The 72089-nt window shown below is 46.7% G+C and overlaps 3 protein-coding genes across 3 annotated transcripts; 1 reads left to right on the top strand and 2 right to left on the bottom strand.

Annotated features, from left to right (window-relative positions):
- Positions 1-25902: 25902 nt before the first annotated feature.
- Positions 25903-32187, bottom strand: LOC141043051 (uncharacterized). The gene is made up of 4 exons (XM_073511968.1): positions 32145-32187; positions 28691-29289; positions 28291-28610; positions 25903-27490 (listed from the first exon to the last, which is right to left on the bottom strand). The coding sequence occupies exons 1-4, from the start codon at positions 32185-32187 to the stop codon at positions 27466-27468; spliced, it is 987 nt and encodes a 328-aa protein (XP_073368069.1). The 3' UTR covers positions 25903-27465.
- Positions 32188-33675: 1488 nt separating this feature from the next.
- Positions 33676-38265, bottom strand: LOC141043050 (uncharacterized). The gene is made up of 5 exons (XM_073511967.1): positions 38209-38265; positions 36490-37092; positions 36090-36409; positions 35199-35289; positions 33676-33955 (listed from the first exon to the last, which is right to left on the bottom strand). Exons 1-4 carry the CDS (start codon positions 38263-38265, stop codon positions 35265-35267), a joined length of 1005 nt encoding a protein of 334 aa, XP_073368068.1. The 3' UTR covers positions 33676-33955; positions 35199-35264.
- Positions 38266-60372: 22107 nt separating this feature from the next.
- LOC109758875 (amidophosphoribosyltransferase, chloroplastic) lies at positions 60373-62425 on the top strand. Its single transcript, XM_020317737.4, has one exon. It carries the CDS (start codon positions 60520-60522, stop codon positions 62164-62166), a length of 1647 nt encoding a protein of 548 aa, XP_020173326.1. The 5' UTR covers positions 60373-60519; the 3' UTR covers positions 62167-62425.
- Positions 62426-72089: the final 9664 nt, after the last annotated feature.

The raw sequence follows: 72089 nt of genomic DNA, 5'->3' as shown, positions 1-72089 counted from the left end.
GGTCAACAAGGGCATTATGCTAAACAGTGTCCGAAGCCGAGAGACTCGGCACCCAAGCCGAACAATGGTGGGAACAATCCAGCCCCCAAGCGCAACAACTTCAACCCCAGCAACAACCACAGGAAGGGTCACCTGAACCATGTGACCAGGGAAGAAGCGCAGAGTGCCCCAGACATCGTGCTCGGTACGTTCCCTGTCAACACAGTACCTGCCACGGTTTTGTTTGATTCTGAAGCTTCCCATTCGTTCGTTTCGAAGAGTTTTGTTTCGCAACACGGTTTTCCGATACTCCCCTTGGAAAAATCTATGATCATCAAGTCCCCGGAAATAAGCAAATCGCTCAAGGTTACTGCCAAGGAGTGGTCATTGAGTTCGAAGGACTACAATTCCACGCGAACCTCATCGTGTTGGAAAGTAAAGGACTGGATGTCATTTTAGGGATGGACTGGTTGACCACCAACAAAGGATTCATCGACTGTTTCAATCGGACAGTGATTCTCACTCACCATCACGGCAAGACTATAAGAGTTTCCGCTCAAGAAAGGCCACGATCACAGAAACCAAAACTGAACAAAATGGACATTGCAGAACTGAGAAAAGTTCTAGTGGTATGCGAATTCCCTGATGTGTTCCCGGAAGAACTGCCAGGCATGCCACCAGACCGAGAGATAGAATTCAGCATTGAACTAGCACCTGGCACTGCCCCCATCTATAAGAAGCCATATAGAATGGCACCCTCGGAATTGGTGGAGTTGAAGAAGCAGATAAAGGAATTGTTGGACAAAGGATTTATTCGAGCCAGCTCCTCACCTTGGGGTTCGCCTGTGTTGTTCGCCAAAAAGAAGGATGGGACACTGAGGCTGTGCATAGACTACCGAGCCCTCAATATGGTCACCATCAAAAACAAATATCCGATGCCACGAATAAATGATTTGTTTGACCAGCTCGCACAGGCCAAGGTATTCTCAAAAATTGATTTGAGATCGGGATATCACCAATTGAAGGTACGGACGGAAGATATTCCCAAGACAGCTTTCACTTCCAGATATGGGTTATACGAGTTTACAGTGATGCCTTTTGGACTAACCAACGCCCCCTCATATTTCGTCCACCTCATGAACAAAGTGTTCATGAAATTCATGGACAAATTTGTGGTGGTATTCATTGACGATATTCTGGTTTACTCGAGGACACCAGAAGAGCATGCTGAGCACCTCGGAATTGTTCTGGGAGAATTGAGGAAACATCAGTTGTACGCCAAATTTAGCAAGTGCGAATTTTGGCTAAGACAAGTTGGTTTCTTAGGCCATATACTGAACCAAGAAGGCATGGCCGTAGACCCAGAAAAAGTCAAGGCCATACTGGACTGGAAGCCACCCGCGAATGTTACAGATGTGCGGAGTTTCCTAGGAATGGCCGGATATTACAGAAGATTTATTGAAGGGTTCGCCACTGTGGCAAAACCTATAACACAGTTACTCAAGAAGGACAAGAAATTTGTATGGACGGAAGCATGCGAGCAGAGCTTCCAAGAACTCAAGAAGAAACTGACAACCGCACCGGTCTTAACCGTACCGGACATACACAAGATCTTTGAAGTGTATTGTGACGCGTCCCGAAAAGGTCTCGGATGTGTGCTAATGCAGGATGGCAAGGTTGTCGCATATGCCTCCAGGCAGCTGCGAAAACATGAGGAAAATTACCCAACACATGACCTGGAGCCAGCAGCAGTTATACATGCACTCAAGGAGTGGAGGCACATTCTGTTGGGAAATCGCTGTGAAATATATACGGACCATAAGAGCCTCAAATATATTTTCATACAGCCAGGGCTGAATTTACGCCAACGACGCTGGTTGGAACTGGTCAAGGACTATGACGTCGGTATTCACTACCACCCAGGGAAAGCAAATGTAGTGGCCGATGCCCTTAGTCGAAACCCCAGCCCGGACAGTGACGGTCAGCAAAATTTGAGGCCTGAGTTTCAGCGAGAGTTCACTCGGCTCAACCTGATGTTAGTCTCTGAGGGCACCGTATCGAACCTGGAGATACAACCCACCCTAGTGGAACAAATCAAGAAGGCTCAACAAGGACATCCCAGTATCGAAGGCATAAAGAAGAAAATGAACCTTAGTAAGACTTCAGAATTCGTCACGGACAGTGAAGGAACATTATGGTACCGGGACAGGCTTTGCGTACCCAACATTGAGGAACTCAAGCAACAGATCTTGACGGAAAGCCACACCGCCCCATACTCGATCCATCCTGGAGGAACCAAAATGTACAAGGACATCCAGGAAAGGTTTTGGTGGCACGGTATGAAAAGAGATATAGCCACATTCATCGCTTGTTGCGATTCATGTCAGCGCATCAAGGCCGAGCACCGAAAGCCAGCAGGGCTACTCCAGCCTAACAGGATACCGGAGTGGAAATGGGACGAAATCGGAATGGACTTCATTGTCGGATTACCCCGATCACAACGCGGAAATGACGCCATATGGGTCATCACAGACCGACTAACCAAGGTTGCTCATTTCATTCCCGTGAAGACTACCTACTCCACACAAAGACTGGCAAAACTTTATCTCTCCCGTATAGTTTGCTTGCACGGAGTCCCAAAGACTATAATATTAGACCGAGGCACCCAATTCGTCTCCAAATTTTGGGATCACCTACAACAAGCTCTGGGCACGCAACTGGCTTTCAGTACAGCATACCACCCTCAGACCGATGGACAAACAGAACGTGTAAACCAAATCCTAGAGGATATGCTAAGAGCCTGTGTGCTCACCTATGGATCCAATTGGGAAGAGAGTTTGCCGTATGCCGAATTTGCTTACAACAACAGTTACCAAGCCAGCTTGCAAATGGCACCCTTTGAAGCGTTGTACGGACGAAGATGTCGTACCCCTCTGAATTGGTCAGAAACAGGTGACAGCCGTATCTTCGGCCCAGACATGCTTAAAGAGGCCGAGGAGAAAGTTAAACAAATCAGGGACAGACTCAAGACAGCACAGAGCCGACAAAAGAGCTACTATGATCAGAAGCACCGTGAGGTCAGCTTTGAACCTGGTGATTCCGTATACCTCTGCGTATCTCCTATGAGGGGTCTGCAACGGTTCAAAATTAAGGGGAAGCTAGCCCCAAGGTTTATTGGACCATTTTGTGTAAAGGCACGAAGAGGCACGGTGGCCTACCAACTAGACCTCCCCAGGAGCTGTCAGACGTCCATGACGTGTTCCACGTCTCACAGTTAAGAAAATGTGTGAACAACCCAGAAAAACATGTACCTCATGAGGACATTGATATGCAACCAGATCTCACCTACAGAGAAAGGCCAGTAAAGATTTTAGAAGAGTCTGAACGGAGGACCCGTCAGAAAACGACGAGATTTTTCAAGGTTCAGTGGAGCAACCACACCGAGGATGAAGCTACATGGGAAAGGGAAGATTTCCTTCGTGCAGAGTATCCACATCTATTTGAGGATCAGCAAAAATCTCGAGGACGAGATTTTTCCTAAGGGGGTAGGTGTTGTGACACCCAAGTTTTTATTTCGATTTTTTCAAAAGATTTTATTTGACTTGAGGAGGTGATTTAAATTTTTCTTCAAGAGAACTCTCCCTCTCAAATATTTTTTCTTTATGGAAATTTTTTTTATGTGGATTCACCCAAGATCTGTCTTTGATCTTGGAGGTTCTTGCTTTTCATTTGGACTCAAGACAAATACTTTTCACTTGGGAAATTAACTTTTGAAAACCTCCTTGAAATTTTGCACTATGGCTTTTGGAAAGTCCTTTGCCACTTTCAACAATTCCTTCTTTCCATGACCTTAGTGCAAATCCTCTCTCCTAACACTTCCCTCACCTTTGGATCATGATCTGCATCAAATCCAGCAAGTTGAACCTCCCCATGTGGTTATTTCCATTTAAATTCTATTCAAACAAATTTCTGTCTTCTCTTCTAGCTCTTGGAGATTTTCAAAGGAACTCCATTTTCTGTTTTGATTTTTGCCCCCAAACCAACTCTCCTCCCTGGTCCTTTGTACCCTCAACCTAGAACCATGAAGATCCACTAGTCTTCAGTTCAAAATTTTCAAACTACACTTGCTGCAAGTTTGGACCAGATTTGCCAAATTTGGTGAAATTCATTCCAAACCTTCTCCAAAAATTCCAAGTAAAATCAGGCAGCCTCTGGGTGCATTGAGTGGTCATCTCACCAAGTTACAGCTCCAGAAAAATTTATCTCATAGCCAAAACCTCCTGTCGAACACCTGCAGTGCATGGTCATTGTCAAGTTCAGAGTTTCAGAGATTCAGTCAAGTGGCTGCTGTCGTTTTCTTCAGAAGCGGACGTCGATCTCGCCAGTGCCACCGTGTCGCCTTGCTCCTCGTCCCCGCCCTCTTGTTCCTGCACCGCACGAACGCCTGGCGCCTTGCGATCGTCGGCGACGAGCAGCAGAAGGTGCGCCGCCCCGTGACCGACGCCGGCGGCGGCTTTGCGGACGCCAGCAGGAGACACGGCGCCGACGACGCCACCCAGCGCCGCCCAAACCACCGGAGCTCGCCGCGTGGCCTTCCACTCCCCCGAACGCGCTGCCGCTCTCGTCGTGAACCGCAGGGCGTGGAGCGCGCTCTCTGCCGCCGTTGAGCCCGTGCGGTCACCTCACCGTGGACCGACGCCATTACGCCAAGACCGACCCCGTTTAACTGCAAAACGAGTCCAGTAACCTCCACCGATGCTGCCCGGCCGCTCAAACCCCCTGCCAATCCACTGCTCCGCCGTAATCGCTCGCCGGAGTTTCTCCGTTCATGGCCACCCCGTCGATCTGCCTATAAATAGAGGCCCCGAGCTTCAACTCGAGCACCCACCAGCACTACACTCCCTCTAGAGCACGCCGAGCCACTGGAAGAGCCCCGAGGAGGTCTCCTTCCTCGACTCCGGCCGCCGCGACCCGCCACGGGATCCAGCCCGATTCGCCCCCGTGTGTGCTCCTCCGCCTCCATTCTCTTACCAGTAGCTTCACCATGCACCCCTCTTTCTGACCCGCACTTCAATTTGAAGCTTGCAGCCCTCCACCGGAGTTCCCCATCCTCACCCGAGCCGCCGTCCGCCGGAGAAAGTGTCGCCGTCGACGTAGTGCTCCCCGTTGGACGAGTCCACCACCCACCGACGCGGAAGAGGACGCTGAAGCTCTTGGTACCCTCCGTTCCTCCTAACTCGCCGTGATTCGACGCCGGCGTCCACCGCAGTCTTCGGGCGCCGGCGAGCTTTTCAAACCTGACATGTGGACCCCGCATGTCAGCCTCTGTTCTTTTATTCGCGAACCGTTTTCTGTTGGCGCCTTCGGGCAGAATACGTTTTCTCCTTTGCGCTTGCGCATTCCCAGCCGAAGCGTTTTCTGTTTTCTTAGTTAAAACCCTGGAACTTTTCTGTTTCATTACAGATAAGTCCCTGGACAGAAACCTTTATAACTTTTTAATAAAAAGGTATTTTTGAGTGATTCTTTTTCTGACAATCTTCAAATTTTGTCTAGTTTTTTATGGGATTTATTTGAAAAATATTTGGAAAGGTTTCTGTGCATGTGTTGGTTTTCACGTTAGTTCCCGTTTCGTGATTGCCGTAGGTTCCGGGGGAGGTGACGGAGCCGCGAACTTCGCCGAGCTAGCATCCGACTTCTCCGAACCAGGCAAGCATGTTTTGAACATTGATATGACAGATGTTTTACATGTTCACGTGAGAGTTTGTGCGTGGCATATGGGTGTCGGTAAATACCTCGTTGCTTGTAAGGCAACGACCCGGTTGTTCCAAAGTTGCGATGACCTCTGATGAGAGGTGGCCTAATCATGTGGTGACATGAATGGCAGCAAGGTGGTACTGTTGTAGCATGCCAGCCTTGCGTCATCCGACTCTCTTCGACGTTAACGTGGTTGGAGCCACGTTATCGATCTTTTTCCGCATGTTCCGAGGTTGCGATGATCTCTGATGAGAGATGGCCAAATCATGTGGTGACATGAATGGCAGCAAGGTGGTACTGTTGTAGCATGCCAGCCTTGCGACATCCGACTTTCTCCGACGTTAACGTGGTTGGAGCCGCGTTACCGTTCTTTCCCCTTTCCGTGCTACCACATGTCTCATTGCCAGGATGCGGTTTAGTAAGTTGGTAACCTCTTTCCGTGTACACACCAAACAGAGAGGCCGGGATGATGGTACCTTGGCCCAGGATTAAATCCAGTCATTCGGTCAGGGGGCATGGGTGTTTCCGGTTGGGACCGAGAGGGGGGGCACCCCCTTAAAGCGCGCGTATAGAAATTTGATCACATGCTACGCGAGGTTGTAGCCTCCCCGTCTCAAGGTTTTTCTTGAAAGTTGCCGAGGGTGATCCCTGGCTTCGGATGGTTGAATTGGGTGTGTACTGGTTAGACGTGTTTCTTCCAAAACACCGTAGACGGAACTAGTCCCCGTGACTACTGAAATCCGTTGGCTATGGTTAAGTACAAACTCTGCAGAGTCAATTCTTTCCAAATCATCGTACCCACGACCAAGCAGTGTAAGAATTATTTCCATATCTATCTGTGTGACAAAACTTGCCCCGGCGAACAAGCTCAAGTGGTAAATCCAGATTTATTGTTATTCCTGTGGATGGACTAACTTTATATTTGTCTCATGCCTGTGATAATTTATGTTCCCGAACTATTGTATTAATGAGTTGTGATATAAGCCCTTTATGTGACGTCGCGCAGACGTCCGACTGTGGCGTGTACTTGTTTCTTACTTTAAATATAAGCCCTTTATGTGACGTCGCGCAGACGTCCGACTGTGGCGTGTACTTGTTTCTTACTTTAAATATAAGCCCTTTATGTGACGTCGCGCAGACGTCCGACTGTGGCATGTACTTGTTTCTTACTTTAAATATAAGCCCTTTATGTGATGTCGCTCAGACGTCCGACTGCGGCATGCACTGTCTATTATTTTCTGTTATAAGCCCTTTATGTGGTGTCGCCCCGACGCCCGACTGTGGCATTATTGTTCCGCATTTTCCGCTCGAGGAGTCTTTCAGACACTCGTTTGGCACCCGCATTAATATTCCGCATTTTCCGCTCGACGAGTCTTTCAGACACTCGTTTGGCACCAGTATTACTATTCTTTAGTTTCCGCTCGAGGAGTCATTCAGACCCTCGCTTGGCACCCAGTATTTATTACCGTTATGTCTAATCGCACCAGTTAACTTGTTCATATGCTTCATGTTTACATTTGTTATATCTTATGTCCGAACTGTCTTGCGAGTACTTTCATAGTACTCACCTGGCTTGTTGATTTGGCCAGATGTTGACGAAGGCGATCTCTTGGATGAAGAGTTTGATAGCGCGTCCGATGCCTAGAGGAGTCCCAGTCAGTCCTGCGCGATCCCGGATATTGGTCACTTGTATTGTATACGCTTCCGCCACCCGCAATAAGTCTTCTCGAGCCTCGCTCCAACGCTCGAAGAGCTGTAGTCTTCTGGAATCATATCACTCGCTTCGCGGTGATATTTCCACCACCGTTATTATCGTGAGTTAGTAGTTGCCACCCTATCGGCCGTTTTGTTTTAACGGCGCGCATGTAATAAATTGTTGGGCAGTCTCTGCTCAACCTTGTATTATATTTAGTACTCCTGGTATTTTTCTTCTGTGACCAAGATATTGTCTACCAGTGAGAAGGGATTCTTCCTCGCTGGTCCGTAAAAGGGATTGGTCTCTCAATAATTATTTTATTGAAAAACCGGTCGTGACAGTTAGTAGTTTCCACCCTATCCGCCGTTTTGTTTTAACGGCGCGCATGTAATAAATTGTTGGGCAGTCTCTGCTCAACCTTGTATTATATTTAGTACTCCTGGTATTTTTCTTCTGTGACCAAGATATTGTCTACCAGTGAGAAGGAATTCTTCCTCGCTGGTCCGTAAAAGGGATTGGTCTCTCAATAATTATTTTATTGAAAAACCGGTCGTGACAAGCTTGGTATCAGAGCCAGGCTGACTGTAGGAAGCCAGTAGGTGCGATCGCTAATCGGTTATTAGCGTTTTTGTGCTTTTTCAGCATTTTGCAATTGTAGCTATTTTCTGTTGGTCATCATAAATTTATGACATGACTACTCAGAATTTTTGCCTACTTTTGTAGATGGCTGGCAGCAGCTGTGAGAATTGAGTGTTCACCAACGTGCCCGAGGGGTTTGTCAAGCTCCTCGTCTCCATCACCAAGCTCGCGATCGGGCCAGCAGCTCGCCCGGAGTTCACGCTCTATCAGCACAAGCTCAGTGACGACGTGTCTATAAACCAAGCCGTGGTGCAGTTCAGGGGAGGACGTTCTGCTGCTCGTCACTTCCGTTTTACGGGAAGGGTCATGCCTACGGAGAGGCATGCCATGCAGATGGCTGCCCGCGAGGCGATTGCTCGCCTTCAGGACATCCTTCCTACGATGAAGACTCGTCGCTACCGCTACCTCCCATGCCATGTGCCTTACACCAGCCACTATGCGTTCGCCTGCCATCGGGGAGAACGAGATGAAGCCATCGAGATGGTTGTGGAGTATCTCAAGGCTCTGGAGGAGTCTTTCGACAACCTCGTAGATGATCTTGTGGCTGCCCGCATGGACTTAGTCCGGGGCGGTCCTGCCAGCAGGAAGGAGCGTCTCCACACGGCGCCGCCTCTGACATTCGTCTCGTCTTCAGCCTCGTATGCACCGGCTGTTTTGGCCACTGCTCGCCGTCTGCCTACCACTGAGAAGTTCGACCGAGTCATCGCTCCTACTCCAGTCAGAGCCGCACTGCCTGCCGCACGCGCTCTACCACCTGTCGCCCCCGCACCATCACCGCAGCGCAGCGTCACGCGCCAGGAGCCAGCTAGAGAGGAGGTGGAGGTTGATTCTCCTGGACCGCTGAGCCTTGCCATCGGCAAGGGGAAGGAGATCTTCACCATCTCCGACTGAGAGCACCGAGTAGCCGCGTGTTATGCCTGCTTGTATGATGTGTTGTTTTATCTGTGCGCTAGTTGGTATTGGTGTGTTTGCTGCCTTCCGGAGTAGTACGCTAGTTTTTAAATAACATGTCAGGATATGTACGCGCATCTTGAGTGCTGTATCATGTGTTTGCTTTTCGCATGTAAGTTTTATGTTAAGCACTTCTTCTCCGTGAAAAATCTTTTGTGTTTCTTCGAAAACCTTGAGCCCCGTTAATTATCACCTTGGCAAGATTTTTCTTGTGCTGCACAGTTTTTTCTTATGGGTTTTGCAAATAATACCCCAGACTGGAAAAATGTCTCGCCCGTGGACTCGCTCCATGCCCAATCAACCAGAAGAGGTTTACGGGACACAGACCAGCAACAATTTCACTTAGGGTCAGTCCAGCCAACAAGACAGCGAAGCAGCACTGTCTCAAGTATGCCGTCTCTTTGAGCAAAGCCAGCAACAGCACCAAGAGATGATGAATCATGTCATCAACATGGTAAACCACCGTGAACCCTATCAACCCCATTCCAAGTTATCTGAGTTATAGAAGACTCGCCCCTCAACCTTTGCTCACACCGACAGACCACTGGAAGCCGATGATTGGCTTCGTGAGATTGAAAGGAAACTGATTATTGCTCAGTGCTCAGATCATGAGAAGGTGCTTTATGCACCGCACTACCTTACTGGAGCAGCCGCGGCATGGTGGGAAAACTTCCTACACCTGCATCCCAGGGAACACAACATCACCTGGGAAGAGTTCAAGGAGGGCTTCCGTGGGGCACACATCCCCAGGAGCATCCTAAAGATCAAGAAGAGAGAGTTTGATGACCTGAAGCAGAGAGGCATGTCAGTAACAGAGTACAATGGTCAATTCACCCAGCTGTCTCGTTATGCCTACGACGAGCACATGACAGAAAACAAGAAGATGGAAAAATTCCTGGACGGCCTGGCACCAGCGTTAAGATGCCAACTGATCGTGCACACCTTTCTGGATTTTAAGACGCTGGTAGACAAGGCCATCACCTTGGAGAATGAGCGCCGTAGTCTAGAAGATATCCGTAAGCGGAAGAGGGACAAAACGACTCTTGCCCGCAGCAACCGAGGCAAGACTGAGGTCCCGAGGACAGACGCAAGGAGATCCACGACTACTGAGCCAAGGCCCGTCGGACAGTTTCATGCCAGGGACAAAGAGTTCACATACCGTCCAGGGGTCACCTGCTATGCTTGTGGTCAACAAGGGCATTATGCTAAACAGTGTCCGAAGCCGAGAGACTCGGCACCCAAGCCGAACAATGGTGGGAACAATCCAGCCCCCAAGCGCAACAACTTCAACCCCAGCAACAACCACAGGAAGGGTCACCTGAACCATGTGACCAGGGAAGAAGCGCAGAGTGCCCCAGACATCGTGCTCGGTACGTTCCCTGTCAACACAGTACCTGCCACGGTTTTGTTTGATTCTGAAGCTTCCCATTCGTTCGTTTCGAAGAGTTTTGTTTCGCAACACGGTTTTCCGATACTCCCCTTGGAAAAATCTATGATCATCAAGTCCCCCGGAAATAAGCAAATCGCTCAAGGTTACTGCCAAGGAGTGGTCATTGAGTTCGAAGGACTACAATTCCACGCGAACCTCATCGTGTTGGAAAGTAAAGGATTGGATGTCATTTTAGGGATGGACTGGTTGACCACCAACAAAGGATTCATCGACTGTTTCAATCGGACAGTGATTCTCACTCACCATCACGGCAAGACTATAAGAGTTTCCGCTCAAGAAAGGCCACGATCACAGAAACCAAAACTGAACAAAATGGACATTGCAGAACTGAGAAAAGTTCCAGTGGTATGCGAATTCCCTGATGTGTTCCCGGAAGAACTGCCAGGCATGCCACCAGACCGAGAGATAGAATTCAGCATTGAACTAGCACCTGGCACTGCCCCCATCTATAAGAAGCCATATAGAATGGCACCCTCAGAATTGGTGGAGTTGAAGAAGCAGATAAAGGAATTGTTGGACAAAGGATTTATTCGAGCCAGCTCCTCACCTTGGGGTTCGCCTGTGTTGTTCGCCAAAAAGAAGGATGGGACACTGAGGCTGTGCAAAGACTACCGAGCCCTCAATATGGTCACCATCAAAAACAAATATCCGATGCCACGAATAAATGATTTGTTTGACCAGCTCGCACAGGCCAAGGTATTCTCAAAAATTGATTTGAGATCGGGATATCACCAATTGAAGGTACGGACGGAAGATATTCCCAAGACAGCTTTCACTTCCAGATATGGGTTATACGAGTTTACAGTGATGCCTTTTGGACTAACCAACGCCCCCTCATATTTCGTCCACCTCATGAACAAAGTGTTCATGAAATTCATGGACAAATTTGTGGTGGTATTCATTGATGATATTCTGGTTTACTCGAGGACACCAGAAGAGCATGCTGAGCACCTCGGAATTGTTTTGGGAGAATTGAGGAAACATCAGTTGTACGCCAAATTTAGCAAGTGCGAATTTTGGCTAAGACAAGTTGGTTTCTTAGGCCATATACTGAACCAAGAAGGCGTGGCCGTAGACCCAGAAAAAGTCAAGGCCATACTGGACTGGAAGCCAGCCGCGAATGTTACAGATGTGCGGAGTTTCCTAGGAATGGCCGGATATTACAGAAGATTTATTGAAGGGTTCTCCACTGTGGCAAAACCTATAACACAGTTACTCAAGAAGGACAAGAAATTTGTATGGACGGAAGCATGCGAGCAGAGCTTCCAAGAACTCAAGAAGAAACTGACAACCGCACCGGTCTTAACCGTACCGGACATACACAAGAGCTTTGAAGTGTATTGTGACGCGTCCCGAAAAGGTCTCGGATGTGTGCTAATGCAGGATGGCAAGGTTGTCGCATATGCCTCCAGGCAGCTGCGAAAACATGAGGAAAATTACCCAACACATGACCTGGAGCTAGCAGCAGTTATACATGCACTCAAGGAGTGGAGGCACTTTCTGTTGGGAAATCGCTGTGAAATATATACGGACCATAAGAGCCTCAAATATATTTTCATACAGCCAGGGCTGAATTTACGCCAACGACGCTGGTTGGAACTGGTCAAGGACTATGACGTCGGTATTCACTACCACCCAGAAAAGCAAATGTAGTGGCCGATGCCCTTAGTCGAAACCCCGGCCCGGACAGTGACGGTCAGCAAAATTTGAGGCCTGAGTTTCAGCGAGAGTTCACTCGGCTCAACCTGATGTTAGTCTCTGAGGGCACCGTATCGAACCTGGAGATACAACCCACCCTAGTGGAACAAATCAAGAAGGCTCAACAAGGACATCCCAGTATCGAAGGCATAAAGAAGAAAATGAACCTTAGTAAGACTTCAGAATTCGTCACGGACAGTGAAGGAACATTATGGTACCGGGACAGGCTTTGCGTACCCAACATTGAGGAACTCAAGCAACAGATCTTGACGGAAAGCCACACCGCCCCATACTCGATCCATCCTGGAGGAACCAAAATGTACAAGGACATCCAGGAAAGGTTTTGGTGGCACGGTATGAAAAGAGATATAGCCACATTCATCGCTTGTTGCGATTCATGTCAGCGCATCAAGGCCGAGCACCGAAAGCCAGCAGGGCTACTCCAGCCTAACAGGATACCGGAGTGGAAATATGACGAAATCGGAATGGACTTCATTGTCGGATTACCCCGATCACAACGCGGAAATGACGCCATATGGGTCATCACAGACCGACTAACCAAGGTTGCTCATTTCATTCCCGTGAAGACTACCTACTCCACACAAAGACTGGCAAAACTTTATCTCTCCCGTATAGTTTGCTTGCACGGAGTCCCAAAGACTATAATATTAGACCGAGGCACCCAATTCGTCTCCAAATTTTGGGATCACCTACAACAAGCTCCGGGCACACAACTGGCTTTCAGTACAGCATACCACCCTCAGACCGATGGACAAACAGAACGTGTAAACCAAATCCTAGAGGATATGCTAAGAGCCTGTGTGCTCACCTATGGATCCAATTGGGAAGAGAGTTTGCCGTATGCCGAATTTGCTTACAACAACAGTTACCAAGCCAGCTTGCAAATGGCACCCTTTGAAAAGTTGTACGGACGAAGATGTCGTACCCCTCTGAATTGGTCAGAAACAGGTGACAGCCGTATCTTCGGCCCAGACATGCTTAAAGAGGCCGAGGAGAAAGTTAAACAAATCAGGGACAGACTCAAGACAGCACAGAGCCGACAAAAGAGCTACTATGATCAGAAGCACCGTGAGGTCAGCTTTGAACCTGGTGATTCCGTATACCTCCGCGTATCTCCTATGAGGGGTCTGCAACGGTTCAAAATTAAGGGGAAGCTCGCCCCAAGGTTTATTGGACCATTTTGTGTAAAGGCACGAAGAGGCACAGTGGCCTACCAACTAGACCTCCCCAGGAGCTGTCAGACGTCCATGACGTGTTCCACGTCTCACAGTTAAGAAAATGTGTGAACAACCCAGAAAAACATGTACCTCATGAGGACATTGATATGCAACCAGATCTCACCTACAGAGAAAGGCCAGTAAAGATTTTAGAAGAGTCTGAACGGAGGACCCGTCAGAAAACGACGAGATTTTTCAAGGTTCAGTGGAGCAACCACACCGAGGATGAAGCTACATGGGAAAGGGAAGATTTCCTTCGAGCAGAGTATCCACATCTATTTGAGGATCAGCAGAAATCTCGAGGACGAGATTTTTCCTAAGGGGGTAGGTGTTGTGACACCCAAGTTTTTATTTCGATTTTTTCAAAAGATTTTATTTGACTTGAGGGAGGTGATTTAAATTTTTCTTCAAGAGAACTCTCCCTCTCAAATATTTTTTTCTTTATGGAAAAATTTTTTATGTGGATTCACCCAAGATCTGTCTTTGATCTTGGAGGTTCTTGCTTTTCATTTGGACTCAAGACAAATACTTTTCACTTGGGAAATTAACTTTTGAAAACCTCCTTGAAATTTTGCACTATGGCTTTTGGAAAGTCCTTTGCCACTTTCAACAATTCCTTCTTGCCATGACCTTAGTGCAAATCCTCTCTCCTAACACTTCCCTCACCTTTGGATCATGATCTGCATCAAATCCAGCAAGTTGAACCTCCCCATGTGGTTATTTCCATTTAAATTCTATTCAAACAAATTTCTGTCTTCTCTTCTAGCTCTTGGAGATTTTCAAAGGAACTCCATTTTCTGTTTTGATTTTTGCCCCCAAACTGACTCTCCTCCCTGGTCCTTTGTACCCTCAACCTAGAACCATGAAGATCCACTGGTCTTCAGTTCAAAATTTTCAAACTACACTTGCTGCAAGTTTGGACCAGATTTGCCAAATTTGGTGAAATTCATTCCAAACCTTCTCCAAAAATTCCAAGTAAAATCAGGCAGCCTCTGGGTGCATTGAGTGGTCATCTCACCAAGTTACAGCTCCAGAAAAATTTATCTCATAGCCAAAACCTCCTGTCGAACACCTGCAGTGCATGGTCATTGTCAAGTTCAGAGTTTCAGAGATTTAGTCAAGTGGCTGCTGTCGTTTTCTTCAGAAGCGGACGTCGATCTCGCCAGTGCCACCGCGTCGCCTTGCTCCTCGTCCCCGCCCTCTTGTTCCTGCACCGCACGAACGCCTAGCGCCTTGCGGGCGTCGGCGACGAGCAGCAGAAGGTGCGCCGCCCCGTGACCGACGCCGGCGGCGGCTTTGCGGACGCCAGCAGGAGACACGGCGCCGACGACGCCACCCAGCGCCGCCCAAACCACCGGAGCTCGCCGCGTGGCCTTCCACTCCCCCGAACGCGCTGCCGCTCTCGTCGTGAACCGCAGGGCGCGGAGCGCGCTCTCTGCCGCCGTTGAGCCCGTGCGGTCACCTCACCGTGGACCGACACCATTACGCCAAGACCGACCCCGTTTAACTGCAAAACGAGTCCAGTAACCTCCACTGATGCTGCCCGGCCGCTCAAACCCCCTGCCAATCCACTGCTCCGCCGTAATCGCTCGCCGGAGTTTCTCCGTTCACGGCCACCCGTCGATCTGCCTATAAATAGAGGCCCCGAGCTTCAACTCGAGCACCCACCAGCACTACACTCCCACTAGAGCACGCCGAGCCACTGGAAGAGCCCCGAGGAGGTCTCCTTCCTCGACTCCGGCCGCCGCGACCCGCCACGGGATCCAGCCCGATTCGCCCCCGTGTGTGCTCCTCCGCCTCCATTCTCTTACCAGTAGCTTCACCATGCACCCCTCTTTCTGACCCGCACTTCAATTTGAAGCTTGCAGCCCTCCACCGGAGTTCCCCATCCTCACCCGAGCCGCCGTCCGCCGGAGAAAGTGTCGCCGTCGACGTAGTGCTCCCCGTTGGACGAGTCCACCACCCACCGACGCGGAAGAGGACACTGAAGCTCTTGGTACCCTCCGTTCCTCCTAACTCGCCGTGGTTCGACGCCGGCGTCCACCGCAGCCTTCGGGCGCCGGCGAGCTTTTCAAACCTGACATGTGGACCCCGCATGTTAGCCTCTGTTCTTTTATTCGCGAACCGTTTTCTGTTGGCGCCTTCGGGCAGAATACGTTTTCTCCTTTGCGCTTGCGCATTCCCGGCCGAAGCGTTTTCTGTTTTCTCAGTTAAAACCCTGGAACTTTTCTGTTTCATTACAGATAAGTCCCTGGACAGAAACCTTTATAACTTTTTAATAAAAAGGTATTTTTGAGTGATTCTTTTTCTGACAATCTTCAAATTTTGTCTAGTTTTTTATGGGATTTATTTGAAAAATATTTGGAAAGGTTTCTGTGCATGTGTTGGTTTTCACGTTAGTACCCGTTTCGTGATTGCCGTAGGTTCCAGGGGAGGTGACGGAGCCGCGAACTTCGCCGAGCTAGACTCCGACTTCTCCGAACCAGGCAAGCATGTTTTGAACATTTGATATGACAGATGTTTTACATGTTCACGTGAGAGTTTGTGCGTGGCATATGGGTGTCGGTAAATACCTCGTTGCTTGTAAGGCAACGACCCGGTTGTTCCAAAGTTGCGAAGACCTCTGATGAGAGGTGGCCTAATCATGTGGTGACATGAGGGGCAGCAAGGTGGTACTGTTGTAGCATGCCAGCCTTGCGTCATCCGACTCTCTTCGACGTTAACGTGGTTGGAGCCACGTTATCGATCTTTTTCCGCATGTTCCGAAGTTGCGATGATCTCTGATGAGAGATGGCCAAATCATGTGGTGACATGAATGGCAGCAAGGTGGTACTGTTGTAGCATGCCAGCCTTGCGACATCCGACTTTCTCCGACGTTAACGTGGTTGGAGCCGCGTTACCGTTCTTTCCCCTTTCCGTGCTACCACATGTCTCATTGCCAGGATGCGCTTTAGTAAGTTGGTAACCTCTTTCCGTGTACACACCAAACAGAGAGGCCGGGATGATGGTACCTTGGCCCAGGATTAAAGCCAGTCATTCGGTCAGGGGGCATGGGTGTTTCCGGTTGGGACCGAGAGGGGGGGCACCCCCTTAAAGCGCGCGTATAGAAATTTGATCCCATGCTACGCGAGGTTGTAGCCTCCCCGTCTCAAGGTTTTTCTTGAAAGTTGCCGAGGGTGATCCCTGGCTCCGGATGGTTGAATTGGGTGTGTACTGGTTAGACGTGTTTCTTCCAAAACACCGTAGACGGAACTAGTCCCCGTGACTACTGAAATCCGTTGGCTGTGGTTAAGTACAAACTCTGCAGAGTCAATTCTTTCCAAATCATCGTACCCACGACCAAGCAGTGTAAGAATTATATCCATATCTATCTGTGTGACAAAACTTGCCCCGGCGAACAAGCTCAAGTGGTAAATCCAGATTTATTGTTATTCCTGTGGATGGACTAACTTTATATTTGTCTCATGCCTGTGATAATTTATGTTCCCAAACTATTGTATTAATGAGTTGTGATATAAGCCCTTTATGTGACGTCGCGCAGACGTCCGACTGTGGCGTGTACTTGTTTCTTACTTTAAATATAAGCCCTTTATGTGATGTCGCTCAGACGTCCGACTGCGGCATGCACTGTCTATTATTTTCTGTTATAAGCCCTTTATGTGGTGTCGCCCCGACGCCCGACTGTAGCATTATTGTTCCGCATTTTCCGCTCGAGGAGTCTTTCAGACACTCGTTTGGCACCCGCATTAATATTCCGCATTTTCCGCTCGAGGAGTCCTTCAGACACTCGTTTGGCACCCGCATTAATATTCCGCATTTTCCGCTCGACGAGTCTTTCAGACACTCGTTTGGCACCAGTATTACTATTCTGCAGTTTCCGCTCGAGGCGTCATTCAGACCCTCGCTTGGCACCCAGTATTTATTACCGTTATGTCTAATCGCACCAGTTAACTTGTTAATATGCTTCATGTTTACATTTGTTATATCTTATGTCCGAACTGTCTTGCGAGTACTTTCATAGTACTCACCTGGCTTGTTGATTTGGCCAGATGTTGACGAAGGCGATCTCTTGGATGAAGAGTTTGATAGCGCGTCCGATGCCTAGAGGAGTCCCAGTCAGTCCTGCGCGATCCCGGATATTGGTCACTTGTATCGTATACGCTTCCGCCACCCGCAATAAGTCTTCTCGAGCCTCACTCCGACGCTCGAAGAGCTGTAGTCTTCTGGAATCATATCACTCGCTTCGCGGTGATATTTCCACCACCGTTATTATCGTGAGTTAGTAGTTGCCACCCTATCCGCCGTTTTGTTTTAACGGCGCGCATGTAATAAATTGTTGGGCAGTCTCTGCTCAACCTTGTATTATATTTAGTACTCCTGGTATTTTTCTTCTGTGACCAAGATATTGTCTACCAGTGAGAAGGAATTCTTCCTCGCTGGTCCGTAAAAGGGATTGGTCTCTCAATAATTATTTTATTGAAAAACCGGTCGTGACAGAGGGTACTACTGTTCTCTAGAACCATCGATGTACTATCAATGCAGGGGAAGTACACCTGCGTAGTGGCCTAGTGGGTACTCTCGGTGCTCTATTCAGCCGCTCCTCTCACGTAGCTGGCCTACTCAGCCACTCCTCTCACGCACACACTAGCAGCCTGTTTATCAGCGACGGTTACTACGGGGCAGAACATTTGAGTTATTTGATACAGCGAGACTAGGCTTTTCACTTCCATTTGTGGAGGTGTAATGGATCTCATCGAACTTTGTTAGTAGTTCCTTCTTTATGAATGAGATGAAGCAAAGCTTTTGCCTCCGTTTCAAAAAAAACACGTCAAGAGGAATTTCTTTTATAGTAGAGCCGATAATGGAGTGAAGTCCATGCGTGCAACGCCACAAGCTACAGAGTACTCCACAAGCTACAGAGTAGTAGTAGAGCACTTTACGTACAGAGCCATATTGCACAGTTCCCAATGCCCCGCCAGGCTTTTCCGGCTCCTCGGACTTAATTGGGAGGCGCTAGTTTAAATATGCTACTAGCTGGAAGCTGCAAGCGAGGTGCGGCTAGGGCGAGCACGCGAGCCACGGGATGCTGGGATGGAAAACCTGTTCACGTGGCTAGGCTGTCCAGTGCACCCAGATTGTGGGGCCGCATGTCCGTTTGACTTCAAAAATCAAACTACCCGTGTAAAATATTGGCTCGCAGCGAAGTGTGGTAGTACTATTTTTTTTAAAGGCCGCCGTGCGTTCGGCCGGGATCGAACCCACAAAACGAGGTATACACTCCCGCGACCACTAGTAGTACTCGTTGGAGTACAACGCAACCTAGAATCGCCTTTTGTCGCTAGTAGTACGTACATTGTTCCTTACAAGAAACCCCTAATGGTTAATAGTATAGCCAGCTGCTGGCTATAAGCCAGTGCCATGTCATCTACAGCCCATCTTATAGCCAACATGTACAATAATAGATCAAAAGAGTGTACTACTTTTTTATTATGTGGCCCACTTCTCATTCTCACAAAGTGCCTAGGAGCACGTGCTAGAGCTGGCTCTTCACGAAGAGCCCGCTTACCTTCTCTCTCCTCTTCTCTTTCCTCCAACTAAGCAAAAATATACTAGTTTATTTCTTATAGCCCGCTGACTCAGCTCTATTGTACTTGCTCTAATAATGCAAGAAACCACTAAAATGCCAAGAAACTACTACCACTTGCATACGTGGCAGACTTAAGATAAGACTACCTTATCAACCATTGTACATGCTCTTACCAACAAAAATCCTTGAGTGACCTCCTACCTCCGGCCCGTCCACCTAGTCATCCTCGGCCATGGGACGCAGCTACCGCCGCCGGCAGAAGGCGAGGTCAAAACCGCCGGCGGTGCGGAGCCCATGTTGCGGCAGCCCAGATGCCATCTCCGTCCGGCGCTCGCGGCCGCTAGCTAGCCAAGATAGCTCCATCCAGCTGCTTGTCTGCAAGGTTTGCTAGCTAGATTGGCACGGCAGAGCGGCGGCTTGCTCGCGCGCGCCGCGCTAAGGCCGGCCATCTGGCTCGAGCGAAGGCCAGCGCGGCGGCTTGCTCGCTCGTGAGTCACACTCGGGCCAGCCTGCCAACCCGTGTGGAGGCCAGCGCGGCGTCCGGCCCGTCCGGCGGAGCGGTGGCCAACTCGCTCATCACCGGCGCCACCGACGAACACGCATTAGTACTGTTTGAAGTAATGTTCAGGAAAAATAATGATTTGAGGGGGAATAACAGGATAGAAGGTCAAATGTGGGTCCCTCGTGTCAACGGTCAAACAAAATGTGTTGGTTTAAGCTGCCTCTCAGCACGGACGTGTGGGCCAACCCTGTCATAAATGGGTTTAAACGAACCTAATCGGTAGGAGTACTAGGTAGTTTTTGGCGTGGATTAAGAAATTTCGGGTATTTTTTGCTATGTTTTGTACAATAGATTCTTCCTAGGGCTGGTTGAAAGTGGTAGTTTTTTGTCAAATACTCTACATATTGTAAGTAGGAGTGAAAGTTAAGCTTTGGAAGCCAATAAGCAAGGCTAGTTACATAGTGCATATGTGTACATGATTGAAAGTAAATATCAACCATGAGTGACTAATATCTTGATGGAAAACTCGAAACTATGGAATACTAGGAAAAAAATGCATGGTTGGAAATACTAGCAATGTTCATGTCCGTTGCAACGAATCATAATTAGAATAATACTTATTCAAAAACTTGGTACAAAACACTCTAATTTTGATATACATATGTCACTAGACATATATATGCTTCAATTAGAATATATTCCTTGGGCTGTTTTGGTGAGGTGAGGGAGGGATGTGGTTGGTTTTAAGATACTAATTATGGGTTTTTCTGCAAATTGGTAGACAAGTGGGATGTTGGTGAGAAAAGGCAACAACTTACCTCACAATCGTTAGATGTAGATCTAATGGTTAGAAACGACGGATGGCAGACACACCAGCATCACCAACTTAGTCTTGTGTAGGAGTACTAGCAAGATCCGTGCATTGCACAGAACATCAAGATGCATTTTTTTATAAAACACTTGTTGTGATTGACCCTTGCGGGAGTAATCCCATGTGTAAAAACTAATGATATCTCGAGAAATATGAGATAAGGTGAAGAGGAGTGGGGTGTGGTGGTGGTTGGTGGTCAGACTGAGCGGAGGCATGGGGATTGACGACGCCGGCAGCGGCCACCAGGCCAGTTTGTTCTAGAGGCTTCCTTTCTTAATTGCTCAACAATGAGGTTTGTTGGAGATAAGGATGAACGAGGGAAGGCCTTGTCTGCAAATGTGGAGAGGGGTGCGGGTATCTTTTATTTTAATTTCCATCCATCAGATATAGATCAGACGGTCTATATTGCAAGATGGCACACATACCATCATCACCAACTCGGTTTTTTATAAGAGAAGAAATATAAGTATGGAGATACAAACGTATTATCAATACTTGCTTCCGTAAACTAGCATCTACATTCTATTCGACGCCTCGGCATGTGGGGCCTTAGCACAATGACTTCTCGACTGTGTAAAACAAAGATTTTCCCGTCACCGACAAGGAGGGGGTGACGGCGGCGCGCTTTTTGGCTTGCTCTAGTCCTAGTAGTCATACTAGGTGGTCTAAGCACGTGTAGATTTATTCTTTTCACGTCTCGTGTTCGCCGTACTGCCACAACTGTTGATGAATAGACGGTAAGTTATTCACGGGGAAACCCTTGTTGAGCGTGTTTGCGAGAGAGAGAGAGATAGTGTGCGTGTGTGATATGTTAGAGACTGAGGCAATGATAACAGATTCTTTGTGTCTATGTGTGTGGAGGATAGAGAGAGACATGTACATGGGGCGTTGTGTTGTGTAACGTGGAGACACATATACATAATTAGAGAGTGAGTGTGTGAGATACACATGCAGACATGAGGAGAGATGAGGATCCAGATAAATGGGTGTTTGTGCGTGTCTCTGTGTGTTTGTGCACGCGTTTGTGTGTGAGAGGGAGAGAGTGTATGTGGAGTAGAGAGACCACTGATGATGTAAACCTAGTATAAGGGAAGGGGGAATGGTGTGACATGTGTAGTAGCGAGATAGCACGGGTGCGGGCGGGGGGAGCAGACTATTTGGAAGAGACATCGAGTGTGTGTGTGGGAGAGGGGTGTGAGAGCGAGAGAAAGAGAGAGCTAGCGACGGAGAGAGAGAGAGGAAGAGAGGGGGCGAGAGGGATCGTTTGTGTCCATAAATGGCGTATAGATAGGGAGACAATGTTGATGTTGTCCGAAATTGGCCTATGAACGGAGACGCAAGGGAAGCGAGTCATCGTGTGTGTGATAGGGACTTCATGAGAGATCTAGAATAGTGGTGTAGATAACAATGTGCGAAATCGAGAACGATTATACATTAGGGAGCTATGCAAAGAGTCACGACATATATGTATACAGGGAAGGATCTGGGGCGGTCCGCATGTGGGAGAGATAGAAAGAGGAGAGTAGTGCACAAGGAGACAAAGTGTGCTTGTTTGCAGTGGGGGTGGTGTGTGAGGTGAGTGCGCGAGAACCACATGACTAGGGAGATAGATGTTTGGCGGCGACGTTTTGTGTGTATGGGAAATATGCACTCTACATAGTGTGTGTGCTTAGGTAAGAGAGATAGCGGGAGACCTAGAGAGTGAGGGAAGAGATGTGGCATGCCCGAGAGACAAAGTGATAGAGACCTATGTTGGGGTCCGGACTTTACAAGAGAGAGGGGTGTTAATGTGCTCGTGTGTTGGTGTTTGGGGGAGAGAACGACTTCTCTATGTGTGTGTGTGTGTGGTGGTGGGGGGGTTGACTTCAGATAAAGAGTGAGGTGTCTATATTTGAGGGACTTTAGTGTAATTGAGATATTGTGCACTCATGGTTGATCAATTTGTTTCACAGTTTGTACTATGAGATAACGATACTTTTGAACATGCCTGATATACCTTGATGTACCAGAATTACAAACCTAAGATTGGAATTTTGGAATTCGACTCCATCATTAGCTTTTGTAATTCATTTAAACGGAGGTACATTTTTTAAGCCGGGATTTTGTGATTTCAAATTCATATATCAAACCTAGAGATATACACATACGGGCATGTTCAAACTTTATAATCATCCACTTTATTCATACACATACACATTTTTGCTTTTGTCATCATATTTAGGATAAACACATTTGGAATTTCATTTGAATTGGACCGTATGATGGTATTTGCTTGTAGTAGCTCAATGATCCATATTTGAATTGAATGGACAATCTAAGTTTCGAGTTGGAGACATTGATTTTCAAAACTTGCACATTTTTTTGCGTGCAAAACAAATAAATTGTCGGCCATGATATCATAGTCGGCCGTACGAGAGCAGAATACTTATAATTTTAGGCGCCAAAAGCTTTCAAACTTCCCGCTCACATCGAAATATCACGCGCCCGAAAGTTTAGCCCTGCGATATTCCTGTTTTACCCCTGCCACATGAACGGAAAAGGGCTGCTTTGGTAACTCCATTGTTTTCCCCTCTTTGCCCCCAACATTCTTCCCCAGAGCCCCTCCCCTTCCCCTCCCCGACCCCCCTAACCACGGCAAGCCGCCGAATCTAGTCCTCCGCCGCAGCGGTGGACCTCACACCCCACCGGATCTACCTTCCGCACCTTGGAACCCCCAACTGCCAACTCACCACTTCACCGGAGCCACTTCAGCGACTGGCTTGTCCACCGCTCCAGATCTCCTTGACCGCCATCATGGTCCACCGCACCGGATCTGCTTAACCGGCGCCCTCGTCCACCATAGTGTAGGCCCTTCACTGACTCCCTCGTCGCCCCTTCGCTGGCCCTTCATACAAGCCCTCGTCTGCCGCAACAGATCCGCCTCACCGAAAGCACTGTACAACGCGCCCGCCGAAGCCTTCGTCCACTGCACCGGACCCGCTCCATGGATGCCATATTCAACTCCACCGGCCCTGCTTTACCGACGCCGCAGCCTCATCAGGTTATTTCGATTTGTACTCCTTCGGTTTTTCTCTTTATCGTGCAACTGTTCACTTACCACAGATGAGCTTTCTTGTATGTCGACAAGCACCGCAACCGTAGCACCGGAGCCGCTTCAGCGACGGCGACAGCCGGCCCAAACTCAACCGCAACACGAGCACCATCGATGATCCTTAGCTATCAAGTATGACAACGATACCCATATGCCGCCAAGAATCAGGTACTATTATCCAACGGCTGGCGCCTACGTTCACTTTCCTAGCATAAGCACCGCACCTTTGAATTTCTTCAGGGCATCATTCAGTTTTTCATGAGACGCGTTATTCTGCTTGCACCTGTAGGGCCATACTTCTGGCAGTGAACATGTTACATGTGCTAAATTACATACCAGTGCACATATAGTTAATATGCTTTAGTTTTGTTCTGATGCCACCTGTTGGTTCCATCAGACTGCTTAATGTTCTCTACGCTTAATTACACATCAGCAAACTAGCATGTGGTTCCGCTGCTTTTTGTTCGTTTTACCCTACATTTTCTGATGCTAGCTATTACATCACTGCTCCGAGCCTCTGTTCATTACTTGTTTATGTGTTCTTGATCTTCCCAAGTTGCATGACTAATTTGATGCTTCTATTAATTATGGAGCTGCTAACCCCATCAAGCAAAATATTTGTTCTTTTGGGGCTGGCACCTCGAACAAGCATAAAAATAGAGGGAAGCAAATATATTGTCGTGTATGCACACACCCTTCTTTCATTAGTTTAGATGAACCATTGATGATCAATTCGGACCAGTGCATGTGATTAAAATTAATTTTACCTAAACAGATGGTGCAGAATAAACTACAACAACTAGATTTGCAACCACGGGATGCTGACGATATCTTCAAAGAACATTGCAACAGCAGCTAGGCTTCACAGCAACATATGGTAAGCCAGTGTGTTTTAGTACATGAGAAATGTAATGCGAGTGGGCTGCTTTCTTGGCTTGTGCCCTCAACGTGTAATCCTACCGAATTACAAATAGTTCAATTGTCTGCTTTGCTGTATTGCTTGATTCGAATGCTTATTTGTTGTTACGCTATACCTGAGTTGGCCAATATGTCAGCAGTGCCTGTTGTACTATCATAAAGAAATGCATGCCTATTTCATTTGAGTCCTTAACTTTTCCTCTCAACTTCATCACAAGACTGTCTTCGTAGTTTATATGAGGCCACACTGTTAAGTGCTTTCTCAGATTATTTCAACTGCTTAGATGCCTTGGCAACTTAAATATAGCGGTTGTACACTCCCTTTCAACTAGGGATGTCAACTGGGTCCCATTTAATCCCGATTAAAGTCCACTAGTGGTATGATAGTTCAAAAGAGTTTTTTGTTTTTTGAGGAAAATGAACTAGGGAGGTAGCAAAAACTAACTAGATGGGACTGGCGGATGTCGTTTATTTGCCACTTACATCCCTAGTTTCATCTTACCATTTTAATTTCTTTTCGGCTGATGCTGCTTCGAACCATTTAAATATAGTTTGCCATGCTCGGCAATAATTCGTCCGTCGTTTACCATGTAAGCTTACTGCCTGGATCATACGATAACTATCTCTTACTGATGTCCAGCAGAAACCTTTCAGGATGCCGTTCACACTAGGACACAATGTACAACCCCAGAATCTATTTGTGGAAGCAGTGCGCCATCCATGTTACCAGATGGTAGCAGTTCAGAGGCAACACCGCCGGAGAGCAGTCTGAGCACAGATATTATAGTGCTTGAGGCTCTACTAGAGGCAGAAAGAGATGGTGTGGCTGCCATGAATGAGGTAATCTTTATCTTGAGGCTGGAAATTACGGAATTAGCGGCACGCATTATGCAAGCAACCCAAGAATTGGAGGAAGTAAGAATGTTGCATTTGAAGACGGAGGAGGTCCTGCTGTTTCTGCTATCTGAAGCCCAAGGTAATCCCGGTTCTTCTTTAGATACCAGTTGAAATTGTCATTAGATTATTGTACTTGCATGTTGTGTCATGTCTCTGAATGGATTATGTTGCAAGACCCCCTATGTTGTCCATGTGTTGTAATGATCCGAATTTTTTAGGCGAGGTAATCCTCAGTACTTGTATGATTGACATAAGGTGAACTGTTTTTCGTGTGAGCATATTGTATTGGATGAAATAACTATTTGACTCAGAGTGTATCCAACCTACTGAATTCGAAGATCACGGCATTTCTAAATCATAATCATATATAAAGGTGGAATAAATCTTTGTTGTGGTTTTGAAGAAATAAATAACAAAACGTATAATTATCTATGGATATTCGTAATCGAATACAAATTGGATTTGAATTTAGTTTCCCAGGTCCCAGGGCAAACATGAATGCTAATTCTCTGTAACACCCACGATGCGGCTATATCTCCCACGTGTCGAGGCATGACTTAGAGGCATAACCGCATTGTGGTTTTGTCGCAAGAAGGGTCATCTTCACACAATCCCATGTAATGAACAAGAATGGGATAAAGAGTTGGCTTACAATCGCCACTTCACACAATACATAAATAATCATACATCATTCAAGATACACACATAGGTCCGACTACGGAACCAAAATAAAAGAAGACAACCCAACTGCTAGATCCCTGATCGTCCCAACTGGGCTCCACTACTGATCAACATGAAAAGAAACAACACAACGAACAAGATCTTCATCGAGCTCCCACTTGAGCCCAGTTGCGTCACCTGCACTGGTCTCATCGGCACCTGCAACTGTTTTGGAAGTATCTGTGAGTCACGAGGACTCAGCAATCTCACACCCGTGAGATCAAGACTATTTAAGCTTAAAGCAAAGGATGGGGTAAAGTGGTGAGGTTGCAGCAGCGACTAAGCAAGTGTGGTGGCTAACTTACGCAAACAAGAGCGAGAAGAGAAGCAAAGGAACGGACGTGAACTAGCAATGATCAAGAAGTGATCCTGAACTCCTACTTACGTCAAACATAACCCAGAAACCGTGTTCACTTCCCGGACTCCGTCGAGAAGAGACCATCACGGCTACACACGCGGTTGATGCGTTTTAATTAAGGTTAAGTGTCAAGTTCTCTACAACCGGATATTAACAAATTCCCATCTGCCACATAACCGCGGGCACGGCTTTCGAAAGATAATACCCTGCAGGGGTGTCCCAACTTAGCCCATCATAAGCTCTCACGGTCAACGAAGGATAAACCTTCTCCCAGGAAGACCCGATCAGTCTCGGAATCCCGGTTTACAAGACATTTCGACAATGGTAAAACAAGACCAGCAAAGCCGCCCGGATGTGCCGACAAATCCCGATAGGAGTTGCACATATCTCGTTCTCAGGGCACACCGGATGAACAGTACGTACAACTAAAACCAGACCTCGAGTTTCCCCAAGGTGGCGCTGCAAGTGGCTCTAGTTTGGACCAGCACTCAGGGGAACACTGGCCCGGGGGTTTAAAATAAAGATGACCCTTGAGTCTGCAGAACCCAAGGGAAAAAGGCTTAGGTAGGCAAATGGTAAAACCAAGGTTGGGCCTTGCTGGAGGAGTTTTATTCAAAGCGAACTGTCAAGGGGGTCCCATAAATCACCCAACCGCGTAAGGAACGCAAAATCAAGGAACATAACACCGGTATGACGGAAACTAGGGCGGCAAGAGTGGAACAAAACACCAGGCATAAGGCCGAGCCTTCCACCCTTTACCAAGTATATAGATGCATTAATTAAGATAAGAGATATTGTGATATCCCAACATAAACATAATCCAACATGGAGCAAACTTCGTCTTCACCTGCAACTAGCAACGCTATAAGAGGGCTGAGCAAAAGCGGTAACATAGCCAAACAACGGTTTGCTAGGAAGGGTGAAAAGGTTAGGGGCTGACGTGGCAGTATGGGAGGCATGATATAGCAAGTAGTAGGTAGCGCAGCATAGCAATAGAGCGAACAACTAGCAAGCAAAGATAGAAGTGATTTCGAGGGGTGGTCATCTTGCCTGAGATCCCGCTAGGAAGAAGAACGAGTCCATGAAGAAGACAAACGAATGTAGTCGAACGAATCCTCACAACTCCGGAACGAAACCGAAGCTAACGAGAGAAGCAACCCAGAAAGAAACAAACAACCTAGTAAACAACCACCACATACACATGGCATGATGCAAAACCAAATATGATGCATGTCCGGTTTAATGAGGCATGGCATAGCAAAGTGCAACAAACAACACTACAAATTAAGTGGAGCTCAATATGCAACGAGTTGCATATTGACGAAACACCACATATAATTATTTAGTTCTCTCTCATTATGTACCCAACAATATTAAAAGTTGATTACCATGGCAAGAGGTGAAGCATAATGAAACTACCTATTTAAGCAAGTTAAATGAGGCCGGAAACAAACAACAACAATTCCGGAAAATCCTCATGTCCATAATTTAGTTTTGGTACTGTTCTGCCATAAACGCAATTTTAATGTTGTTAAACAGCAAAATGAAGTGCACCATGTTAAACTAGGCATTTTTCTACCCCATTTACATATATAATTTAATTAAAACCGAGTTACGGTTAATTAGTTATGAATTAAATCATTTTAGCATGTTATTTAAGTAAAATAAATGTAAACAGCAACTTAAACATCTTAAACATGGATGAGAGCAGCATATTGTGAAACTACACAGAAATCTGAACATTTTACATATATAAATTATTTACAAAAGATGCACGGTTAATTAATTATTAATGCATGAACATGAGGGGTTTTTCTGTAAAACTGCAATACTCTGGATAATAGCTAAATCGCAGACATGGAAAAAAACTACACTGGGCCGAATCTAAAACCGGAGCAGGCCCAATAGAAGAATAACAAAGGGGCGCTGGGGGGGCCTCACCATGGGTCAAGGCCCACTCGGTGGAGAGGGAGGCTGGAAGGGGCGCTGGGCCTTGGTGCTTGCTTGCGGCCCAGGAGGCTGGATCGAACGAGGAGGCGCGGGGCCGCGGTCAACGCGAACGTTGCTCGTGCGCTCGTTCCCCTGTTCGAAGCAGGGAACTGCGGGCGGCGCCTGGAGCAGAGCTCCGACGAGCGGGCGAAGGGGCGGCGAGGCGAGGGACTTGGCGGGGCGAGGGACCGCGGGAACCGGCTAGATCCGAGGCCATGGCATTGGTGGAAGGCGACGGCTTGGCGGTTAGCGTCCACGGCGTCGGCTGTTGCCTGAAGAACGACGACAGAGGGAATTCAGAGAAGAAAAAACGGAGACGGCGAGGGAGATGGCAGGGCACGACGGGGCCTGCCTGGGGTTGCCGGCGACGACGAGGCCAGTCGTCGGAGGTGCGAAGGCAAGGCCATGCTTGCCAGGGCGGCAAGGTGTTCGGTTTGGAGCAGGAAAGCAGAGGCCGCGGTAGGGGATGGCGAGCGCGACGAAGCAGGAGACGACAGCTTGGCACGGCACGGGATGAGCAGGATCGCTCGATCCGTTCAGGCGGGATGCAGACGGCGGCGCTGAACGCAGAGGCACAGGACTTGCGGCTCCGGCAGGAGGAGCTTGAGGCGCAGGGGACGACGAGCTCGAGCAGGGTGCCATGGCGGTCGGCTGTACGGCGGCGGACGGCGGCCGTTGCCAGAGGCGGGGAACGGGCGGGCGACGCGGAGACGGCCAGATCCGGGCGGCGTCGCTCCCGGCAAGTACTTGGCGGCGGCGGTTCCTTGCTGCGGCAAGTATAGAGAGAGAGATGTGTGAGAGAGAGAAAGCGAGGAGGAGGCCAGGGACGAGCAGGGCTCGTGCAGGAGGAGGAGGAGCGCTGCGGGATTGGTCCAGTGAAGAAAACGAGGGAGGATTGGATCGGGGAAGAACCCGAGGTGGGAGGAGACAAAAGAGGAGTGGCGGCGGCGGCTAGGAGGATGGGACAAGATCCCTAGATCTTAGGGTTGGACCTATATATATCTCATGGGATTAGATTAGAGGCTATTAGGCCCTCCGATTTAAATCGGACGATCGAGAAAAATAGGCTAGGGGAGTCCAACAAAGAAAACGGTGATGTTTTGTAGATGTTTGGGGATGATCTGAATCCAACGGTGACAACAACCCGGGTCGGGTTCGGGGAGGTTCCGAACGCGCGAGAGGGGTCTATGCACTGCGCAAGGAGGGGTTCGATGGTTGTGCAGAGAGGGTCAAACGGTCAGACAAGAGAGAATCAAAAAATCCGGTTAGACTCAGAATGGTCAACGAACGTAAGGGGGGGCGCTGCAACTACAAGCGGATGCAAGTTTTATGAAAACAAATGCGGATGATGCAATGAAGAAATGCAACAACAAAATAAATAACAGAGCTGACACGCAAAACATGGAACACATCTGGAGCGTCGGTCTCGGGGCATTACAACACTCCACCACTACAAGAGGATCTCGTCCCGAGATCTAGGATGGCACCGGAGAAAAGCGGAAGAGGAAGAGGTAAAACAAATTGCTTCTTTGACAAACGAGTGAAACCAAAGAACCTTGAGAGGTAGCAAAGCTTGAAGAAATGACACGACAGAGGTGAACAAAATTGAGAAGACTCCGGTAGAAAAGAGAGACAAGGAACACCATGTGAACCTTGAGGTTAATTGACACGATAGATATTTAAACCACTCCGGTTAAAACAAGATAGGGAAGGAATAAGAATGATATAATTTGGGCAGCACTCCGACTGTAAATGGAAGGAATTGAACATGATCTTGACAAGATGAGAGGATACTCGATGAAATCAACAACACATTACCTCCGGAACTAATGAAAGAATGGCACAGGGGGTAAGAAAGATTTCAGACAGCACTCCGGTTGAGGAAGGAGGCAAAACTTGATAAGATGAGAGAACTCGAATGAAAACACGACACTCCGGCTAGACGGATAAGAAAGGAAAAATTACATGATCTTGACAAAACAAGATGATTGGTCGAAGAGAGCAACATCACAAAGCCTCCGGTAGAAATGAAAGAATGCAATGAAAAGAACGGAGAAGAACGGAGTTGTTGAAAAATCAACAAAGAAAGGATATGAACTTCGTGGGCTTATGGAGACATCTCGAAACTTGAGGAGAAATTCTGCCACTAACAGAAACAATTGCTTGCTTGAGATCAACGAAGAGATGAAAACTTCTCTCGCCGAGAGGATAGGAGAAATTTTGGATCATTGATAGACACCATAATAGTAATATTCCTTAGGGAAGGCTTTAGGTGAATTATAACCCAATATAACTCCAACAAAAGATTGATTGGTTGAAAAGATCTCTTGAACGAAGAGAAAATGATGGATTTAATTATCTCATTCCTGACAACTTGTGAATCATGAAACCTGAAGGAAATTATCAAGAAGGACATAACACCACCTCAAAGATCAGGAAGAAAGAATTGCACTTCGGAATGCGATATGAAGAATGCTTGAACTTCTCAAAAGAAACATGTGTTGAACACCATGTTTATTTTAGAGTATAGCTTGACGGATCTTAATTCCGAGAGAAATCTTGAAGAACAATTGAAGAATGAAACGAATCCTTGATGAGCCACCATGTTGATCCTCCATGATGAACTCCGATAATAAAAGAATGATCAAACGAAAGGGAAAGTTGAAAAGAACTCCGGGAGAAGCCTTGCAATGATTAGATGAAGCTTTGAAATGGTATAATTGAAATAACTTGGAGCTCCGGAAAGAAAAGATGAACAACTTGGAACCGAGAATTTGATATCATGAACGAACTCCAAAAGAAAGGATTAAACACTTGGAGGAAACAAGAATAAGAATTACATTACGCGTATCCTTCACCAATTTAAATTGATGACAAGCAACGGATTTGGCACACTACTTATTCTCGTAGAAAGGATTAAGATAGATATTGCGCAAACTTGGGAAGGTCTTCATCGAGCCACCGGTAGGATTGAAACAACGAATAAATTGATATGATAACGAGGGAAGAGAAATCTTGAACGAACCACCGCGAGAATTGAAAACAATTGAAGAAAAGAGGACGAAACACCGTAAAAATTAAAGAACGCGCGAAAATACTCGAGGGAATTTAGATACAAGTGAACGAAGAGATCACGAGCTGATTAGAGAATACTTGGACGATGCACCGGAATAATATGGAGATGACCGAAGAGACATCAATTTAGAATAATTGAAGAAGGAAGCTGAAAACTTAGAACGAAGAAATCTTCTGAAATGATGGCCTTTGGATGATCAAGAAATGAAAACAACTCATGAAATGCTCCGGATAGGTATGAAAAGAATTCTCACAATCGAAAACAATTATGAGAGGATGGCATCAATCTAGAACTATGAATCTCTGAAAGAACGGACCAAGATTCACGAGAAATTCTTCTTCGGTCTTCAAATGTGGAGAATGATGATGAGAAACACCACCATGAATTATTGAGATACTCCGGGATGAAAAATTAGAAAGGTTGAACCAACGATGAAAGAATTTGAAAGATCTTGGAGAAAGGCATATGACTGATGAAAATTCATTCTTACGTCAAACTTTGCAATGAATTTGAGAATAACTCCAGAAAAAATAGAAGAGTCAGGTAAGATCCTGGGAAAAGACCTGTGGGTTAGGGCCCACTGAAAAGAACCACCGTTGAAATGATTACTTGAAAAGGAGATTGCACCGGTTGAATTAAATGGCTTGAATGAGGTAACAACCTCGAACTAGTTAGAATTGATGCGGAGTGGAAACACGAATCTTCAGAGATATCTTCAGCACTCCGGAACAATTGAATGGCGAGAAGTGAGTGATTAAGAGGTACACCGGCATGAGAAAACATTTGAAACAAGGAAAGGATATGATCGACAAAGCTTGAATTTAATCCACCGGAGGAGAAAAAGAACGAAGAATGATAAACTTGAGGAACATCTTCATGAGAACCACCGGGTAAGAACTTTTATTGAAAAGAATGAAGGGACTTCACATGAATAAAATGGATACTTGGTTAAGAATCTGAGTCCTTGAAAAAAAAAGGGTGGGAGGGTGGGAAAACAAAGGCAACTTGGCGCAGATGAAACAAACACCGTTGAGAAAAGCTTAGAATTGATCTTGCGAACGTTGGAATGACTGGATGCACTTGAAGAGAAACACGCCGGTTGGAAAAGAATTAACATGACGATCTCGATGATCAAGAAGGATTATCATCCGCATAGAAATATGAGAACACCACTTAGAATAAGGTATGGAATCAACACTTGTCATTGAAGCAACTCGAATACCACAAAAAACAAAACAAAGGATTTGGCTTGCAAAATAAGCCGGAACAAACATATGATAGAGATTTCGTCCGAAGTTTTCGTGGTGGGGCCCACACGGGCTCAATCGTACAGCACCATCATGTACAAGGCTGTGCACATGACATACGAAGCGTCCCCGAGTCGGCATAGCCAAGGACTCTTTAAGACACTACGAGACCACTGTAAAACCAACCGTGGAAAGGCGGACCACTAGACGTCGAACCCCAATCTCATATCATGCGTCTGTCGGAAGGATATCCTAAGGCTACTTGAATTCCCACTTATAAACTCCCGAAACTTTCTGGTTATGCAATCTGGTGTTGGGGATACAGGGGACACAAAATATATCACCCAAACTAACAATACCTAGATCCAGCTGTATCCATCCGTCAACACATAACCAAGAAAACTCCGGAAATCGTTTACCTCAACCTTCGAAAAACATCCGTTATACGAGTTATGGCAATACTCCCGAACTCCCGCCCCAGTACTGGGTGGCGTCGAGGTGATCTCACCAACAACTGCATAAAAGAGATTTTGATGTCGGCGAAACTCAGGTATTCCAGAACTGCAACGATAAAATTGTGACGACAACACCTCGGAGCTCAACTCCCCGGGACACTGCCACAACCCCTAAATGTCAGGAGGCACCAAGAACAATGTTCTCGTCACAAAACCATCGGAACGATTCCAAGATACCCGCGTGATCCTAAAAAAAATTTAGTGAAATTTGAGGAGCGAATAGTCAAAACTTCTACGTCACGAGACCTCACCAGAGCGACGAAGGGACTGAGGAGTAAAAAGAATCCTACTCTCCGATATATATATAATCCTAAGACTCAAAACATTTTTATTCTAGACTCAACAACGCCAGCGATTCGATCAAGCAGGGGCTCCTAAGTCGGGGATGGCTCTGATTACCAACTTGTAACACCCACGATGCGGCTATATCTCCCACGTGTCGAGGCATGACTTAGAGGCATAACCGCATTGTGGTTTTGTCGCAAGAAGGGTCATCTTCACACAATCCCATGTAATGAACAAGAATGGGATAAAGAGTTGGCTTACAATCGCCACTTCACACAATACATAAATAATCATACATCATTCAAGATACACACATAGGTCCGACTACGGAACCAAAATAAAAGAAGACAACCCAACTGCTAGATCCCTGATCGTCCCAACTGGGCTCCACTACTGATCAACATGAAAAGAAACAACACAACGAACAAGATCTTCATCGAGCTCCCACTTGAGCCCAGTTGCGTCACCTACACTGGTCTCATCGGCACCTGCAACTGTTTTGGAAGTATCTGTGAGTCACGAGGACTCAGCAATCTCACACCCGCGAGATCAAGACTATTTAAGCTTAAAGGAAAGGATGGGGTAAAGTGGTGAGGTTGCAGCAGCGACTAATCAAGTATGGTGGCTAACTTACGCAAACAAGAGCGAGAAGAGAAGCAAAGGAACGGACGTGAACTAGCAATGATCAAGAAGTGATCCTGAACTCCTACTTACGTCAAACATAACCCAGAAACCGTGTTCACTTCCCGGACTCCGTCGAGAAGAGACCATCACGGCTACACACGCGGTTGATGCGTTTTAATTAAGGTTAAGTGTCAAGTTCTCTACAACCGGATATTAACAAATTCCCATCTGCCACATAACCGCGGGCACGGCTTTCGAAAGATAATACCCTGCAGGGGTGTCCCAACTTAGCCCATCATAAGCTCTCACGGTCAACGAAGGATAAACCTTCTCCCAGGAAGACCCGATCAGTCTCGGAATCCCGGTTTACAAGACATTTCGACAATGGTAAAACAAGACCAGCAAAGCCGCCCGGATGTGCCGATAAATCCCGATAGGAGCTGCACATATCTCGTTCTCAGGGCACACCGGATGAACAGTACGTACAACTAAAACCAGACCTCGAGTTTCCCCAAGGTGGCGCTGCAAGTGGCTCTAGTTTGGACCAGCACTCAGGGGAACACTGGCCCGGGGGTTTAAAATAAAGATGACCCTTGAGTCTGCAGAACCCAAGGGAAAAAGGCTTAGGTAGGCAAATGGTAAAACCAAGGTTGGGCCTTGCTGGAGGAGTTTTATTCAAAGCGAACTGTCAAGGGGGTCCCATAAATCACCCAACCGCGTAAGGAACGCAAAATCAAGGAACATAACACCGGTATGACGGAAACTAGGGCGGCAAGAGTGGAACAAAACACCAGGCATAAGGCCGAGCCTTCCACCCTTTACCAAGTATATAGATGCATTAATTAAGATAAGAGATATTGTGATATCCCAACATAAACATAATCCAACATGGAGCAAACTTCGTCTTCACCTGCAACTAGCAACGCTATAAGAGGGCTGAGCAAAAGCGGTAACATAGCCAAACAACGGTTTGCTAGGAAGGGTGAAAAGGTTAGGGGCTGACGTGGCAGTATGGGAGGCATGATATAGCAAGTAGTAGGTAGCGCAGCATAGCAATAGAGCGAACAACTAGCAAGCAAAGATAGAAGTGATTTCGAGGGGTGGTCATCTTGCCTGAGATCCCGCTAGGAAGAAGAACGAGTCCATGAAGAAGACAAACGAATGTAGTCGAACGAATCCTCACAACTCCGGAACGAAACCGAAGCTAACGAGAGAAGCAACCCGGAAAGAAACAAACAACCTAGTAAACAACCACCACATACACATGGCATGATGCAAAACCAAATATGATGCATGTCCGGTTTAATGAGGCATGGCATAGCAAAGTGCAACAAACAACACTACAAATTAAGTGGAGCTCAATATGCAACGAGTTGCATATTGACGAAACACCACATATAATTATTTAGTTCTCTCTCATTATGTACCCAACAATATTAAAAGTTGATTACCATGGCAAGAGGTGAAGCATAATGAAACTACCTATTTAAGCAAGTTAAATGAGGCCGGAAACAAACAACAACAATTCCGGAAAATCCTCATGTCCATAATTTAGTTTTGGTACTGTTCTGCCATAAACGCAATTTTAATGTTGTTAAACAGCAAAATGAAGTGCACCATGTTAAACTAGGCATTTTTCTACCCCATTTACATATATAATTTAATTAAAACCGAGTTACGGTTAATTAGTTATGAATTAAATCATTTTAGCATGTTATTTAAGTAAAATAAATGTAAACAGCAACTTAAACATCTTAAACATGGATGAGAGCAGCATATTGTGAAACTACACAGAAATCTGAACATTTTACATATATAAATTATTTACAAAAGATGCACGGTTAATTAATTATTAATGCATGAACATGAGGGGTTTTTCTGTAAAACTGCAATACTCTGGATAATAGCTAAATCGCAGACATGGAAAAAAACTACACTGGGCCGAATCTAAAACCGGAGCAGGCCCAATAGAAGAATAACAAAGGGGCGCTGGGGGGGCCTCACCATGGGTCAAGGCCCACTCGGTGGAGAGGGAGGCTGGAAGGGGCGCTGGGCCTTGGTGCTTGCTTGCGGCCCAGGAGGCTGGATCGAACGAGGAGGCGCGGGGCCGCAGTCAACGCGAACGCTGCTCGTGCGCTCGTTCCCCTGTTCGAAGCAGGGAACTGCGGGCGGCGCCTGGAGCAGAGCTCCGACGAGCGGGCGAAGGGGCGGCGAGGCGAGGGACTTGGCGGGGCGAGGGACCGCGGGAACCGGCTAGATCCGAGGCCATGGCATTGGTGGAAGGAGACGGCTTGGCGGTTAGCGTCCACGGCGTCGGCTGTTGCCTGAAGAACGACAACAGAGGGAATTCAGAGAAGAAAAAACGGAGACGACGAGGGAGATGGCAGGGCACGACGGGGCCTGCCTGGGGTTGCCGGCGATGACGAGGCCAGTCGTCGGAGGCGCGAAGGCGAGGCCATGCTTGCCAGGGCGGCAAGGTGTTCGGTTTGGAGCAGGGAAGCAGAGGCCGCGGTAGGGGATAGCGAGCGCGTCGAGGCAGGAGATGACAGCTTGGCACGGCGCGGGATGAGCAGGATCGCTCGATCCGTTCAGGCGGGATGCAGACGGCGGCGCTGAACGCAGAGGCACAGGACTTGCGGCTCCGGCAGGAGGAGCTTGAGGCGCAGGGGACGACGAGCTCGAGCAGGGTGCCATGGCGGTCGGCTGTACGGCGGCGGACGGCGGCCGTTGCCAGAGGCGGGGAACGGGCGGGCGACGCGGAGACGGCCAGATCCGGGCGGCGTCGCTCCCGGCAAGTACTTGGCGGCGGCGGTTCCTTGCTGCGGCAAGTATAGAGAGAGAGAGAGATGTGAGAGAGAGAGAGAGCGAGCAGGAGGCCAGGGATGAGCAGGGCTCGTGCAGGAGGAGGAGGAGCGCTGCGGGATTGGTCCAGTGAAGAAAACGAGGGAGGATTGGATCGGGGAAGAACCCGAGGTGGGAGGAGACAAAAGAGGAGTGGCGGCGGCGGCTAGGAGGATGGGACAAGATCCCTAGATCTTAGGGTTGGACCTATATATATCTCATGGGATTAGATTAGAGGCTATTAGGCCCTCCGATTTAAATCGGACGATCGAGAAAAATAGGCTAGGGGAGTCCAACAAAGAAAACGGTGATGTTTTGTAGATGTTTGGGGATGATCCGAATCCAACGGTGACAACAACCCGGGTCGGGTTCGGGGAGGTTCCGGACGCGCGAGAGGGGTCTATGCACTGCGCAAGGAGGGGTTCGGTGGTTGTGCAGAGAGGGTCAAACGGTCAGACAAGAGAGAATCGAAAAATCCGGTTAGACTCAGAATGGTCAACGAACGTAAGGGGGGGCGCGGCAACTACGAGCGGATGCAAGTTTTATGAAAACAAATGCGGATGATGCAATGAAGAAATGCAACAACAAAATAAATAACAGAGCTGACACGCAAAACATGGAACACATCTGGAGCGTCGGTCTCGGGGCGTTACATTCTCCCAAGTTTTGAACGAAGAGGCTAAACACCCACTATAATTTGTGGGCTGCCCGAAGCAAGTGTTTGTGAGATGGAAATTACTGTCTACCCCTGACACTTGACATCCTTATCGACCGGATTTACACTTCTGTCGATAGGGGTAGACTAGTAACTTCAATCAGACGTGACACGACGGCCTTTGAGCCCATTCAGACACGGTGGGCGCCAAACGTGGGCGGCAAAACACATTTGATTCAAGCTTGTCCGAAAGAGATGTGTCTCTTCCTCCATTTCCCCATTCATACACGGTGGGCGGCAAAACAAACTCTCCTCGTCCGAAGTCGATGTAGGCTAATATTTTAAATAGGGGCAGATGTGTAACTTCCATCAGACGTGACACAACCGCCCTACCTGTCAGGCCCGTTCATACACCGTGGGCGCCAACCGTGGGCGGCAAAACACCCTCTCCTCGCCCGAAATAGTTACCGGCAAATATTTGGGAGATGCGAGATTACCGTCCTATCCCCAACCGACGCGATGTCCGAAATATTAAACGGGGGATAAGTTCGTAACTTTCCCCCATTTCAGATAAGCGCATCCCAAAGTTTGAGATCCCCCCTCCCCTCCGTTTCCCCATTCATACACCGTCGGCGGCACGACAACCTCCACACTGCGTCCAGCCTCCTCCATCCGCCACCCCATCCTCCACCTTGCCGGAGCCGCTACCCCTACCCCGTCGTCCACTGCAAGAGATGGACGTCTCTCATCCACGGCGCTGGACCAGGATCCTTTCATCGCCTCCTCTCGCTTCATCGGCGCCGTCGTCCACCTTGCCGTTGCCGCTCCTACGACCGCCTCGTCCACGGCAACAGGATATATCCCCCGACCCGGCCGTCTGCCGTCTAAAGTCTTCTTCCCCGCCGCCGACAGCCATCGCACCCGCGGCACCCTCAACGTACAGCATAGGCCTATACGGCGTCGCAAGAGAGGTGGTACTCTTCCATATGTGCTTAAGTTATTGATCTCACCCGGAAAATAGATCGTAATTTGTTTACTGTACTTTTCTTGTCCGTACCAAATCGCAGTGGCTAGTTGAAAGCAAACATTGGTTGCGAAGTAGATTTGTCCGGGTTGCACCTTCTGATCCGCCATGGCACGGGCACTATACTCGTAAAGCTTATGGTTTCCCCCCTTTATATTCACTACCATCATCGTAGGTCCTTCGTGTCGTGCTAGCACTGCTCCTCAAGACCTCAACCCAAAGCTTACGTGTTGAAATACGAATCTGATATGATGCTCATATCACTAAAACAGAGAACGTTTAATTGGTCACCTAATGTTCCTATATTCGTTTCGAAAAGCATGTGCGCCACCCACTGGTCCAGCTAGTTCCACTTTCCTGATTTTTCTCTTGATGCTTAGGGTTTTCCCCTTTTATCTACTCTACTATGATCTGCGTAGGTGCTTTCTGTCGTACTAGCATTACTCCACCCTTCAAGCTAAACAACACAACACTCAGAATTCGAAAGCTTAGTTGTTCAAATATGATTGTGATATGATACTGATATTAGTTAACCGACACATTTAATTGGTTAGCTAAAGGTCCCACTTGAGTTTCCAAATGCATGTCGCGACATATAGAGAGACAGCATATTTGCATTTCTTTGTCACTTGTTGACCGTACTTTCTTGTCCATACCAAATCTTAGTTGTTATTTCAAAGCAAACATCGGTTGCTAACTACCCTTTGCGCGGTTTGCAGCTTCAGATCTGCCATCCCACTGCCACGGTCAACACTGTACTCATCATGCTTATGTTTTCCCCATTTTATGATGACCACAATCAGCCTACGTGGTTCGTGTCGTAATAGCACTGCTCCACCCATCGAGCTAAACAAGCTTAGTTGTACAAATTCATATCTGATATTATTGCTGATATTAGTAAAACTGAGAGATGTTTAATTCGTTAGCTAAATGTTCCTACTTTATTTTCGAAATGCATGTGAGCCACATATGGAGAGACCGGAAAGAATAGTATTTCTCTGTGCGCTCTGGTTCATCATGGGTGGCCAACCGACATTGTATTGAAAGACTTGTAATATCTTCAATCTGCTTGCTCTTCTGCTCTTCTTTAAGATGATACTCTTCTCTTGCGGTCGACTGGTCAGGTCGAGTTGTTCTCCCTTAGTATATTTTGAATCTGTCAGGTCAGGTCGACTTGTTCTTCTTTACTATATGTTGAAGCTATCATCTGCGAAGTGGCATCACTTCTGGAGCTCTCATATTTTGAGTAGTAGGCCACATTATATTAATGCACACAACAAATTACAGCATGCATGGCATCTTTTAAAAGAATTGCAAAGATAGAACAAAGGGGTTTACAGGGAGGCAGTATTGGATTAGAATCACTTCTGCATTACAAAGAAAATCTCACTTGTTTTTATGTTTTCATGCATGTCAGATATTGAACATTATCAAAATGAATATGAGAATGGGCGCACGAGAGGAATATTGCGGAACGATCCACTGGCTAACAAACTTGGCATGGTGGAGTAAGGCCTATCTTATTCACCCATCAAGGTGCTTGCTCTAACTTTGCAAAGTTGTATTGGTCGCACATATTTTGCATCTGACCTCTTGCATTACTTCTACTTTGTTACACCATCTGCTTAGTTTAAGCATCATATATGAGTATATGCCATACCTATCCATTTTCTGTACCTATTCCATGTGTCGTCACACTATGTTTTTCTAGTCAAATGTTGTTCTTTCGTAATAGATGTCCAAAAGGAAGAGGGTGAGTGCAGATCCTCAAGGAGTACAAACTAGGTATTTGGAAAAGGTAGTGATACCTGTTAAATCAGATAGATCAGCAGTCACAGAAAACACAAGCCCAACTGTACCACACTTTACCCCTACTCCAGTGGCCAAACCCCTATTAGAACTGCTGGGAGCCTAGCGTCAGGTACTGTCTATGATATCAATTCAAAATTTGAACTCCTAAATTTCTACTTGTGCCATACCTTCTCTCTTGTATGAAAACTAATTTCAGATGAATCTCCTTGCTCAAAGGATCATACGATCTCAAAACAATAATGGGCTCTGCATTGCTCTTGTCAGTACCTCTCTCCCTTTTGCCTTGTAACGATGTACTTAATTAATTGCTATTTGATTACGTATCATCAGTCTGCACCTGAGCTTCATTATCCTCTATTTCTTCCAATATTATTTGATCTATATTTACTCTTTGCAAAATGTAGAATAATGGCAACGCTTATAAAGAATTTTCTTTGGGGAATTTATTGAATTATCCTTCCATCAACATGGAGAAGGGCTTTGTCCAGCCCGTGCTAACATGTAATGTAAGTTCATCCTTCTCAAGCCTTCAAACTTTGTTCTAGTATAGATTTGGATAGGCATCATTTCCTCCACTGCTGTTTGCTTTGCTGTTTACATCTGATTGGATGTTTGCAACAACTACCAGTTTCAAATTGTAGTTGTAAAAACATGTTCCTTATGCAGAACAGATCCATTTATTTGCTTATATAATTGTGAAACCTGTTACGTGTCTCCTTGTTTCTCTTTCAGACTCGCATCTCTTACGCCAGGCAAAACTTTAGGGAAGATAGTGAGCCAAACCATCTTGAGGACAGCGAGATGACCCCAAGGTCATGTCTTGATGAAGATAGTGAGTTGAAGCTACTCACCAGCAGGTGTGAGACAACCTCTGTGCAGTCGCTGCCTCAATCAGTTCGACTTCTTCATTCTCAACTTAAAGCGGAAAGGCTTGCTTCAGCTCAGCTCCGACTTGAAGTCAAAGATGCAATGAAGATGTCAGAGGACTGCCGTGCGCACCATCATGCCTTAAATCTAGTGTTAATGCATCTATCGTTGACACAACTGAGGTCTACTCAGCTTCTTCAGCTGTTTGGGGGGCCCGACGTGGCCAGGCCTAGTGCCTTCTGAAGTGCTCTCAGTTTTGTATATTCTTTTGTCGACGCGTTTATTTGCACTGGTGGCGAACTTTGATGCCCAGTGGATGTAATATGTGTGATAGCCGTGATAGCCTAGCGTAAGTTGCTTGCTTATTTATTTCCTTGTTGTCTTGTTTATTTGTTTGCTTGTAGTCATTGCAGTTCTTTTTCCACGGTTTGCTAGTGGTTGCAATAACCTATTTTTTAAAACTAGGCCACAATAACCATGGGCTAATATTTACTGTAGTGACACTGGGCCTCCTACGGGCCATAGAAACAGTGGGCCTTCTACGGGCCATAGAAACAGTGGGCCTTCTACGGGCCGTAGAAACAATGGGCCTTCTACGGGCCGTAGAAACAATGGGCCTTCTATGGGCCGTATCATCAATGGGCCTTATACGGGCAGTATGATCGATTGGCTAAACATGGGCCAATAACAGGCCGCATTATGGCCGTAAACGGGCTAGAGTTGGAATCGTCCGTTCATGGGCCGACCATAACGGGCCATCATTAATAGGCCGTATTTGATGATGCTATGAAAACGGCCCAACGTATTAACGGACCACAAACGGGCCGTCTGTAACCCACGGGCTGAATTTGGCCCACAAGCAGAAAATGACAGTAACGGGCCGTAATTAAACGAATGCTGGAAATGAGCCCAAGAATAAATGGGCTCTGAGAAGGCCGAAAGATAACATGGGCTGGAAACGGCCCAATGGAATAACGGGCCGTTAATGGGTATAAAGTGATACACTGTTCATTACGGGTCAGTTTCACCACGGGCCATAAATGGGTGTAAAGTGATACACTGTTCATTACGGGCCAGTTTCACCACGGGCCGTTAATAGGCCAAGAGTTACATAGGGCCTCATATGGGCCGAAAGACGTCATGGGCCATACATGGGCCAGAAGTGAAAACGGGCTGGAATCATATTGGGTGGCCCAGATGACGCTACTGGGCCTAATTCGGATAGGGCGTAACGGGCCTTGGGTTAGCGGGCTGTAAATGGGCTATATGCGAACAGGCCGTTAACAGGCTTTACATGGGCCGGCCCGCCACCTTTTGACCAAGTCAAACGGGCCGGCCTTTTCACAGGAATGGGCCTCTGTTGGGCCGTGCCACGTGTCGACGTATCATAGGCTCCTTCTGTCCAATGAGTGGATGACATCCGTCCCAACGATGAGCTGACACGTGTTTCCTCCAGCCAATGATGATTTTACACGTGGAAAATCCCCATTGGTCGGGGCTGTTAACGGGTTATCGGATCCAAAACCCAACCCGATAGCTTAACGGTGTTCCGTTACGGTGGATGCCACGTGTCGGTCACCCTTGACAAAAGCACTTCTGTGACGCGGGATTTATCGTCATGGAAGTGGACACTTCCGTGATGATAATTTTGGTAATGTCATGGAACACTTCTACGATAGCACAGGTATGACTATCTTGATACTGTCATAAAATCGTCATGGATGTACATGCATGACAGAAAATGCGACCTACTATGACAAACACGTATCATCACGGAAGTGTATTTTTTTTGTAGTGCAAGAATAAGAAAATCAGTAGGTATTTTATTTTCCCACACAAGACTTCAACATCTCTAACAATCCCAAAAGGTGATATGGTGTCTCTATTGGCAAGTTTAATTGTAACATCTATGTCTTCTATCTCTGCAGGTGCTCTGTCTTTCTTAATTTCTTGATATAAAGTGTAAGGAATAGCACTCACACTAGCACACATGTCACATAAACCATGATAACAATGATCTCCTATTTTAACTGACATGACAGGCATGCCAACAACTGGACTATGTTTATCCCTTTTATCGGGTTTAGCAATTCTAGCAGCTTCTTCCCAGAGGTAAATAACATGCCCATCTATATCTTCTTCTAAGAGATCTTTCACCGTAGCAATACTAGGTTCTACTTTAATTTGTTCATCAGGTTTAGGTGTTCTAATATAGCTTTTGTTAACCACAGTTGAAACTTTAGCATGTTCCTTTATCCTAACAGGAAAAGGTGGTTTCTCAATGTAAGTAGAAGGGACAACTGGATCAACATTATAGAGTATAGTTTCTTCTTTAGCTGGTACCGGTTTTTTAGTTTCTTATTTAATAGTGGGTGATATTTAAACCACTTCTCTTTAGGGAGTTCAACATGAGTAGCAAATGATTCACAAAAGGAGGCTACTATCTTAGAGTCAAGTCCATATTCAGTGCTAAACTTTTGAAAAGCATCGGTATCCATAAAAGATTTAACACAATCATATTTAAGCTTAATACCTGACTCTTTACCTTCGTCGAGTTCCCAATCTTCAGAGTTGCGTTTAATTCTTTCCAAAAGATCCCACCGGAATTCAATAGTTTTCTTCATAAAAGAACCAACACAAGAAGTATCAAGCATGGTTTGATCATTACGAGAAAGCCGAGCATAAAAATTTTGGATAATAATTTCTCTTGAGAGCTCATGATTGGGCATGAATATAACATTGACTTAAGCCTCTCCCAAGCTAGAGTGGTACTTTCTCCTTCACGAGGCCAAAAATTGTAAATATAATTCCGATCACGATGAACTAGATGCATAGGATAATTTTTTTGGTGGAACTCCAATTTCAATCGATTCCAATTCCATAATCCAATATCATCGCATAGCCTGTACCATGCCAATGCTTTCCCTTCAAAGATAAAGGGAAAACCTTTTTCATCACCTCATCTCTGGGTAAACCTGCAAGCTTAAACAATCCACAAATTTGTTCTACATATATCAAGTGCATATCAGGATGTTCGGTTCCATCTCCTGCATAAGGATTAGCTAGCAGTTGTTCTATCATACTAGAAGGAATTTCATATTCAATATTTTCAGTAGGTGCAGTAGGTTGAGGGGTAATTAATTGTGGTTCCGGACAAGGTGAAGATACCCCGAACAAACCCCTCAAAGGATTGTTTTCCATAGTAGCAAGTAACAATAAATTTCAGCACACTATATAAATGTTTCCTTACCAAGTTCCACTTACCAAAGGCGCTTCACTCCCCGGCAACGGCGCCAGAAAATAGCCTTGATGACCCACAAGTATAGGGGATCAATTGTAGCTCTTTTCAATAAGTAAGAGCGTCGAACCCAACGAGGAGCAGAAGGAAATGACAAGTAGTTTTCAGTAAGGTAATGTCTGCAAGTGTTGAAATTGTAAGTAGCGAAGTAGTTTGATAGCAAGATAATTTGTAACGAGCAAGTAACAATAATAGTAACAAGTATGCAGCAAGGTAGCCCAATCCTTTTGAGGCAAAGGATAGGCCAAAACGGTCTCTTATGATAATCAAAGTGTTCTTGAGGGTACACGGGAATTTCATCTAGTCACTTTCATCATGTTGGTTTAATTCGTGTTCGCTACTTTGATAATTTGATATGTGGGTGGACCGGTGCTTAGGTGTTGTTCTTACTTGAACAAACCTCCTACTTATGATTAACCCTCCTGCAAGCATCTGCAACTACGAGAAAAGTATTAAGAATAAATTCTAACCACAGCATTAAACTTTTGGGTCCAATCGGTCCCTTACGGAATAGCGCATAAACTAGGGTTTAAGCTTCTATCACTCTCGCAACCCACCATCTATTTACTACTCCACAATGCATTCCCTTAGGCCCAAATATGGTGAAGTGTCATGTAGTCGACGTTCACATGACACCACTAAGGGAATCATAACATACGTACCATCAAAATATCGAACACATATCAAATTCACATGATTACTTGCAACATGATTTATTCGTGACCTCAAGAACAAAAGTAACTACTCACAAATAATAAACATGCTCATGATTAGAGGAGTATTAAATAGCATCATGGATCTGAACATATAATCTTCCACCAAATAAACCATATAGTAATCAACTACAAGATGTAATCAACACTACTAGTCACCCCCTAGCACCAATCTATAGTTTCGGTAACAAGATTGAATACAAGAGATGAACTAGGGTTTGAGATGATATGGTGATGTTGAAGATGTTGATGGAGATTTCCCTCCCCAAGATGGGAGAGTTGTTGGTGATGATGATGACGATGATTTCCCCCTCCGGGAGGAAAGTTCCCCCGGCGGAATCACTCCGCCGGAGGGCAAAAGTGCTCCTGCCCAAGTTCTGCTCGAGACGGCGGCGCTCCATCCCGGAAGTCTTCTCTTTATTTTTTCTAGGTAAAAATGACTTATATACCAGAAGAAGGGCACCGGAGGTGGGCCGAGGAGGGTACAACCCACCAGGGCGCGCCTGGGCTCCCTGGCGTGCCCAGGTGGGTTGTGCCGACCTAGTGGGCCCCCTATGGTAGTTATTTGCTCCAATATTTCTTATATATTCCATAAAATATCTCCCTAAAGTTTCAGCTTGTTTGGAGTTGTACACAATAGGTGGCCTCACATAGCTTTTTCAGGTCCAGATTTCCAGCTGTCGGAATTCTCCCTCTTGGTGTGTACCTTGCAAATTATGAGAGAAAAGGCATTAGAATTACTCCAAAAAGCATTATTATGGATAAAAACATTATAAATATCAGTAAGAAAACATGATGCAAAACGGACGTATCAGATCATATCTCAGATTTCATGGCCTCAAGCCATCTGTCGGAATCTGGGCTCATCATAGCTTCTTCATAGTTCGTAGGTTCGCCTTGTTCTAGTAACATGACTTCCAGGACATGATTACCGTACCACTCTGGTGTGGATCGTGTTCTGGTTGACCTACGAAGTTCAGTAGTAACTTGATCTGAAGTTTCATGATCATCATCATTAGCTTCCTCTCTAGTTGGTGTAGTCATCACGGGAACAGTTTTCTCTGATGTACTACTTTCCAATTCGAGAGAAGGTACAATTAACTCATCAAGTTCTACTTTCCTCCCTCTCACTTATTTCGAGAGAAACTCCTTCTCTAGAAAGAATCCATTCTAAGCAACAAAGATCTTGCCTTCGGATCTATGGTAGAAGGTGTACCCAATTGTTTCCTTAGGGTATCCTATGAAGACGCATTTCTCCTATTTGGGTTCGAGCTTATCAGGCTGAAGCCTTTTGACATAAGTGTCACAACCCCAAACTTTAAGAAACGATAGCTTAGGTTTCTTACCAAACCACAGTTCATATGGTGTCGTCTCAACGGATTTAGACGGTGCCCTATTTAACATGAATGCAGCTTTATCTAATGCATAACCCCAAAACGATAGTGGTAAATCGGTAAGAGACATCATAGATCGCACCATATCTAATAAAGTACGGTTACGACATTCGGACACACCATTACGCTGTGGTGTTCCAGGTGGCGTGAGTTGTGAAACTATTCCACATTGTTTTAAATGAAGGCCAAACTCGTAAGTCAAATATTCGTCTCCGTGATCAGATCATAGAAACTTTATTTTCTTCTTACGATGATTCTCCACTTCACTCTGAAATTCTTTGAACTTTTCTAACATTTCAGACTTGTGTTTCATCAAGTAGATATACCCATACCTACTCAAATCATCTGTGAAGGTCAGAAAGTAACGATACCCGCCGCGTGCTTCAACACTCATCGGACTGCATCCATCGATATGTATTATATCCAATAAGTCATCAGCTCGCTCCATTGTTCCGGAGAACGGAGTTTTAGTCATCTTGCCCATGAGGCATGGTTCGCAAGTATCAAGTGATTCCAAAATCCCATCTGCATGGAGTTTCTTCATGCACTTTAGACCAATATGACCTAAACGGCGGCCCCACAAGTATGTTACACTATCATTACCAACTTTGCATCTTTTGGCATCAATATTATGAATATGTGTATCACTATGATCGAGATTCAATAAACCATTCACATTGGGTGTATGACCATAGAAGGTTTTATTCATGTAAACAGAACAACAATTATTCTCTGACTTAAATGAATAACCGTATTGCAATAAATATGATCCAATCATATTCATGCCCAACGCAAACACCAAATAACATTTAGGTTCAACTTTAATCCCGAAGGTAGAGGGAGTGTGCGATGGTCATCGTATCAACCTTGGAATCACTTCCAACACACATCGACGCCTCGCCCTTGACTAGTCTTTGTTTATTCTTCCTATTTCGAGTTACTAATCTTAGCAACTGAACGAGTATCAAATACCCAGGGGTTACTACGAATATTAGTAAGGTACACATCAATAACATGTATATCAAATATACCTTTGTTCACTTTGCAATCCTTCCTATCCGCCAAATATTTGGCGTAGTTACACTTCCAGCAACCATTTCCTTTGCAGTAGAAGTACTCAGTTTCAGGTTTGGGTCCAGCTTTGGGCTTCTTCACGGGAGTGGCAACTTGCTTGCCATTCTTCCTGAAGTTCCCTTTCTTTCCCTTGCCCTTTTTCTTGAAACTAGTGGTCTTGTTTAACCATCAGCACTTGATACTCTTTCTTGATTTCTACCTTCGCCGATTTCAGCATCGTGAAGAGCTCGAGAATCATTTTTGTCATCCCTTGCATATTATAGTTCATCGCGAAGTTCTCGTAGCTTGGTGATAGAGACTAGAGAACTCTGTCAATCACTATCTTATCTGAAAGATTAACTCCCACTTGATTCAAGCGATTGTAGTACCCAGACATTCTGAGCACATGCTCACTGGCTGAGCTATTCTCCTCCATCTTGTGGGCAAAGTACTTGTCAGAGGTCTCATACCTCTCGACACGGGCATGAGTCTAAAATACCAACTTCAGCTCTTGTAACATCTCATATGCTCCGCGGCGTTCAAAACATTTTTGAAGTCCCGGTTCTAAGCCGTAAAGCATGGTGCACAAAACTATCAAGTAGTCATCATATCGAGCTTGCAACGTTCATAACGTACGTATCTGCTCCTGCAATAGGTCTGTCACCTAGCGGTGCATCAAGGACATAATTCTCCTGTGCATCAATGAGGATAATCCTCAGATCACGGACTCAATCCGCATCATTGCTACTATCATCTTTCAACTTAGTTTCCTCTAGGAACATATCAAAAATAAAACAAGGGAGCTATACGTGAGCTATTGATCTACAACATAGATATGCAAATACTATCAGGACTAAGTTCATGATAAATTAAGTTCAATTAATCAAATTACTTAAGAACTCCCACTTAAATAGACATCCCTTAAATCATCTAAGTGATACGTGATCCAAATCACTAACCCATGTCCGATCATCACATGAGATGGGGTAGTCATCAATGGTGAACATCTCTATGTTGATCATATCTACTATATGATTCACGTTCGACCTTTCAGTCTCCAGTGTTCCGAGGCCATGTCTGTACATGCTAGGCTCGTCAAGTTTAACCCGAGTATTCCGCATGTGCAAAACTGTCTTGCACCCGTTGTATGTGAACATAGAGTCTATCACACCCGATCATCACGTGGTGTCTCAACACGACAAACTGTCGCAACGATGCATACTCAGGGAGAACACTTATACCTTGAAATTTTTAGTTAAGGGATCATCTTATAATGCTACCACCGAACTAAGAAAAATAAGATGCATAAAATATAAACATCACATGCAATCAAAATATGTGACATGATATGGCCATCATCAGCTTGTGCTTTTGATCTCCATCTCCAAAGCATCGTCATGATCTCCATCGTCACCGGCTCGACACTTTGATCTCCATCATTGCGTCGTGGTCGTCTCGCCAACTACTGCTTCTACAACTATCGCTAACGCGTAGTGATAAAGTAAATCAGTTACATGGCGTTTGCATTCCATACAATAAAGAGACAACCATAAGGCTCCTGCCAGTTGCCGATAACTTACAAAACATGATCATCTCATACAACAACGTATATCACATCATGTCTTGACCATATCACATCACAACATGCCCTGCAAAAACAAGTTAGACATCCTCTACTTTGTTGTTGCAAGTTTTACGTGGCTGCTACGGGCTTCTAGCAAGAACCGTTCTTACCTACGCACAAAACCGCAACGGTGTTTCATCAAATTTGTTGTTTTAACCTTCTTCAAGGACCGGCCGTAGTCAAATTCAATACAACTAAAGTAGGATAAACAGACACCCGCTAGCCACCTTTATGCAAAACTAGTTGCATGTCTATCAGTGAAACCGGTCTCATGTACGTGCACATGTAGGGTTGGTCTGGGCCGCTTCATCCCACAATACCGCTGAATCAAAATAAGACGTTGGTGGTAAGCAGTATGACTATCACCGCCCACAACTCTTTGTGTTCTACTCGTGCATATCATCTACGCATAGACCTGGCTCATGATGCCACTATTGGGAAACGTAGCATGCAATTTCAAAAAAAATCCTAGGCTCACGCAAGATCTATCTAGGATATGCATAGCAACGACGGGGAGAGTGTGTCTACGTACCCTTATAGACCATAAGCGGAAGCGTTTGACAATGCGGTTGATGTCGTCGAACTTCTTCTAGCTCCGACCGATCAAGTACCGAACGCACGCCACCTCTGAGTTCTGCACACGTTCAGCTCGGTGACGTCCCTCGCCTTCTTGATCCAGCAAGACGTCGATATAGTAGATGAGTTCCGTCAGCACGATGGCATGGTGACGGTGATGGTGAAGTGATCCTCGCAGGGCTTCGCCTAAGCACTACGAAGATATGACCGGTGGTGTAAACTGTGGAGGAGGGCGCCACACACGGCTAGGCAATTGTCTGTTGTGTGCTAGGCGCCCCCCTCCTCGTATATATAGGTGGGAGGGAGGGAGGAGCAGCCATAGGAGGCGCCCAAGTAGGAGGAATCCTACTTGGAGTCCCTCCCAAGCCGCCCCCCCCCCCCCTGCCATATATAACCGAGGTGGAAGGAAAGACGCGAGAGAGGGAAGGAAGTAGGAATCCTAATCCACACTTTCCTTGCCCTCCCCTCTTTCCTTCTCCTCCTCATAGGGATGGCATCTATAGGGGTGCACCAGAGCTGGTGTGTTCCCTCACTTGGCCCAAAAGGCCCATATCTTTGTCGAGGGTGCCCGAAACTCCTTTCCGGTGACCCGATAAGTACCCGATACCCTCCAGAACACTTCCGGCGTCCGAATACCATCGTCCTATATATATCAATCTTTACCTCTCAGCCATTTTGAGACTCCTCGTAATGTCCGTGATCTCATCCGGGACTCCGAACAACATTCAGTCACCAAATCACATAACTCATATAATACTAAATCGTCATCGAACGTTAAGCGTGCGGACCCTACGAGTTCGAGAACTATGTAGACATGACCGAGACACCTCTCCGGTCAATAACTAGTAGTGGAACCTGGATGCTCATATTGGCTCCTACATATTCTACGAAGATCTTTATCGGTCGAACCGTTATGACAACATACGTTATTCCCTTTGTCCATCGGTATGTTACTTGCCCAAGATTCGATCGTCAGTATCCAGATACCTAGTTTAGTCTCGTTACTGGAAAGTCTCTTTTACTCATTCTGTAATACATCATCTTGTAACTAACTCATTAGTCACTTTGCTTGCAAGGCTTCTTATGATGTGCATTACCGAGAGGGCCCAGAGATACCTCTCCGATACTCGGAGTGAAAAATCCTAATCTCGAACTATGCCAACCCAAAAAACACCTTCGGAGATACCTGTAGAGCATCTTTATAATCACCCAGTTATGTTATGACGTTTGATAGCACACAAGGCATTCCTCCGGTATCCGGGAGTTGCATAATCTCATAGTCGAAGGAATATGTATTTGACATGAAGAAAGCAATAGCAATAAAACTGAACGATCAATATGCTAAGCTAATGGATGAGTCTTGTCCATCACATCATTCTCCTAATGATATGATCCCGTTCATCAAATGACAACACATGTCTATGGTTAGGAAACTTAACCATCTTTGATTAACGAGCTAGTCTAGTAGAGGCTTACTAGGGACACGGTGTTTTGTCTATGTATCCACACATGTATCAAGTTTCCGATTAATACAATTCTAGCATGAATAACAAACATTTATCATGATATAAGGAAATATAAAATAACAACTTTATTGTTGCCTCTAGGGCATATTTCCTTCAAGGACGAGTTGACGATGTGTGTTGGAAGTAATTCCAAGGTTGATACGATCACCATCGCACACTCCCTCTACCTTCAGGATTAGAATTGAACCTAAATAAATGTTATTTGGTGTTTGCGTTGAGCATTAATATGATTAGATCATGTTTATTGCAATACGGTTATTCATTCAAGTCAGAGAATAATTGTTGTTCTGTTTATATGAATAAAAACTTCTATGGTCATACACCCAATGTGAATGGTTTGTTGAATCTCGATCGTGGTGATACACATATTCATAATATTGATGCGAAAAGATGCAAAGTTGATAATGATAGTGCAACATATTTGTGGCACTGCCGTTTAGCTCATATTGGTATAAAGCGCATGAAGAAACTCCATGCGCATGGAGTTTCGGAATCACTTGATTATGAATCATTTGATGCTTGCAAACCATGCCTTATGGGCAAGATGACCAAGACTCTGTTCTCTGGAACAATGGAGCGAGCTACTGACTTATTGGAAATAATACATGCCTATGTATGCGGTCCGATGAGTATTGAGGCTCGCGGCAGGTATCATTATTTTCTAACCATCACAGATGATTTGAGCAGATATGGATATATCTACTTAATGAAACACAAGTCTGGAACATTTGAAAAGTTCAAAGAATTTCAGAGTGAAGTGGAGAATCATCGTAACAAGAAAATAAAGTTTTCTACAATCTGATTGTGGAGGCGAATATTTGAGTTAAGAGTTTGGCCTTCATTTAAAACAATGTGGAATAGTTTCACAACTCACGCCACCTGGAATACCACAGCGTAATGGTGTGTTCGAATGTTGTAACCGTACTTTATTAGATATGGTGTGATCTATGATGTCTCTTACCGATTTACCACTATCGTTTTGGGGTTATGCATTAGAGACAGCCGCATTCACGTTAAATAGGGCATCGTCTAAATCCATTGAGATGACACCGTGTGAACTGTGGTTTGACACGAAACCTAAGCTGTCGTTTCTTAAAGTTTGGGGTTGCGATGTTTATGTGAAAAAGCTTCAGCCTGATAAGCTCGAACCCAAATATGAGAAGTGCGTCTTCATAGGATACCCAAAAAAGAAACTATTGGTTACACCTTCTATCACAGATCCGAAGGCAAGATCTTTGTTGCTAAAAATGGATCCTTTCTAGAGAAGGAGTTTCTCTCGAAAGAAGTGAGTGGGAGGAAAGTAGAACTTGATGAGGTAATTGTACCTTCTCTCGAATTGGAAAGTAGCTCATCACAGAAAACCGTTCCTGTGATGCCTACACCAACTAGAGAGGAAGTTAATGATAATGATCATGAAACTTCAGATCAAGTTACTACCGAACCTCGTAGGTCAACCAGAGCACGTTCCGCACTAGAGTGGTACGGTTCCTATCCTGGAAATCATGTTACTAGACCATCACGAACCTACGAATATGAGGAAGCGATGATGAGCCCAGATTCTGATAAATGGCTTGAGGCCATGAAATCTGAGATAGGATCCATATATAAGAACAAAGTTTGGACTTTGGTGGACTTGCTCGATGATCGGCAAGCGATTGAGAATAAATGGAGCTTCAAGAGGAATAGGGACGCTGATGGTAGTGTTACTATCTACAAAGCTCGAATTGTCGCAAAAAGTTCTTCGACAAGTTCAAGGTGTTGACTACGATGAGTTTTTCTCACTCGTATCGATGCTTAAAGTCTGTCCGAATCATGTTAGTAATTGCCGCATTTTATGAAATCTGGCAAATGGATATCAAAACTACACTCCTTAATGGATTTATTAAATAAGAGTTGTATATGATGCAACCAGAAGGTTTTGTCAATCCTAAAGGTGCTAACAAAATGTGCAAGCTCCAGTGATCCATCTATGGACTGGCAAGCATCTCGGAGTTGGAATATACGCTTTGATGAGTTGATCAAAGCATATAGTTTTATACAGACTTACGGTGAAGCCTGTATTTACAAGAAAGTGAGTGAGAGCACTACAACCTTTCTGATAAGTATATGTGAATGACATATTGTTGATCGGAAATGATGTAGAATTTTCTGGAAAGCATAAAGGAGTGTTTGAAAGCAGTTTTTCAAAGAAAGACCTCAGTGAAGCTGCTTACATATTGGGCATCAAGATCTATAGAGATAGATCAAGATGCTTGATAAGATTTTTCAATGAGTAAATACCTTGACAAGATTTTGTAGTAGTTCAAAGTGGAACAGTCAAAGAAGGAGTTCTTGCCTGTTTTGCAAGGTGTAAAGTTAAGTAAGACTCAAAACCCAACCACGGCAGAAAATAGAAAGAGAATGAAAGTCATTCCCTATGCCTCAGCCATAGGTTCTGTAAAGTATGCTATGTTGTGTACCAGACCTATTGTGTACCTTGCCATGAGTTTGGCAAGGGGGTACGATAGTGATCCAGGAGTGGATTACTGGGCAGCGGTCAAAATTATCCTTAGTTACCTAAGAGGACTAAGGAAATATTTCTCGGTTATGGAGGTGATAAAGAGTTCATCGTAAAGAGTTACATCGATTTACACCGATCCGGATGACTCTGAGTCTCAATCTGGATACATATTCAAAGTGGGAGCAATTAGCTAGAGTAGCTCCATGCAGAGCATTGTAGACATAGAAAATTTGCAAAATACATGCGGCTCTAAATGTGGCAGACCCATTGACTAAACTTCTCCCACAAGCAAAACATGATCACGACTTAGTACTCTTTGGGTGTTAATCACATAGCGATGTGAACTAGATTATTGACTCTAGTAAACCCTTTGGGTGTTAGTAACGTGGCGATGTGAACTAATCACATAAAGATCTGAACTATTGGTATTAAATCACATGACGATGTGAACTAGATTATTGACTCTAGTGCAAGTGGGAGACTGAAGGAAATATGCCCTAGAGGCAATAATAAAGTTGTTATTTATATTTCCTTATATCATGATAAATGTTTATTATTCATGCTAGAATTGTACTAACCGGAAACTTGATACATGTGTGGATACATAGACAAAACACAGTGTCCCTTGTAAGCCTCTACTAGACTAGCTTGTTAATCAAAGATGGTTAAGTTTCCTAACCATAGACATGTGTTGTCATTTGATGAATGGGATCACATCATTAGGAGAATGATGTGATGGAAAAAGACCCATCCGTTAGCATAGCATATTGATCGTTCAATTTTATTGCTATTGCTTTCTTCATGTCAAATACATATTCCTTCGACTATGAGATTATGCAACTCCCGGATACCGGAGGAATGCCTTGTGTGCTATCAAACGTCATAACATAACTGGGTGATTATAAAGATGCTCTACAGGTATCTCCGAAGGTGTTTGTTGGGTTGGCATAGATCGAGATTAGCATTTGTTACTCTGAGTATCGGAGAGGTATCTTTGGGCCCTCTCGGTAATGCACATCATAAGAAGCCTTGCAAGCAAAGTGACTAATGAGTTAGTTGCAGGATGATGTATTACAGAATGAGTAAAGAGACTTGCCAGTAACGAGATTGAACTAGGTATGAAGATACCGACGATCGAATCTCGGGCAAGTAACATACCGATGACAAAAGGAATAACGTATTTTGTCATTACGATTCGACCGATAAATATCTTTGTAGAATATGTAGGAACCAATATGAGCATCCAGGTTCCGCTATTGGTTATTGACTGGAGAGGTGTCTCGGTCATGTCTACATAGTTCTCGAACCCGTAGGGTCCGCACGCTTAACGTTCGTTGACGATATAGTACTATATGAGTTATGTATGTTGGTAACCGAATGTTGTTCGGAATCCCAGATGTAATCACGGACATGACGAGGAGCTCCGGCATGGTCCGGAGGTAAAGATTGATATATGGGATAATAGTGTTTCATCTCCGGAATGGTTCCGGAGTTCACCGGAAGGGGTTCCGGATGTTTTCAGAAATGTTTGGGTACGAGAACACTTTATTTGGGCCGAAGGGGAAAGCTCACGAGGCTTTTGGAAAATGCAAAAGGGAGTTTTGCGGAGACCAGTGGCTAGATGCCAGGAACTCTGGCGTCTAGGGGGTAGACGCCAGGAACCCTGGCGTCTAGCCATGGAGTCCGAGTAGGACTCTTGCCTTTCGAGCAAACCGACTTTGAGGAGGCTTTTACTTCAAGTTTCCACCCCAGGGCTCAACATATAAATAGAGGGGGCAGGGCTAGCACCCAAGACACATCAAGATTCACCAAGCCGTGTGCCGGTAACCCCGTCCCCTCTAGTTTATCCTCCGTCATAGTTTCCGTAGTGCTTAGGCGAAGCCCTGCGGAGATTGTTCTTCACCAACACCGTCACCACGCCGTCGTGCTTCCGGAACTCATCTACTACTTCGCCCGTCTTGCTGGATCAAGAAGGCGAGGACGTCATCGAGCTGAACGTGGAGGTGTCGTACATTCGGTACTTGATCGGGACGGATCGTGAAGGTGTACGACTACATCAACCATGTTGTCAAACGCTACGGCTTTCGGTCTACGAGGGTACGTAGACACACTCTCCCCCTCTCGTTGCTATGGATCTCCTAGCTAGATCTTGCGTGAGCATAGGAAATTTTTGAAATTGCATGCTACGTTTCCCAACACCTCCAAGCGTTAATCAAGTGGTAGATCCATGACACGAACCCACACTTCTACAGTATCGAACACCATCTTGGATGGCCGCGTATTCCCGTCGTAGTCTTTTAACACGATGAAGTTGAAGTTGAATAGCCATAGTCCGTTATTCATCATGTGCTTCCAATTTCCCTCGCTTCTAGAGCGGACAACAAAGGTTTCCCCGCCTATATCCTTGAATTGACCATCCTATGGAGACCCCAGGCCAACGCATTATTCTTTTGAGGGCATGGATGTTCATGGGTCTCAATGAGCACACCTTGTCAACCGCCGACCACCTAACTGACTTAGGGATTTCTGGATCTGAATATGTGAATATGAAGCCTGTAGTTTCCTTCTTGGTTAAAACTAGGTCGCCTATCCTCGTCGTGAGACTAGCCGCCTCTTCAGAGCTCTTGCCGTCAGCCGAGGATTTTGATGTTCCCCTGTTCGAGGAAACCCCTGCCGTCTTCACACCAGTGGTCACATGTTTCCTCGGAGTCCCACCGCTTCCACATCCTCCTTGCTTCGCCATTTCTGCACCGTGGGAAGCAGAAACCAGTCCGGTCAGTGTGCAAAGCAACACAGTCGCCCCTCGCTCGCCACCGGAGACCTCACCACCAACGCAAGAACCCTAACCCTCAAACCCCCCCCCCCTGTTCGAGGAAACCCCCGTCACGCTTGTGTTGTCTTCCTAGCCTCCTATTTGCTTGGTTCACTTAACATCATGACAACCCAACACAAACTAATTATACAACCCTGACTAGTCGAGTCTTCATCGTCTATAGTCGTCGTTGGCGTTGAATTTGCGTGTGAGCTATACAGCCCCCGTTGTGAATCGTATTAGGTCTCGCCTACAAAGCGACACAACTGGACTGGCCCAATATTGCAGCTGTTGGCGAGTTTTCTCATATTTGAACTATTTTGCATCGGTTTAATTTGGGTTTTCTTTGGTTTTTATTTGGCTTTCTTCGGGTTTTCATGATTCTCCTTTTATTTTCAAACACATGTCTAATTTGTTCATATATATTGTACATTTTCCGTATACACTAGGAACATTTTTTATAGAGCTTTTTTTATAAATGTCTAAAATTTGGTAAATACATGATAACCATTTTTTCAAATATATGTTTTGATGTCCATCTTTTTTCATAGTCGTTGTACATATTTGGTATACATCTAAAACATTTTTATATATGTTTAACATTTTTTCTAAATACATGATTAATATTTATTAAAATATGTATTTTGAACTTTTTTAAATACGTGTTAACATTTTCATATACATGTTGAAACATTTTTCTGAATTGTACAAAACATTTTTTAAACTATGCGAGATATTTTTTTTGAAGATACACAAACTTATGTTTGAAATGCTGTACATTTTAAAATATCTACACGATAATTTTTTACATTTTATATTGAAATGTGTGACCATTTTTAAGATGCCACAAGCATTTATTTCTGAATGGTACAAATATTTTCTAAAATTTGAGCGACAATTTTTTTACACTGCATCAACATTGTTTAAATGTGAGAGGAACACTTAAAAATACACAAATAAAATATTTTCTCATTATATATAATTTTAGTATTTTCAATATACGTTAACAAAAGTAGGAAACAAAAAAACACGTGCATGACATCTTTGTGATGAAACCGCATCGTAACTGGGCCAGTCCTCTACCGGCGAGTTCTGCTTTCGTCTCGCGCTCTCGGGCTGGGCCCGAAATTTTTAATGCACAGGACTCTCGGGCTCTCGGCCCAGCCAATTCTCGCAGGCCAACACGGCGGTATTCCTCGGCGCACATCCAGTCAGTCAGACGCACGCCTCAAAAAAGAAAAAAACCAGTCAGACGCTGATCTCATAAAAAAAATCCAGTCAGACGTACGCCGACGAGACACGAGCACACGAGACAGCACCACGGACTCTTCCGACCAACGCAGCGCTGCACGGGCGACGGCACGGGACGAAGCGTCCTGGTGCGAGCCCTTGCCAGTTGCCACGCCAATGGACGATTGTTTTTGCCAACCAGTTGCAGCTTGCGGTTGCCCGGAGCATGCCCGCCCGGCGCGGCTCGTATGGAGCAGAGCACGGGCGACGGCAGCCAAGCGCGGCGTGGCGAAGAAAGCGGCGGATGAGCCGTGAACGGACGAGACGCCGGCTGGGGTGAGCACCACTCGCACTCGAGGGAACGGGTGGCGGCGAGAGTTCCGAGAGATTCCGTCGCTCGCCGATGCCCGCTGGACTCTAGCGCGTCCCACCACCTGTTCCGGTTCCGGACGGACGCGAGCCCGTCTCCTGTTCGCGTCACGCGTGCCGTGGAACGGCGACGGAATCACGCAACGCAGCGCCTCGTCAGGAGGATTCCACGGCGTGTCTGTCGAGTGACCGTCGTTCGTTCCGGCGCCGGTTTCGTACGGCGTGGAGCTCTCTATCCGGATGAGGCGATCAGGCGAACTTTTAGATTCGACGGCGACCCGTGTTCGATATGCTCCTCCAATTTTTCCCGGCCATTCCAGAAGGAGAGAAGGGTCCCGAGTTCTTTCTGAAAGCAAAGGATAAACTTGGACGGAGGGGCTCACCTGCTCCACGACGAAAGCTATCCCGTGGCGACTCTATCCTACAAGCACGAGCGTTCCAAGAGGAAGGAGGAAGATCGACGTCTACGTGGGCCGTGTGGCCCGCATCCGGTTTGACATACATATCCGCTGCCTGAAACTATCTATCTTAGTGCTCCGTGCATGCATACGAACATGTAGAGATCAACTCCGATGCAGCCTATTTTCAGGCACGGCAACGGTGGGGCTGTAGCTGCTGTTTGTAGAGATGAGAATATGATTTTTCTGAAAGCATCATGGATCACATATAGCAATCACACTGATCCGGAGACTTCAGAAGCAATCGCAGTGAGAGAGGCTCTCTGAGCTTGCAGAAGATTTCTATGTGCACAAAATACAAATGGCATCAGATAGCAAGACAATTTACGGAATACAGCAGGGTCCAGCAGCAATTTATGAACCAATCATACCTACATAAAATAAAGGACCGTTCTCGTATTTTTACCTCTTGTAACATAGTTCATGAATTTAGGAGCTCGAATACCGAGGCTCACAATATCGCTAAGCATGCTTTGACAGTGGACTCGGTTGTCATGTTTGGCTCGGGCAACCTGGTGATCTTCTTTTCATGCATGTAAACATTGTGATGATTTATTAAAGTTTGGCGAGATTGTGTCAAAAGAAATAATCTATCTTGTGCGCCGTGCATGCATACAAACGAAATTGCCAGTAACCTGTGGGGCCGCATGCCTTAAACGTGAAAAGGGCTGGACCATATGACGACCCACACCACTTGACCCGCAAGCGGTCTGGCCGGCTCAGGGGTGGGCCCTTGTGTCGGTCCCCAGTGGGCCTGCCTTCTCGAGCCCGCCCAAAGCAACTAGCCAGGGAAGAATTGAATCGACGGTCGAGATCTGCTTGATGAAAGAGGCGTCAACGTAGTCAAAAGACGGCTTCAGCTTCTTCTTCTAGCTTGGCGGCCGATCGAAAGCCATGGCGCACTAGGAAGGAAATTCCGCGTTTTCATGAACCGTCATAAGTGGTCGCAGGACCGCTCCTCGAATCCAGAAGATTAATTAGAATATTAATCAATTCTTGCCCACAAATAGCAATAAGAAAATAATTACAAGAACATAAGATTAGGGGCTTATCCTGCCAAGAATTGGGAGCAAATGATTATATTCTTTGTTTGGTTGCATCCTAAGAATAAGAATAACATTTAAACGTTTGTAATTGATTGGACAGGTGGTTTAGCAACAAAATTCTCTCTTTTTTCTAAAGATTTCAATGCGGACTATATACGGACGTATATATACGTTTTTTTCGAGGGATATATATACGCATTTTAAAGTGTAGATTCACTTATTTTTCTCTGTATGTAGTCTGTATTGGAATCATTAAGAGATTCATGTTTTCTTCAAAATTTCATTCAAAAAGTGATTACATTATTATATAAAGGGAAAAAACCTAAGGTTTATAGAAAAATCAAACTTAACAAGCGATAGATATCGCTGGTGAATTTAAAGCAAAAATCCTGGATTTCAGAGAAAAAACTGAAAGAAAACAGCAAATCAAACAGACAGAGATTCTGTCCTTTCATTTTACCCAAAATCCAGAGTACAAAATGACGACGGGAGTCAAAATATCGTGGATTCACTCGTGCGTAGGGCATACGGCCTCCACACGCCTGGCGGCGACCTCTTTAAATCCTGTCCGTTCACGCGCCTTCGGGAGGGCATCCTCGAGAGCCCTCACCCTCCCAATCCCGCCGCGCTCCAGGGATGGCCGCCGCCGCCGCCGCCACCGCCGCCCCGCCCGCCACGCCCTCCTCCCGTCCCCTCCGCATGCCTCCCGCGCCGTCCACCGTCCATCCACAGCTCAGGTGCCATGCCGGCCCCAGCCCCTCGCTCCTCGCGCTGCGCCACCGCGCCGCCCGCGCCGCGCCGGCCCGGGCCCTGCTCGACAAGGCCACGCCCTTCAACTTCGGCGACGGCGAGGAGGACGACGGCGACGACCACCCCCGCGAGGAGTGCGGCGTGTTCGGCGTCGTGGGGGACCCGGAGGCGTCGTCGCTCTGCTATCTCGGCCTGCAGAAGCTGCAGCACCGCGGGGAGGAGGGCGCCGGCATCTGCGCCGCCGGGGACGACGGCAAGCTCAAGTCCGTGACGGGGCTGGGGCTCGTCAGCGACGTGTTCCGGGACCCGGCGCACCTCGGGAGCCTCCCCGGGAAGGCCGCCATCGGCCACGTCCGCTACTCCACCTCCGGCGGCCAGGCCCAGCTGTGCAACGTGCAGCCGTTCCTCGCCGGGTACCGGTTCGGGCAGCTCGCAGTGGCGCACAACGGCAACCTGGTGAACTACCTGCCGCTGCGCCACAAGCTGGAGGCGCAGGGCTCCATCTTCAACAACTCGTCGGACACGGAGGTCATCCTCCACCTCATCGCCACGTCGCTCTCGCGCCCGCTGCTCGCCCGCATCTGCGACGCATGCGAGCGCCTCCAGGGCGCCTACTCGCTGCTGTTCCTCACGGCCGACAAGCTCTTCGCCGTGCGCGACCCCTTCGGCTTCCGCCCGCTGGTCATGGGCCGCCGCCCCAACGGCGCCGTCGTGTTCGCGTCGGAGACCTGCGCGCTCGACCTCATCGACGCCGTGTACGAGCGGGAGGTGGAGCCCGGGGAGGTGATCGTCGTGGACCGCCGGGACATGTCCGTGTCCTCTGCCTGCCTCGTCCCGCACCGCCCGCGCAAGTCGTGCGTGTTCGAGCACATCTACTTCGCGCTGCCCAACTCTATCGTGTTCGGGCACGCAGTGCACGAGCGGCGCACCGCCTACGGCCGCGCGCTGGCCGAGGAGTCCCCGGCCCCCACCGCCGACGTGGTCATCCCCGTGCCGGACTCTGGCTTCTACGCGGCGCTCGGCTTCGCACAGGCCTCGGGGCTCGAGTTCCAGCAGGGGCTCATCCGGTCGCATTACACGGGCCGCAGCTTCATCCAGCCGACGCAGGCCATCCGCGACCTCGCCGTGAAGCTCAAGCTCGCGCCCGTGCGGGGCGTCATCACGGGCAAGAGCGTGGTGGTCGTGGACGACTCGATCGTGCGCGGCACCACGTCGAGCAAGATCGTGCGCCTGCTCCGCGACGCCGGGGCGCGCGAGGTGCACATGCGCATCTCCAGCCCCCCGGTGGTCGGCCGGTGCCACTACGGCATCGACACGCCCGACGAGAAGGAGCTGATATCCAACAGGCTGGACGTCGAGGGCGTGCGCGAGATGATCGGCTGCGACTCGCTCGGCTTCCTGACGCTGGACAAGCTCCACAGCATCTACGGCGACGAGGCGGACGAGCTCTGCGACGCCTGCTTCTCGCGGAACTACCCGGTGCCTATGCCGGACAAGGTGCCGGCGATGGCATCCGCCGACGATGAAGACTGACCAGAATGTGCGACTAGGGAAGGGAAGTGGCTCTGTACTCCGCATGCTTCTATAGGATTTTGGGCGTGGCGAATCTGTGTCGTGGCAATTGCATTCATCGTTTGAATTTTTGCAGGTCTTAAGTTTGTGTCCCTGAGCGGCTAGCGTTCCTTGGCCTCTCAAACTGAGGTTGCGAAACCTTTTTCTTGAGTCAATTTATATACTGTATAAGAAAGGTTGACAAGTCAGGCATCTAATATTGTTTCGTCGCCGACGTGAACTGCTAGTGAATTGCATTTTTCAAGCTCCTGTGATTCGGGAGCATTTCTATTAGTTACATCTGCAAAGCCAAGCAAAAAATTCATGTGGAGGTAGTGTTAGTTGTGTACTGACGGTGTGGAACCTGCGCATTGCTGATTTTGAGTCAACGATGTAACTAGATAGAAGTCAACCGGCAACATTCCTAGCTTGGACACTAAACCAACTTGCATCTGGAACCAAGTAAGTGAGCATGACATTGACATGTATCATGAGTCGAGTGTAATCTTGGCTACAACGAATATGTTGTACGGTAGCTAGCTGCTTATGCTGTCAGGATTTGCTAGTCTGATGCTTCTGCTTCAGCTCTCAGTTATTTGCTTTGACATATTCAAGCGCTGTCTCTGAAATCTCGGTAGGATGATTCCGACATGTGCCACGCCGATTTTCCACGGGGACGGTCTGTTTCTCTGAATATTTTTAGTGTTATGGCTTCCCTGACTGAGAGTAAGTGATGAAACCCATGATCCAATGCTGCTCTACCCTGTTAAATCATATACATGCACGTACAACAAATCTGACCTCTCAAATGCGTGCGGACGTGTCCATAGACAGTGACCGGGCAGCCCTCAAATTTCCTTATCTGCATCTGGATACCTCATAGTTCAATCCTTAAAATCATACAGAGCATGCAAAAGAAACGCCTACATACTGTACATAGATCAACTACACTACTAGTCGTCCTTGGAGATGTCCACAATCTCCGTGCCGGGCTCCGGATATATGGACAACTGTTGCAACTTCGGCTCCTGCGCCTCTTTTCGGGTCGCCTCCGCCTCCACCGCATCCAGTTCGGCAAAAAGCGCGTCGGTCACCGCCTGTTCATGCTGGATGAACTGTTTGTTGATCTTAACATAGGCCTCATCTTGGATGGACTCCAGAATGGCTTGTTATTTCGCCATCTTCGTCGCTTGGACAACCGCGAACTCCGGCGTGCTGTCCTTCATGGCAAAGCCCGCAACCGGCGCCGACTCCTCCATGTCATCCTTCTCCGGATCCTTCGCGTCCTCCTCCTCCAGATCCGCCACCTCCATGAGAACCGGCTGTTGCTCCCCCTCCTCTTCCTCTCCTCCAGCTCTGACGAGTCTGGAGGCAGGTCGGCTGCTATGCGGGCGCCGCGCCTCACCCGGATCTCCTCCAGCATCTGGAAGCGGCGCTCCGGCGTTAGTGTAGGACGGAGCCTGACGTCATGGCGGAGCCTGACGTCGAGGGAAGAATGAGGAGGAGAGGGAGAAAGGTGAATGGGTTCGGGCTGATGGCGCAGAGAGGGAGAAAGTAGATGTGGCTAGGGTTGGGGACGCCGTCCGGCTCAAATAGACGGACTTCGGCTCTCAGGCGGCGAGCCAAAGCGGCGCCACGCAGCATTTACACCCCATCGGAGGAGACGCCAGTCGGACCGTCGGGTTTCTAGGTGTTTTTCTCTGGGACCCCAACGTCAGACTGACATGGCGGACGCGCCCGGTCACGCCCTGACCGCTCCATATCTGCCCTAGATTTGGGTTGGATATCAGGAGTGCTGGTCAGCCCGGACGTTATTAAGACTTGTTTGAGACATCCGTCTTGATCGACTTTTTTTGACCGTCACTAACCGAGCTGTCCGTCCCGACGTTGAGCAATGTTTGAGGTGCCCGAGTGTAGATACTCTTAGGGCCATGGACAACTGAAACACGCTATTTTCAGGTACAAATGGCATGTTTTCATCTGTTAGAATATGCAAGCTAGTTCCATACATAGCTCGGGCAGTGGGATGTCGTGGTTGGCTAAATTCGGGAACAACCATGAGGAGACATGATAGGCCGGCAATTGAACCGTTTTGTATGTTCTGTGTGATCCATGGGTAAGCAGGGCTGGTCTGCTCTCTGTCTGGGCCGAACTTGACACTATATTTATCTCAATTTGTGAACCATGGTCAGGTGTTGAGCTATACGCTCTGCATGTTTTGATTTATTACTCCTAACTCGAGGGACATGAAAGCGCATCGCATTCGTGGCGTCTTGGCCGTGTCAGTGTGCTCCTTGCCTAGCTTAAGGGCAAGCGAATGTTGTAGCATGGCAAATTTGAGTTTTCTTCTTTAAACCGCATCTAACAGAACTCTTCATTGTCAGGAGGAGGAAGAAGACGATGACGACTTGGAAATGGCCATTGGCATGTTTTTTAACGATTTTTTTTGGCAGCCAAAAAGAGGATCACAGTTCGATCGTACACACACGAATCGAGATAGAGTGGAGGGTCATGCCAAGATTATGAGAGGTTACTTCAACCTCGATGCAACCTATTCGGAGAAGTATTATCGTCAGCGATTTTCGGATGCGCACAAGTCTTTTCTCGCCATTGAGAAGTTGCGAAGAAGCATGATGATTGGTTCAAACTTAGGAGGAGTGCAGCCGGAGAGATAAGTGTGAGCTCTTTGATGAAGTGTATTGCTGATGTTCAAGTGCTTGCCTTGACCGATGTCGTTGACGATTATGTCCGCGTTGGAGAGGATACAATCTTGGAGGTCGTTTGAAGATACACAAAAGACGTGATTGAGATCTTTGGGCTGGAGTACTTGAGGGCACCCACCAATGAAGACACCGAGAGGCTGCTGGGATTGATTAAAGAACGAGGATGACCTAGGATGCTTGGATCAATTGATTGCATGCACTGGACATGAAAGAATTATCCCGTGGGATGAAAAGGTCAGTACAAGGACCACTACAAAGATCCAACAATCATTCTTGAGGTTGTTGCATCAGAGGATCTATGTATTTGGACTTCAATATTTGGATTGCCTGGCTCTCATAATGACATGAATTTGCTGTCGAGATCACCACAGTTTGCTAGGCTTGTTTCCGGAGATACTCCTCCTTGCAACTATGTTGTCAATGGCCCTGATTACACGATGAGTTACTACCTTACAGATGTCATCTATCGTCCATGGGCCACATTTGTCAAGACAACCCCGCGTCCTAAAGGTAACAAGAGGTCTCACTCTGTCAATGCGTCAAGAGTCTACAAGGAAGGATGTGGAGAGAGTTTTTGGTGTGGTTCAAAAGCGCTTTGGCATCATTCAATGCCATGTTGAGTATTGAAACCCCCAAGGTCTTGTGGCAAATAATGAGATGTTGCATCATTTTGCGCAGCACGATCATTGAAGATGAATGAGTCATGCCAGAGAACTTTTAGTACATCTCCAATGGGGATCCTATTGAGCCGGAGCACGAAGCAAACATAGAGAGATTCCTCACGCCACATAGAAGCATCGAGAACCGAGAAGTTCATACAGCTCCAAGATGATCTCGTTGAGCATCACTAGCAACTTTATACACTTCATAGTTGTGATATCATACTCTTCACTTCATTTGATCCCTTTCGTGTGTTTTAATTTGAAAATTTTGGTTTGTAAACTCTGAATTTGTACTATTCGTGAATTGTGTGAACCTTAATTATTATGTTTGGATTTAATATGTATACAAATATGTAGTTGAAATGTAGTATGTAAATTAAAACTAGAAAGATTTAGCAAAAAAGTAGTGAATTAAGTTTAGGGCATCGGTTAGGAACCACACCTTTTTTAGAGGAGCAGAAGCTATCTTATATTGTACAAAGGCACCTTGGAGCCTTACCCTTTCCCCGTCCATAGTAAAGAAAGGGAGACTTTTGGGCGACCCCAGGCGATCCACCTCGCCGCCGCCAGATCGGCGGGTTCCTCACCCTCCGGCGGCTGCTCCGGCAGTGGGAGGATGGGGAGGCTGTTGGGGAACGCAATATTTCAAAAAATTTACCTACGATCACACAAGATCTATCTATGTGATGCATAGCAACGAGCGGGGAGAGTGTGTCCACGTACCCTGGTAGACCGAAAGCGGAAGCATTTTATCAACGCGGTTGATGTAGTCGTACGTCTTCACGATCTGACCGATCCTAGCACCGAACGTACGGCACCTCCGTGTTCAGCACACGTTCAGCTCGATGACGTCCCTCGTATCTTGATCCAGTTGAGGCCGAGGGAGAGTTCCGTCAGCACGACGGCGTGGCGATGGTGATGATGAAGTTACCGGCGCAGGGCTTCGCATAAGCACTACGATGATATGACCGGGGTGTGTAACTGTGGAGGGGGCACCGCACACGGCTAAGACAAATCTTGGAGTGCCTTTGGGGTGCCCCCTGCCCACATATATAAAGGAGGGAGGAAGCGGAGGCCGGCCCTAGAAGGGGCGCGCCAAGGGGGGGAGTCCTACTTGGACTCCCGGTCCAAGTAGGATTCGCCCCCCCTTCCTATTCCAACTATGAGAAGGAAGGGAAGGAGGAAGAGGGGAGAAGGAAGGAGGGGGGCGCCGCCCCCTCCTAGTCCAATTCGGACCAGCCCATGGGGGGCGCGCGGCCACCCCTTGAGGCCCTTCTCTCCTTTTCCGTATGGCCCATTAAGGCCCACTACTTCCCCCGGCGAATTCCCATAACTCTCCGGTACTCCAAAAATACCCGAATCACTCGGAACCTTTCCGATGTACGAATATAGCCTTCCAATATATCGATCTTTACCTTTCGACCATTTCGAGACTCCTCGTCATGTCTGTGATCTCATCCGGGACTCCAAACAAACTTCGGTCATCAAATCACACAACTCATAATACAAATCGTCATCGAACGTTAAGCGTGCGGACCCTACGGGTTCGAGAACTATGTAGACATGACCGAGACACATCTCCGGTCAATAACCAATAGCGGAACCTGGATGCTCATACTGGCTCCTACATATTCTACGAAGATCTTTCGGTCAAACCGCATAACAACATACGTTGTTCCCTTTGTCATCGGTATGTTACTTGCCCGAGATTCGATCATCGGTATCATCATACCTAGTTCAATCTCGTTACCAGCAAGTCTCTTTATGTTGGAAATATGCCCTAGAGGCAATAATAAAATGGTTATTATTATATTTCCTTGTTCATGATAATTGTCTATTGTTCATGCTATAATTGTGTTATCCGGAAATCGTAATACATGTGTGAATACATAGACCACAACATGTCCCTAGTGAGCCTCTAGTTGACTAGCTCGTTGATCAACATATAGTCATGGTTTCCTGACTATGGACATTGGATGTCATTGATAACGGGATCACATCATTAGGAGAATGATGTGATGGACAAGACCCAATCCTAAGCATAGCACAAAAGATCGTGTAGTTCGTTTGCTAGAGCTTTTCCAAATGTCAAGTATCATTTCCTTAGACCATGAGATTGTGCAACTCCTGGATACCGTAGGAGTGCTTTGGGTGTGCCAAACGTCACAACGTAACTGGGTGACTATAAAGGTGCACTACGGGTATCTCCGAAAGTGTCTGTTGGGTTGGCACGAATCGAGACTGGGATTTGTCACTCCGTATGACGGAGAGGTATCTCTGGGCCCACTCGGTAATGCATCATCATAATGAGCTCAATGTGACCAAGTATTTGGTCACGGGATCATGCATTACGGTACGAGTAAAGTGACTTGCCGGTAACGAGATTGAACAAGGTATTGGGATACCGACGATCGAATCTCGGGCAAGTAACGTACCGATTGACAAAGGGAATTGTATATGGGATTGATTGAATCCTCGACATCGTGGTTCATCCGATGAGATCATCGTGGAACATGTGGGAGCCAACATGGGTATCCAGATCCCGTTGTTGGTTATTGACCGGAGAGTCGTCTCGGTCATGTCTGCATGTCTCCCGAACCCGTAGGGTCTACACACTTAAGGTTCGGTGACGCTAGGGTTGTAGAAATATTAGTATGCGGAAATCCGAAAGTTGTTCGGAGTCCCGGATGAGATCCCGGATGTCACGAGGAGTTCCGGAATGGTCCGGAGGTGAATAATTATATATAGGAAGTCCAGTTTCGGCCACCGGGAAAGTTTCGGGGGTCACCGGTATTGTACCGGGACCACCGGAAGGGTCCTGGGGGTCCACCGGGTGGGGCCACCTATCCCGGAGGGCCCCATGGGCTGAAGTGGGGAAGGGAACCAGCCCCTGGTGGGCTGGTGCGCCCCCCTGGGCCTCCCCTGCGCCTAGGGTTGGAAATCCTAGGGGTGGGGGGGCGCCCCACTTGGCTTGGGGGGCAAGCCACCCCCTTGGCCGCCGCCCCCCTTGGAGATGGGATATCCCAGGGCCGGCGCCCCCCAGGGGGCCTATATAAAGGGGGGAGGGAGGGCAGCCGCACCACAGCCCCTGGCGCCTCCCTCTCCCTCCCGTGACACCTCTCCCTCTCGCTGAGCTTGGCGAAGCCCTGCCGAGATCCCCGCTACTTCCACCACCACGCCGTCGTGCTGCTGGATCTCCATCAACCTCTCCTTTCCCCTTTCTGGATCAAGAAGGAGGAGACGTCTTCCCCAACCGTACGTGTGTTGAACGCGGAGGTGCCGTCCGTTCGGCGCTCGGTCATCGGTGATTTGGATCACGACGAGTACGACTCCATCAACCCCGTTCACTTGAACGATTCCGCTCGCGATATACAAGGGTATGTAGATGCACTCCTCTCTCTCGTTGCTAGATGACTCCATAGATTGATCTTGGTGATGTGTAGAATTTTTTTGATTTCTGCTACGATCCCCTAAAGTGGCATCATGAGCTAGGTCTATGCGTAGTTTCTATGCACGAGTAGAACACAAACTTGTTGTGGGCGTAGATGTTGTCAATTTTCTTGCCACTACTAATCTTATCTTGTTTCGGCGGCATTGTGGGATGAAGCGGCCCGGACCGACCTTACACGTACGCTTACGTGAGACAGGTTCCACCGACTGACATGCACTAGTTGCATAAGGTGGCTAGCGGGTGTCTGTCTCTCCCACTTTAGTCGGAACGGATTCGATGAAAAGGGTCCTTATGAAGGGTAAATAGAAATTGGCATATCACGTTGTGGTTTTACGTAGGTAAGAAACGTTCTTGCTAGAAACCTATAGAATCCACGTAAAAACTTGCAAGAACAATTAGAGGACGTCTAACTTGTTTTTGCAGCATATGCCTTGTGATGTGATATGGCCAAAAGGATGTGATGAATGAAATATATGTGATGTATGAGATTGATCATGTTCTTGTAATAGGAATCACGACTTGCATGTCGATGAGTATGACAACCGGCAGGAGCCATAGGAGTTGTCTTTATTTTTTGTATGACCTGCGTGTCATTGAATAACGCCATGTAAATTACTTTACTTTATTGCTAAACACGTTAGCCATAGAAGTAGAAGTAATCGTTGGCGTGACAACTTCATGAAGACACGATGATGGAGATCATGGTGTCATGCCGGTGACAAAGATGATCATGGCGCCCCGAAGATGGAGATCAAAAGAGAAAAATGATATTGGCCATATCATGTCACTATTTGATTGCATGTGATGTTTATCATGTTTTACATCTTATTTGCTTAGAACGACGGTAGCTTAAATAAGATGATCCCTCGCAATAATTTCAAGAAAGTGTTCCCCCTAACTGTGCACCGTTGCGAAGGTTCGTTGTTTCGAAGCACCACGTGATGATCGGGTGTGATAGATTCTAACGTTCGAATACAACGGGTGTAAGCCAGATTTACACACGCAATACACTTAGGTTGACTTGACGAGCCTAGCATGTACAGACATGGCCTCGGAACACGGAAGACCGAAAGGTCGAGCATGAGTCGTATGGAAGATACGATCAACATGAAGATGTTCACCGATGTTGACTAGTCCGTCTCACGTGATGATCGGACACGGCCTAGTTGACCCGGATCATGTTTCACTTAGATGACTAGAGGGATGTCTATCTGAGTGGGAGTTCATTGAATAATTTGATTAGATGAACTTAATTATCATGAACTTAGTCTAAAATCTTTACAATATGTCTTGTAGATCAAATGGCCCACGTTGCCCTCAACTTCAACGCGTTCCTAGAGAAAACCAAGCTGAAAGATGATGGCAGCAACTATACGGACTGGGTCCGGAACCTGAGGATCATCCTCATAGCTACCAAGAAAGATTATGTCCTAGAAGCACCGCTAGGTGAAGCACCAATCCCAGAGAACCAAGACGTTATGAACGCTTGGCAGCAGCGTGCTGATGATTACTCCCTCGTTCAGTGCGGCATGCTTTACAGCCTAGAACCGGGGCTCCAAAAGCGTTTTGAGCAACATGGATCATACGAGATGTTCGAAGAGCTGAAAATGGTTTTCCAAGCTCATGCCCGGGTCGAGAGATATGAAGTCTCCGACAAGTTCTTCAGTTGTAAGATGGAGGAAAATAGTTCTATCAGTGAGCACATACTCAAAATGTCTGGGTTACACAACCGCTTGTCCCAGCTGGGAGTTCATCTCCCGGATGACGCGGTCATTGACAGAATCCTTTAGTCGCTTCCACCGAGCTTCAAGAGCTTTGTGATGAACTTCAATATGCAGGGGATGGAAAAGACCATTCCTGAGGTATATTCAATGCTGAAATCAGCGGAGGTGGAGATCAAAAAGGAACATCAAGTGTTGATGGTGAATAAAACCACTAAGTTCAAGAAAGGCAAGGGTAAGAAGAACTTCAAGAAGGACGACAAGGGAGTTGCCGCGCCCGGTAAGTCAGTTGCCAGGAAGAAGCCAAAGAATGGACCCAAGCCTGAGACTGAGTGCTTTTATTGCAAGGGAAGTGGTCACTGGAAGTGGAACTGCCCCAAATACTTAGCGGACAAGAAGGCCGGCAACACCAAAGGTATATGTGATATACATGTAATTGATGTGTACCTTACCAGTACTCGTAGTAGCTCCTGGGTATTTGATACCGGTGCGGTTGCTCATATTTGTAACTCAAAACAGGAGCTGCGGAATAAGCGGAGACTGGCGAAGGACGAGGTGACGATGCGCGTCGGGAATGGTTCCAAGGTCGATGTGATCACGGTCGGCACGCTACCTCTACATTTACCTACGGGATTAGTTTTAAACCTCAATAATTGTTATTTAGTGCCAGCTTTGAGCATGAACATTGTATCTGGATCTCGTTTAATGCGAGATGGCTACTCATTTAAATCCGAGAATAATGGTTGTTCTATTTATATGAGAGATATGTTTTATGGTCATGCCCCGCTGGTCAATGGTTTATTCTTAATGAATCTCGAACGTGATGTTACACATATTCATAGTGTGAATACCAAAAGATGTAAAGTTGATAACGATAGTCCCACATACTTGTGGCACTGCCGCCTTGGTCACATTGGTGTCAAGCGCATGAAGAAGATCCATGCGGATGGACTTTTAGAGTCTCTTGATTACGAATCATTTGACACGTGCGAACCATGCCTCATGGGTAAGATGACCAAGACTCCGTTCTCCGGAACAATGGAGCGAGCAACCAACTTATTGGAAATCATACATACTGATGTGTGCGGTCCAATGAGTGTTGAGGCTCGCGGTGGCTATCGTTATGTTCTCACTCTCACTGATGACTTGAGTAGATATGGGTATGTTTACCTAATGAAACACAAGTCTGAGACCTTTGAAAAGTTCAAGGAATTTCAGAGTGAGGTTGAGAATCAACGTGACAGGAAAATAAAATTCTTACGATCAGATCGTGGAGGGGAATATTTGAGTCACGAATTTGGCACACACTTAAGGAAATGTGGAATAGTTTCACAACTCACGCCGCCTG

The sequence above is a fragment of the Aegilops tauschii genome, chromosome 3 (assembly GCF_002575655.3).
Source record: "Aegilops tauschii subsp. strangulata cultivar AL8/78 chromosome 3, Aet v6.0, whole genome shotgun sequence".
Lineage (NCBI taxonomy): Eukaryota > Viridiplantae > Streptophyta > Magnoliopsida > Poales > Poaceae > Aegilops > Aegilops tauschii.
The sequence above is the reverse complement of the archived record's forward strand: the minus strand, read 5'-3'. Positions and strand labels throughout refer to the sequence as shown.

What these genes read in the sequence shown, in the direction of transcription:
- LOC141043051 (XM_073511968.1), bottom strand. Translation starts at nt 32,187, where the DNA reads ATGCCGGTGTACCTCTTAATCACTCACTTCTCGCCATTCAATT. An exon ending in TCACTTCTCGCCATTCAATT is followed by an intron (nt 29,290 to 32,144) that starts GTTCCGGAGTGC and finishes CCATCCTCCTAG; the next exon opens with CCGCCGCCGCCACTCCTCTT. An exon ending in CGAGTGGGCCTTGACCCATG is followed by an intron (nt 27,491 to 28,290) that starts GTGAGGCCCCCC and finishes TTCTCTCGTTAG; the next exon opens with CTTCGGTTTCGTTCCGGAGT.
- LOC141043050 (XM_073511967.1), bottom strand. Translation starts at nt 38,265, where the DNA reads ATGGGGTGGCGGATGGAGGAGGCTGGACGCAGTGTGGAGGTTGTCGTG. An exon ending in AGGTTGTCGTGCCGCCGACG is followed by an intron (nt 37,093 to 38,208) that starts GTGTATGAATGG and finishes CCATCCTCCTAG; the next exon opens with CCGCCGCCGCCACTCCTCTT. An exon ending in CGAGTGGGCCTTGACCCATG is followed by an intron (nt 35,290 to 36,089) that starts GTGAGGCCCCCC and finishes TTCTCTCGTTAG; the next exon opens with CTTCGGTTTCGTTCCGGAGT.
- LOC109758875 (XM_020317737.4), top strand. Translation starts at nt 60,520, where the DNA reads ATGGCCGCCGCCGCCGCCGCCACCGCCGCCCCGCCCGCCACGCCCTCC.